The sequence below is a fragment of the Prunus mume genome, linkage group LG6 (genome assembly GCF_029339155.1).
Source record: "Prunus mume cultivar Tortuosa linkage group LG6, ASM2933915v1, whole genome shotgun sequence".
Classification (NCBI taxonomy): domain Eukaryota; kingdom Viridiplantae; phylum Streptophyta; class Magnoliopsida; order Rosales; family Rosaceae; genus Prunus; species Prunus mume.
This window is the reverse complement of record NC_142703.1, coordinates 6199739-6271443: the sequence shown is the minus strand read 5'-3', so window position 1 is coordinate 6271443 and position 71705 is coordinate 6199739. Positions and strand designations below refer to the sequence as shown.

Genomic DNA, 71705 nt, shown 5'->3' with positions numbered 1-71705 from the left:
CGTGAGAACGACCAGGATTGATTGATCCAGAGAGGATGTGAGTCCATCAAACAGTTCCCATTTTCTTCCACATAAACCTACATCACTTCTCTCCACATCCTCTTTCTCACGATTTCTCTAATGTAACCCTTGTATTCTATTTTATCAATATCATTAATCTTGCTTTAAATTCCCCAAATTTGATAACTAGATAGATTAATTTTCCAGCTAAAAATGGCAAATTATAATTAAGCTAAGATCCAGGCTCCAGCTAAACAAGCTCTGGGGTTTACACTGTGATTCAAACATTTAATATGTAATTGATTGGTTGGGTGACTTTGGACCCACTACCTTGCATAATGTCTGCCTGCTCATTTCATTTCTTTCCAATAATTGAGTTTTGTTTTACTTTCTTTCTTTTTTAATATGTACAAGACAAATAATTGAGTTACTTGGTTGATAGCAAAATTGTAGAAACAATCGTATCTCTCTCTCAAAGCATTGTCTTGATTGGTTTATTTTATTTTTATTTTATTTTTTTGTTATATACTTTTTTAACATGAGATAGGGAAATATTACAAGATATTAAAAAGGTATATATTACCGTACATTAAAAAGAAAATTGTTGCCCCCCACCCTTCAGTGCCGCTCATGGTGGGGGTTAGGTGGTATCTGTCTCTCCTCCCCTAACTCCTCATTTCGTTCCTATCTTCCTTCTCTCTTTTGTATCCCCCTCTTTTTTTTCTTCTCTTCTTTCCTTTCTTTTTCTTTCCCCTGAATCTTGGTTTTGTTTTTTGTTTTGTTGTTTATGGCTACAAGTTTTTTAAGTTTGGCTGTAATAAGAGTTACCAGTGGTGCTATCTATCCCAGCGAAGGCGGTGGAATCGACGTCAGTAGAGGTAGTAACGGTTGCTATGCTGGTTGGTATGTGATGTGGAAGCAGACACCGAAGAAACACTAATGTCACCATGATTTAGTTGCCGCTTTTGGCCCACATATATAGGGTTTTGCTACAGTTCAGTGTTTGGAGTTACAGTAGTGAAAGTTACCTATTTGTGTGGGTTGAGATTTAGCCAGTATGACATTATGGATGTCTTTGGTTGCAAGAGAGGATGTGGAGCGGTGTTCCTGTTCTTGTTTTAAGTATATTACTCATTAGGAGTTTGCTGTATTTTTTATTTTAATTCTCCATAACTCTTTAGGAGATTGCTATGTTTTGTATTATAATTTTCGACTGTAATATAGATTTACTGTTGGGTGATGAAGATATATTGTTAATTTGAGTACGAGTCCTTAGAGATGCTCAATTAGGGGATTGAGTATTTGTTGGTAATTCTCTCCAGATTAAATCAACGTGTGGTGTGTGTTTGGTCTCACTGGAAATGTTATATTCATTTTAACTCTTTTATGGCTTTGTACTATGATATGTTTCATCCATAATTATTACCACTTTTTCTCAACAAAAAAAAATTTGTATTTTTAGATTATAAGTCACTTATTATTGATGCCGTTTCAAACTGCATCTAATCATTTTAAGTACATACATACCTCCAAAAAGACTAGTGGTGAAACATAGTAAGTTTTTGCTGACTAGGATCACAGGAGGTTTTACCAATATCCTTCGCGGTGCCAATCAAGTAGCACATCGTCTTGCAAAACTAGCTTTGAGAATTGGGATTGTTAGTTCGTGGTTTAGGGAACCTCATTATTTAATTGTTGATTTCTTATTGAGGATTAATTATGTGTAGAAGTGCTCACCTAATCTTTTTGGTTTTATCCGTGTTTAGAATAAACCATAAAATCTAATGTTTTCTAATTTCTCTTTCAAATACCTCAAGTCAAGCAGAGCCTTTAAATAAATGGCATGCAAGCAGGGGCGGATCTTAAGCTAGCGCCTACCCAAAAATATTTCACAAAAAAAAAAACCTATATATAAGCTATGTAATTGATATCCATTCCATGTGTTGGTATACACTATTTCCTACCCAATCCATATAAAATCCACAGCACAAGCCCACTCAAACTTTAAAAAACTGAAAAAAAAAATTATAATCAGCCAGCCCATGTTATAAATGACCCAGTCAAACTATAATAAAAGAAAGAATATAACTTAAGCAGCCAAATAGTGGCTGTGCAGTGCAATTCCAGACAGTCGGGATAGCTTCTTCTCAACGCAAGTCTTGGCTGTGCTGTGCAATCTTGGACACTGGACAGCCTCTTCTCTTCTCTTCTCATATACAAGGAAACAAGTATTCTTCTTAATCTCTTCTCTTTAATTATATTATTCTATTGGGTTATTTCTAAAATAAATGTATGCATCTTAGTTTTAATTTTAATTTGAAATTGAGTTTTCTAGGGTTTAATTAGGAATGAAATATAATTTGGGGATTTTGTTGAAATTAATTAGGTCTTTGATTTTAAGAATTTTGTTGAGATGTTCGATTTGATGTTGGCATTGTTGATGGGCACACGTCGTTATATGATGGGCACACGTCTTTATATGATGGGCACACGTCATTATATGATGGGCACACGTCGTTCTTGTCAACAAAAAAAGATTTTATTACAGTTGAACATTACTATCGCATTGATGTATTTAATGAATGTGATAGATTGCATGTTGAGGGAGTTAAATGACAGATTTCCAGAGCAAACAGTTGAACTTCTTATTCTTAGCTCAGCATTGGATCCTCGTAATTCCTTCAAATCATTCAACATTGGGCATCTATGTAAACTTGCTGAGAAATTCTATCTTGCTGATTTCAGTCCAAGTGACTTAAAAGGTTTGGAAATTGAGTTGAGGTATTTTCAAAATGATATGCATCGTCTTCCCTGCTTTAAGGACCTCACCACTCTTCCTCAGTTATGTCAACAATTGGTGAAAACAACTTTGGCAGAAAACTACCATTTGCTTTACAGATTGATTCAGTTGGTGTTGACTCTTCTTGTTTCTACAGCAACAACGGAATGAGCTTTTTCATGTATGAGAATTATTAAGAATAGACTTCGAAGCACCATAGCTGATGAATTCCTTACTGATTGCATGATTCTCCACCTTGAAAGAGAGTTTGCTAATAGTATCGATAATGAAGAGATAATTGAAGAATTTAAGATTTCTAAGCCTCGTATGGTACAATTTTAGATTAAAATAGTTTAGTTTTTGTGTTGCATTGCATTTACTTCTTATTTTTTTTGTTAAGCTTTTATTTATGTATAGATATGCATATTTGAGGGTAAGGCTCATTACGTCCCCCCTGACTAGGTGTATCTTTTTATTTTTATTAATAAAATTTACTCGTACCGTCGAGTTTTTAAGATAAGTTTCGCCTATCTGACTTTTGAATCTTAGATCCACCACTACATGCAAGTCAGTGAATTAACATAGCAAGTGTACGTACGTTACATTTACTGAAGCCCCTTTACTGCAAACTTGATTAAAACTGTAATACTCAGCCATTTTCCTCACTGACTGTAAACATTTAACTAACCACTCAGAAAAACTGTCATCATGACCTAATAATATCAAATATGGTCCCCAAAATTCAAATACCAAAATTTCAATCCCAATAATTATGTATGATGTGTCGCAACCTAACCCAATAGGTCCGTGCCTCCTCTCATAAATGTCTTGGCCTAGCTAATTAAATTGGAATTGCCTTGAATTAAAAAAATAAAAAAAAATCTTTAAGATAAGTTTATGACCATTATTTTTGGATGACTTGGTACAAAAATAAAAATAATAATTTTTTTTTCAATGGCCGACTTATGCCTGGCCCGCCTGCCCACGTGGCCTCACGAGCGCCAAAGTTTCGTCCAAAGTTGGAAAAAAAAACTCGGGGTGGTTGATTAATTTTCACAATGAAGGGCAATTTGGGCATTATGAGAAGTACCCAATTTATAAAAAATCTGAATTACAGAGACAATCTCACAGAATTGATTAGGTCATTTCCCCAATAGAATAGTTCCTGTATATTAGCCTGCATGATTGAAGGTCAATGGGTTCCATGTTGATGGGTGAGGGTAGTTTAGTCATTTCACCTACGAGTGTACACAACGACCACTGAAGTCCAAAACACCAACCCAAGAGGCAATGGCAAAGCTGACCTACAATGGGCCAACTTATTATCCTCATCGCTATCTGCAGCTGTTGCCACTCCCCTGTGATAAATGATCAAATAGTAAATACAATTATTATTGTATAATTATATGAATATTCTTAACAATCTAACATGTTATGGTGCCGATATAAGAATTTAAATTATCTATAAGGTTGATTCTTAAGACCGCAATAAGAAAACTAATATACAATTAGCACAATTTCGTATTTTTTTATTATTAATTGTATAATAAGTAAGAGTACGAATATTTTTAACTGCCTGATATGTTACGGTGTCGATATAAGAATTTAAATTATTCATAAAGTTGATTCTTATGACCATAATAAGAAAACTAATATACAATAGTAAAACATTTTGGTATTTTTTTATTATTATTTAAAATGTATTTTAGCTTATATCTTGCTGGCACTCCTATTATTACTAAGAACATGTCTGCAAGGGAACCAAGTGAGTGTTTGATGTACATTTTTAACCAACAACAACCAAAAAAAATGACTGAAGATTCCATAGCCTATGTGTACAACTAAAGTTTCATAATTTTTAATTGAGACAAGAAATGGGTTATTGAGAATGACAGGCAAAAACCCACCAGAATAAGTTAATTAATTCCAAAATAAAACATAGATATATAATCCCACCTTCATAAAACCCAAGAGAGAATTCACTTTTTTCTTGTCATATATTTCTCAACTCTAATTGCGCCAAGGAGATGCCTGCAGTTGATGTGCCTGCGCCTGACAGCTCATCGACTATGCTGGCGGCAGGGAGCTCCAGCGGCGAAGGCTTGGCGGGGGTAGTTCGCGAAGGCAGTCATGAAACGACTGCCGTTTTGTCAAATTCAGTCCAAGAAGACAAGGACGGCAGAGTTGATGATCTGGGGGACCGGAATTTATATGGAGGAAACCGATGGCCTCGCCAAGAAACCTTGGCGCTGTTGAAGATACGGTCGCAAATGGATGCTGCTTTTCGTGACTCTAGTCTCAAAGCTCCATTATGGGAAGATGTTTCAAGGTCAATTTAATTTCTCTTGTCGTCTTGATCCAAAAAAGTGAAAGCTACGTAGTTAGTCTAGGTTTAACTTTATGCATCTCAGGTCGATCTTCATGCTCTTCTTCTTCTTCTTTTGTTTTGTTTACTTGTTTCCGTTTCATCTTTTTGGTAAATTTTTGTTTATGTTTTTCGGTTAGCTACTTACAAATTGAGTAAATGCGCTTAATCACCGGAGCTACAAGCTTTCACAAATTTTTGTATGTTTTGATCCGTAAGAAGTTCATGCTTTTGCAGGCGATCTAGCTACTTTGCTCTGCTTGTTAGTTTTAGGCTTAAACGGGGTGCCTTCTTTTAAGTCTGACAAATTTAGTTTCATATGTTGGAAGGGTAATTATTTTCTTACCCTAGAGTTAGTTGTTTACTAAGTGATAATGAAAAAGCATATGAATTATGATTCAAACGATGAAGATGGGTTGTCAAGGTTTTAATATTAACCGGAGCAGTAGCATGCAACATGGAGATGAATGATTTTGTATGTGTTTTTAATTCAAGGATGAAGGATGGAACCAAATTTTGTTGTTTCATTATCCTATCTTGGTTTTTTTTTCTTCAATTATTTAATGAGTCCATTCTTGTAAAACTTCCCTAGTTACTGAGTTTACAACAACAAGATTAATAAAAAATAAAATTACAGCAGCTCATTAGCTTTTTGGAATCTAATTTTTATTATTAATCTGTGCAGGAAGCTAGGAGAGCTTGGTTATTACCGAAGTGCCAAGAAATGCAAGGAGAAATTCGAAAACGTTTATAAGTACCACAGGAGAACCAAAGAAGGCCGATCTGGGAAACAAGAAGGAAAAACTTATCGATTTTTTGATGAACTTGAAGCCTTTGATCAACAAAACAATCACCCTTCGGTTCCACCAAAACCTCAAGTACTCTTGTGGCCCAACAACAACCACCACCATCCAAACAACCCAACTGTAGTGTCTCATGGGATCACTTCTGTTGTTCCTCTTTCCTCAACACCAAACATGATGGCCACAACAAATGGTTCTCTAAATGGCTCTCACATCTCACCCCCACCAATAAATTCTTTGCCACCACAAGTTACAAAACCTGTGAATCTCTCTCATCAAAACCTTAATGGTTTCAAGCCAAGCTTGGCAACAAGCAATCTGTTTTCGAGTTCTACTTCGTCTACCGCCTCAGATGAAGAGTTTCAAGTTCAACAGAGCGGTAAGAAAAAGAGGAAGTGGAAGTACTTCTTCAGAAGGCTGACCAAAGAGGTGCTAGAAAAGCAAGAGAAGCTGCAGGAGAAATTCTTAGAAGCTATAGCGAAATGTGAGCACCAACGAACGGTGAGAGAAGAAGCTTGGAGAATGCAAGATGGCAAGATTAGATAAAGAACATCAAATTTTAGCCCAAGAGAGATCTTCAGCAGCAGCAAAAGATGCTGCGGTTATTGAATTCTTGCAAAAAGTTTCGGGACAACAAAATGTGACGAATAATATTCAAGCGATTGAGGTCAACCGCCCAATACCATCTCGGCCTCAGCCATTGCCAGTACTAATGGCACCACCACCTCCAGCTCCGGTGGCGGTGATCACAACAAGTTTTGAGGTTCCAAGACTGGATAAAGGCGATAATTCAACTATTCCTCCAGGGTCTACAAGATGGCCAAGAGTTGAAGTTGAGGCTTTGATAAATCTAAGGACATGTCTTGATGTGAGGTACCAAGAAGCTGGGCCTAAAGGGTCTCTTTGGGAGGAGATATCGGCGGGGATGAGGCAGCTTGGATACAATAGGAGTGCAAAGAGGTGCAAAGAGAAGTGGGAGAACATCAATAAGTACTTCAAGAAGGTGAAGGAGAGCAGCAAAACAAGGCCTGAAGATTCAAAAACATGTCCGTATTTTAACCAGCTGGAGGACTTGTACAGAAAGAAGAACATGAATAATTCTAGTCATGTTGGTTATGTGGAGAAACCCCTTCCTCAAGCAATATTGCAGCCATTGATCAAGGTCCAGCCAGATCAGCCGGTAGTCGAAGCTATCGAAGGGGAAAACGGGGATAAAAATGAAGAAGACGAAGACGGAGAAAGTACGGAGGAAGAAGATCATCATCTTGATCAAAGCAATGATGATGATCAAGATGAACAGATGGGGATAGTGACCAATTACAAAGAGTCATCAATGGAGATGGTGGAGTCATGATGAGTGAGACAGGATAGCGCAAGTTTGTTAATTTTTCAGATCCAGTTGACGTAAAATGTCAATCCGAAAACTGTCCCAACACATGACTGTAAAGGCAAATACACTAAAAAGAAAAAAAAAAAAAAAAAAGGATAATGTTTTTCTTTTTTTATCTTTTATCAAGTCAAAAACTTATCTCACAGTCTCTCTCGATCAATAGTATGGCAGGAAGTGCAATCAAGCATCAAGTGGGTTTTGTTTGCAGCAAAAGAATGATCTTCAGTAAGGGCAGTGTTTTAAGGTGGAGAATTTTGAAATCACAGACCCAATTAATTAAGGTCTTAAACCAATGGGTTGTAATTTTAGTGGGGGAGAGAGAGAGAGAGAGAGAGAGAGAGAGAGAGAGAGAGCTCGCGTGCAAAGAATAAAAGAAGAAGTAGTTTTGTATTTATTGTTATGTATCTTTGTGTTAATAGGGAGATGGAGATTCCCCAATCCTCATGGTAAATAAAGTAAGGTAACCAAAGTTGTATTTTTCCTTGTGTGTTCATGTAAATGGGGGGGAATTGGTTACTTTTTTCCATTTGAATGTGTTTTGAATAAACAAACACCATGGTAAGACTAAAATACTTGTCCAAATATATATTTTTTGTTGGCCTTGTCACTAACATTATGAGAGTGAGAATATATACTAACATTTGCTATTTAAGGGTTTTTGATTGGGAATGCAGAAATTAACAATTCATGAGTTTCCTTGTTCTGGATATGTAGTGAGCTTAAATTGAGGGGGACAAAGCAGTGAGCCCTTTCCACTTTCCAGGAGGTGGCTTCTTACAGCATGCCAGCATCAGCTTCCTTTTTTAAAAGGCCCTACCACCATATGGAAGGAATCTTCTGTGCTCTCAAATAATAATTCTTTAAATTATATATCAATGTATCCACATCTGTTGACTTCCCCACATAGTGACATAACCGTTTTCCTCATCGATCCTGAATCTTGATCAACCAACACATCATGTTGTTAATTAACAGGTATGGAAGGGGCAGTAAAAAGGAAATGCACAACTTATTCTGGTTAAGAATTAGAACTTCGGGTTTCTTTAGAGATCTTTCAATTTCTAAATCCTAATGGCCTGTTTGGTTCCCAGATTAAACTTTTTGTGAATGAACTTCCCATGTCTAATTTCATAAGATTGGAATGGAGGATGTTCATTCCCATATTTAGAAACGTTGAGAAATAAGGATTGAAAAGGCTGTTTACTCCTATTCCCATGTTTGATTTGTGTAGCATTAGGAAAGAAAGATTATTCAGTTTTCCAATAATATAGTTAACTTTTTTTTTAAACTAAAAATTAATATATTTTATATGCTTGCCATACTTGCAAAAACAAAAACAAAAGCTCCCATCATGTGGCCAAATAAACAAAACTTTGAACAAATTAATAATAATGTTCTTATTAACCAAACCCATATTATATATATATATATATATCTCCTTCCATTAGGGGATTTCTCAAATAATTTTATTTGAGGGACACCCTTTAGAGTACTCTATAATTTTTTTTTTTTCAACAATCTAAACCGTCTATTTTTCAAGTTTCATTGATCATCCTTGCAAAAAATCAGAAAAATTGAAAATCATTAAGGCATCTAATTGAGACCAACAAAATCAATGAATATGGTGCTTCAAAAAAGTACTTAAATTTCAATAACTTAATTGAATAGTCAAATTATAACGGATTCAAGTGATTTTTTGTAGACATGATCTTTGAATGAATATCTACAAAATAAACCGTTTGGATTAGTGAAATACAGTGTGGAGTGGGCCCTATAAGGGTGTTCGTCAAATAAACTTATTTGAGGGATCCCTCAATAGAAACTATATATATACAAAGTGACCAGTCGAGCAAGTGCAACAAAAAGAAGATAGTCAAACAAAACCAATTATTCTAAACAAGAAAGCACACTACAAGAGCTGAAAAAATAAAGGAGTTTTCATATACTTTGAGACACCGGCAGGAGACCCCTAATCTACAGCATCTTTGGCATCCACCCAATCAGCCACGCCTTTAGCAACTCCACTTGTTTGCTCCACGACACCTGCCACCATCTCATTAGTTGCGCCCTCCTCTGCTTCATCCTCTTCGACTACCGCCTCTTCGGCCATATGCTCTTCAACTCTCTCCACATCTACAGTATTGGCTTGCTCACTTTGAACTGGGAGCAAGTCAAGGCAGAGCGCCTCGATGTCTTCACCTCCAATGCCATAGAAGGGAGTAGACCCATTTGTGTAGTCCACCCAGCTTGTATGTATCTGTGATAGCTTCAAGCTTGGATTTTTCAAAAGTCTTGTGATATGGGCCAAATAGAGCTAGAAGCTTGTCATAACTGAGGAAGATGTTAGTATTCTTGCGCTCAAGATGGAAGTAGGCATTTTTCGACTAATGAAGTCAGCAGCAAAAAGCTAAGTTCAGAATCTTTCTCAGCAAGGGAACTCTTCAGCTCATATATCATCGCCCTCAATTTAGACATCTTCTTTTTATAACGGATTTGCTCGGCTGAGAGCTTGCTAGTCAAATCAGCATTCTTCTTCTCCAACTCACTAAGCTGAGCGGAAGATGGGGCAACAACAAATGAGTTCCAGATAGTCAATAAAAAAAACTACCCTTTTTTTAAGCAAATAAACAGTCGCTTTCCTTTGTTTTTCTAAGGAAAGACTTGAAAAGGTATTAAGATCGACAACCTGATTGATATGATCAGCCAGTTTGACATAAGTAGACGAGCTTGACAAAGTTCATCTCCAGCAGATCAGACACGCCCGCATCCTCTGCAGGGCTAGACTTGTCCACCTTGGTATCAGCCACTAGCATTGTAGAGGAAACCTTCACTCGGGCAGATGACTTTCTTGCTTTCTTAGTCCCTGCCATCCTCACCTTCAAATGAGTCAATGATGCTAAATCAACTCAACGCTTTAATTGCTCGTCACTCAACAAATGGATTGTGATGGTTGGCGGATAAGCAGACCTCCCAGTTCGATCTCCATCCCCTGACTGGTGTAGACAACTCGAACCTCATAGAGGAATACCAGCATCTCTTCAACCCTTATCAGGTGAACTAGTTCTCGAGTGGACCACTTCACGAACAAATCACGGTTTCCAAACTTATCAGCATGAGGCTTGAGTAGAATGTCCTGAATGTTTCGCATATTGCCAACCTTCTTGTTGTTTACGTCGATGAGGTGCTTAACCCTAGAAAATGAAGGGAGAGTAGCTCTTACTTGTGTATTCTCAGTAGATGGGAGCTTTGGCTTCTTCCTCAACATAAACATATCCTTCGCCCGTGAAGAAGCAGCTTCATTTCTTGAATACTTGACATCAGCCCTCATTTTTTAGAGGGGTTTGGCAGAACAATCTTTCTATCCAAAGCACACAAACCATCAGAATCTAGATCATTCTGCTTATTTCTCTCAACATCCTGGGCAGGGGGCAAACCACCAACTTCCTCTCGATACTCACTCAATAATTAGCGCCACTCCCAAAACCTCGTGGGAATGTTCAGAGCCCGGGCAAACTTAGCCATTTATGGCTTGAGGTCTAGCCATTTGCAGATGTCATTCATTTCAAGTAGAAAACATAAGTTAGTCAATCACACTTCAAGGAATTCAAATAAAAAGGAATCAGATCAAAACAACAAAATGACGTACCATTACAGTAGGTGATGGGAACAAAAAGACTATCACCAACATTGCCTTCCCACCGTCTGCTAACTTCTAACACATCGTCATGCCACACGTGATCTCTTTGGATGAACTTGTCAAACAGTTTGGCATGGCATATGTGAATTTGAGCATACTTCTCGTAGCGCATTACTTCGAAGAAGTAGAAGAACTCTTGCACCCTTAGCTCTGGCTTGAAGAAACGGCTCAAATTCTCAAAACACATGATCGCCCGATAAACGTTTGTAGTATACTGACTCGAAGCACACTCCATAGAGCAAAACACCTTCTTAAAAAACTTGGACAGCGGTAACATGAAGCTTAAGGAAAAATAAAAAGGATGGAAGGTGATGATCCTAGCATCTAGATCATTTGCATCCACGCAAGGCTCATCATCACTCAAAAGCTCTATCAGCTTAACATGCACATAATTAGGAATGACAGAGGAATAAGTAGCCCGCCACTTTTGGAATTGAGCTTCAGACATCACACAGTGTAGATTAGCCATAAACCTTTTCTTGTGCGCTTGGAACCTGCCCATAGATACAAAGGCACTTGAGAGTTCAAACCTGCTACCATCTTGAAAATACATGATGACTAAGCAACAACAAGTCAGAACCAAAAAAAAAAACAAAACAAAAGCTAGCACTAACAAACAGACAAAAAAAAAAAAAAAAAGCCCAAGCCGTATAGAGCACCAAGTGCAAGCCAGGCCCATGTGGTGCACAAGTCCCAACTCCAATCCAACGCCCCTCATGTTGTGCTCATGACTAGCCCGCTTGCTTTAGCTCAGGCCCGTCTTGACCTTGCCTCAAAGACATCACACCGGCGCCTCCAAGATGCAGCCCAAGTCCCCATTGCAGCAGTGAGCAAGGTTGCAACGCAACCGGATGACCCTCTCCACCAACGACCACCATCACTCCTGCTATCTCCGGCTGCCATGTCCCACCCAGCTAGTCCTCACCACGAAAAAGAATAGACGAAGAATAAAAAATATATATATGTGTTCGACTTACCTTGGGATGCATAACAACTCCTCTCTTCGACAAGCAGTACAAATTCTCCAATATCTCTCTCAAGCTTAAAAGTAGAGAAGTAAAGTTTGCAATTTGTTGAAGAGTGAAGAGGAGCCCTGCATTTATACAGGTTGGGCATCCTAGGTCAAGAAGGAATTGCAAGTCCATTCATACTAGGAACCCAACTCTAAAAGCACCTCCAGTGCACAAGCCCTGCTAGGGCCCAAATCCAACTCCAGCGCAACCAAATGAGCTGGTAAGGCCTATGGTCCTACCGGCCCGGGCAAGCCCACGTTAGGTAGCATAAATCAAATTTTTTTTACCGTTAGTGCATGAATTTCACTCACCAACAATAAAAAAATTTTGATTTTCACTCACCGATGTCAACGTGACGTCACTGCTGATAGGCCCCAACGGGAATATGCCACGTGGCGCTTCCTGGACACTCCAATGCAATTTTTTCCATAAATCCGATGGCCTTGATTTTTTTTTATAAAAAAATACCAAAAAATTATGGACTTTTTTCCCTATAAATACCTAACAATTTTATTCACTTTTCACACTAAATCTTCATACAAACTCATCTCCTTCCAATATTTTTACTTTCCACACCAAATTTTCTACTACAAAATTTCATTTGTGCAAAATACAAATGGCTTCTTCCATCGAAGCTGGAGGGTCGTGGACAAATGTTCGAAGAGGTCAAAATCTTAACAACGAGGTAAAAAAAAAAAATAATTTCTATTTTATTCAATTTAATGTCTTTTATATGTATATATATTTCTTGCATTTCCAATTTCATTTTTTTAATAGATTAGTCAAGGCAAAAAAGAAAGAAAGAAGGAAAACCATTACACATGGCTCCTCAAGTGAAAAATGCCAGCAGTCGATTCTAATGGTGTGTTCCGTGTCTAAAATAATGGCACTATTACATCCTCTAAGAAAATACTCCCCCACGTCGTGATCCGATGGAACCGCCTCCGCCAATGATTGAGTCGTTCTTGTACTCCATTGTGTCGGACTATGAGGACCGAGAATATTTCAATTGTATGATGAGTGAGTAGGTATTTTAATTGTATGATGAGGACCGAGAATATTTCAATTGTATGATGAGTGAGTAGGTATTTTAATTGTATGATGAGTGAGATGTGAATTTTATAATAAATATGGACACATGGCAACCGAAAATTTTATTCCAAAATTTTATCCGAAAAATGTTATCTAAAATTTTAAGTGAGAATTTTATAATAAATAGTGACACGTGATAACTGAAAATATTATCTACAAAGCTTATCAAAGTTAATGGTTTAAGTATAAAAAAATAGAAAATAAGGTCAAATGAATAGTTACTTGCCCTTACTCTTGCCCTTTGGGGTGGAACCAAAAAGGCAAACTATTCATCAAATGAATAGTATTTGCAGCCCTTGTCTTGCCTTTACTTTGCCTTAGCCTTTTGGGGTGGACTTGCTCTAAGAAAATTCAAAAGCCCACTCCAATTGGAACCCAATCTATAAAAGGAGTCTAACTTATTGAAGAAAGCCCAGACACAGTTGGAGAGCCTGAAAAATAATTTCATATCCTATATGCTACACAAGCGTCATGCAGAAGTTGGGGGCATTTGTGGGAACAAATATTTTCGTCTCCAATCACAAGATGCCATGTGGATAAGAAGAATATCCCTCAGGTTAATTAATTAAGCCCATTTATTTGGTCAATTAATTATGCTAAAAATATGGATAATATCTTAAATATGGGATATTATATTTATTTAATAAGATAATACCCCAAATGTAGATATTATCCTAACTAAGAGGTATTGTCATCATCAAATTAGGAGATTTGATCCCAATCAAATCCCTAATGGACTCAATCTCTACAATTTAGGGAAAGAATAAACTCCTTCCTAATAAAGAGTTTTATTCTTTGCAAAACCCTATAGCCTCTTGAGAATAAATGGAGAGAGAGAAAGAGAGAGAGGAGAGAGTGTGTGTGTGTTCATTTATCATTCAAGGTAATCCAATTGGATCTACCTTGAATGAAAATCCACACACACACACACACACACACACACACACACACACACAAGCACATCTCTCTCTCTCTCTCTCTCTCTCTCTCTCTCTCTCTCTCTCTCCATTTACAGGAGACTTGGGCCACCACACACGGCTCCGGCCACCGAATCTCACCCTAGAAAAATCTCCGTACCCTTTATATTGTTTCACCTAGATTCAATCAAATTTACTTAGGCATCGGAGGGCCTTTGGCCAACACCCTTGTGTAGTTATTTACACCGGTCTTTTTTTACAAGAATCGAGGAAGAAATTGAAGTTAGTTCAAAGATTGAAGGATCTTCAAGCGAATATTCTCACGTGAGAAATATTGAATATTTGCACAAATAGACAATCACATCAATTAAAAATTTATAAATTAATCCTAGACATGTATTTATTTATTTAAACATAGAAACACACCCAAAATCAACCCCAAAATTATATTTTTTTGGTGTGTTTATAAATGGGTTTTGAGTGTGTGTAATGATGGGTTTTGGGTGTGTTTATAAAGTTTTTTGGGTGTTAGGTTTTTTTATAATTTCACTTTTGGGTGTTTTAGTGAAACCCCCTTAAAATTATTTAACATTTTCTTTTCTTTTATGATTTATTAACACTTAAAAAAATTGTTAATTAAACTTTCTTTATTAAAATACACTTCATTGATTTAGTTGACGTGACATATGATATGGACATACGCCACATCATGTGGTATAGAAATATGGGATACAAATGTGATAATTGTAGCATTACTCTTAATATTTAGCGATTGAAACTAGCAAGTGGATTGAAAGTTGAGTCAACCTTTAGATAGTGAAGCATAATGTTATGTTTTTTAGCAATCATATTGCATCAGGCTGACTGTGATTGTCCTAATTTAAAGTTGATGGTTTATAATAATGTCCTGGATATATAATGAGACAAGTCATTTTCACACATCACACATCTACATAGTACCACGAAAAGGTATCCTGTTTTGATCTTATACCGCGTAGAAGTGGCCGCTTGCTTCTAAATTATGCACATCAATTATATATAAAAAAATATTAGTTCGATGCCTCAAAGTCATCAGGTTTAATTGTTATATGCATATTATGTAAATAATTAGATGCCTCAAAGTCATCAAAGTTGAATTAAAAACTGGTCTAAGCATCTACCTGAATAAACTCTCTCTTATTGCTAAAGTGATTATGGTCTTGATTCTTGAGGTAAAACATTTTATGCTGAAGTGACTCTTGGATAGCATAATTGATCAATTTTCATTTGGTCAATCCTTGGTGGAGTGAAGCTATTTTATATGTATATATAAAGCTAGATGGGATAGAGTTGCCAAAAATTCTCCTTCAGAATGACCCTATTTGATTGGAAGTATGACCTGCAACTCAACCTGAGTTTGGGGTCCCAATTAAGCTATGTATAGTGTTGCCTCTTTATTTGACCTACATGCACTAAATTGTGGGAACAAGTAACAACCTAAATATGAAAATATTATTATAAAAGAAGGCAAGCTCAGAAACTGTAGGCAGAAAATGATATGAAGTGAAAGGTTTGTTAGTATTAAAGAACATGGAAGAATGCTAACCTTTTGTATTAAAAATATTGCATTATTGGGACAAAACGACCATTTTAATTATAAGGCCAACTTCTTATTTTCTAGAAATTATGGGATTGCATTTATAATTCGGTTTAAAAAGTCACTAACCACAAAGGGCCTACAAATTAGCCACAATGAACAATTACAATAATGGAGCAATCTAACATCAAAATTAACACTATGAGGCTCCTCTACTAACGATCATGCAGGGTCGAAGAAACTCTGACATAAACATCTAAACTAAGAGTGCAAACTTAGAACAAACAAAAATTGATAAAGCTTCAAAAAAAATCAAGCCATAACAATACGAATAAAGCTCTCATAAAGGAGAGGTGAAAAGTTCTCCCAAAGAAGATGTGAAAAACTCTCACAAAAGGAGAGGTGAAAACTAAATAGAAAACCCAAAGAGTCTATGCGATTTATTCTAAACATGAAGAAACCACAAAAAGGACGGTGAAGAGATACGACACTGAAACGCAAGTGGAGATCTGATGTTGAAACCCATCCGCCTACAATGAGTGGAGGAAATTTTTTACAGAACAAAGACAAATAAGGGAAACCTTATGTATTTGAAAATTGGGGAAAAAAGGAAAAGGGAGGAAGGGAGAAGGGGAGAGGGGAGGAAGAGAGGAGGGAAGATGAGAGGAAGAACAATGGCCAACCATTCTTTACTTTGAATACCTCTTTTCATGAAATAAATTTTCTTTTTCTTTTTTTCCTTGTGGGGTTGTGTGGGGGTGGGGGCTTTTGATTGCAATAATTAAATTATCCTTAAGAGTATAACACCTTTTTTTATATGTCCCACAACATATCAACTCAAATTAAACTCTTGGAATTAAACCCTTTAAGAACTCACGAACTTCACTACAATATATATATATCCACACACTCACACATCATAATGTTACTTGAAATTGCAAGTTGCAATGGAGCCTTGTTGTGGTCAGCTGGCAAGCCGCCTTATTATACTTGATCATGATATATGATCTTCCACATTAATTCCAAAAGGTGAAGAATCTTTACAGTACTGCAAACTACAAAATATAAATTACCCCCAAAATCCTTTATATATAATAATATGATTTATGGGTTTGCATATGTATAGGAAATTATATATGAACAAGAAACTGTGGCAAATCTAGAAAACTATGAACAACTGTTCACTGCCGTCGTCATTATTTTGAAGCCAAGTTTGGTGTTCAATTCAATTTAGTTTAAACTGCAGCCGTCAACTCCATATTTGGCTGTACATGTGGCTTCGATTATTCCTTGTCTTTGATATCTTAAGCTCAATCGTATCAAAACCCATTTCGAATTTCAAGCTTTGCAACTAGCAAAAACTACGTGTGAATATTAAAACAAATGCGCCAAATGGGCATCTTTTTTAGTTTTTGTCAAAGTTAGAAAGGGGTAGATGTGAAACTCACACACACGACATGGGTATCATGAGGTTTGAACTCGGACCACTTGTAAACACATCAAAAGTCTGAGCCAATCCAACGAAATGGGCATCTTTCAAGAGGAGCAACAAGATTGTTGTCACCACATCCACTTGTCTCGCATAAACAGCACATACATACAATAATGAGAAAATTTTAAAATTAAATTTATAATTAACTTCCACTAATTCAATCAATATAAGATTAATTAGTATGAATATTTGATTTCATCTATAAAATAATAATAATAATAATAATAATAATTTTGATTAAAATAAGAAAAGATCAAATGGACGGCCACCACAATGGGTTCCACGTGTGGTGCATAAAATATATTTTCCAGTTTCAACTGGAAAGTTCAGAAATATTTATCCATCCATGTCGGCGCATCGAAATTCTTTTTTGTTACCGCTTTGTTGACAGCTGATGAACATCTCACAAAACTATGACACAAAAATAATATGATAGTTTGATTTCATAGAGCTCGCAGCAACAAGTAATATTCTGCAGACGTGCAAGAGAACAGCTTGAAAAATTATTTTCTTACTCTTACTTTCTTGGTTAAAATGAGTTGGTCAATAGTCCAAGTATTTGCATATATAGGACTTTTAGATTAAGCTTCCCAACAAATCCCAGTCCCCCTAAATGGAATGTAGAATGTGACTGAATATCTTGCTATAAGGTTCATACAATCCTTCATGTTGTTTGACAAAACTTCTGTTGAATGACAAATCTCCAATCCACAATTTCTCCACTGAAGGGTAGCAATGTTAATAATGTCACACATAAGATTGATGTTTATGTCGTCAGATTATTAATTTGGACCACAAGCAAGAATCAAGATGATCAATGGTTCAAATTCACAATCTGATAACAAAAAGATTTTATGTTATTAAACAGTTTAACAAAATAACATTTTTGTACAGACGTCCGCCGGACAGATTCAGAAAATTAATTGATCATTGCTTAACATTTATAAACTCTCATTTGGAGTTGTCTTTGTTAAAACTGCACGAGTCCACAACTGAACGGTTTTGTGTGTATAATGAAAAGAAATATGTATGTGTTCTAGTCTCACCCCTACACACAAAAAGCCAAAACTAAAGCTATGTGAGATTTGAAGCTTCTTGTACATATGTGTCTATTTTCTTCAAGTTATTAAACTCCATGCAATTCCAAGCCCCCTTTTCCCACATGATCCATGGCACTTTCACGTTACCCTCCACTGGACAATGACAATAACCCATTTTGAGTGTGGGGAAAGCAAAATCCATTAAAATAAGTAGATCTTATATCTGGCCAATAAACTAATGATTAGAATATTGTTAAGTTTTTAGGTTTTCTTTCAAAACTTATCTAAGCATATCCACTTTTTGTATTAGTTTTATGTTATCTAATGAACTACTTTTTTGTGTGTGTACATATTATAGTGATCAAACAATTTCCGGTGGACATGAGTTTTTTGTATCGATAATTTTTTAAAGATTACGTAAAATATAGACAGTTTTAATCGTTGAAAGAAATTATAATAAGGAAATTCTTAACATTGTGCACATAAGATGACGATGGGATCTTGACAGCTTTATCACTCAAAAGGATATACTGGTTTTCGTGACAGATTGAACAACCATAAGATCAAACACATCAATAGATATCCACAGATTCTGTGGGTGAAAAATAATCTGATCAAATTTCACCTTTGCCAAATGAATTTTGCTTATTTTAAGGGTACTCTAAGCCTAGGACATGAGATGTGTTGATAGATACTTCGCTTGTTATGTGCATATGTGTTCTACTTCTTTATCATGACTCACACAGACAGATATATCATGTAACCTTGTGAAGAGGGTTTTCTACAGTCCTTTCCCCCAGATCTTAAACTTGCACTCAATCCACTAATTTAAATAGAAAACCCAATCTAATCTTCTTTGTTCTTCCATTTCCCTGCAAGTCATGTATGTAAAAACACATGGAAGCAATAATGAATTTGTTTGACACCCCTGCCATTAATGTGTTTTCTATGAAGACTGCTATCAGAATATTCTATCATTATGAAACAAAATTAATGCTTCAAATTATGGGTCTAAGGCACAAGAAAATCAATTTCCAAAACAAGGCACAATAAAAAATGAGTCTACGAGATATTTCTCTAATTTTTCATAAATAAGTTTTTTGTTTTGTTGCATAAATGACCTATTTACAAGATTTTACAACCGGCCAATACACCCACAAGAAAGCTGAGCCTAGTCACAACCATCTATCAACAAACTCATCATAAATATATTATACAGCATCCCTCGTCATTCATGTGAGTCGAACATAAGACCTCCTCCAATCAAATGGAGACAGATACCACTAGATAAAGTTGTGTTATCATCACTTCTATTTCTATGTTAGATTTGGACAATAAATTCAAACAAGAATTTGGCAATCCATAAGTTGTAAGATTGTTTGAAGACACAATATTTGTGATGGTTTTTTATGTATCAAAATTTGCCTAATTAACGTACGTTTGCAAGACTACAGCTATCACTTCTTGGTAAGGTTAACTGGTTCGCAAATGGAACCAACACCAATGAAAGCCATAAGAGTTTCTTTTGCATCAAAAGAACCACAATCTCTGCAATAAAGTGAATAATCATTCCAAAAGAGACTGATGCTGTCACTTAAATTTGAGGAGGGAGAAAGACTTTTCTGCATGTATGGTGATAACATTAGCTTTAATGTCTTAGACTGTAGCATTGTGCAATAGAATATTTATTCGTATATATCCATATGGCCAGGCCAATCAATTTGTGGGGCACATCTTCGAATACCAGAAACTTACGGTATTTTCTTAATGAAGGCAGTAAGATCCCCAAAGTACTATTCTACTATTACCATGAATGTAGGGTAAGTACTATTCTGCTATTGAGAGCTATGAATCCCCAAAGTACTTTTTTGGTTAAAAATGATATTTTACCTACGACAAGAGTAAGAATTGAACTACTACCATGAGTGTAGGGTAATACTATTCCACTAGAGAGAGCTATGAATCCCCAAATTACTTTTTTTCTGGTTTAAAAAGATTTTTTACCTACAACAACAAAAAAAGTCAGCATGACGGTCCTCTAACAAATGATTAGTTTTCTTTTTTAATTGTTGAGAAAGGAGTATACGAACTTAGAATCTCTTTCAAAACTGTGAAAGAAAAATACTATTAGACCGATATATAGTTTATACCTAGTACATGATTTGCAAATACTTAGACTACACTAGAAATATTTTGTTAACTCCTCCCAAATTCCCAACTCCTCTTTGTTGTGGCCTAGACTGAAATTTTGGATCTCAAACTCCTTGAAGTGGACAATTCAAATGTTACTTAATCAGACCGACTCATCATGTGACCATATAAAAAACTAATATGTAGCTGAATTTCTTTAGAAAATGTATGCATATTGAGATGAGGCATCTAGCAAAGTGAATAAATGATTGAATAAACAAAAGGACAAGGTACAGGAGCGCATTAAACTATGAACCTTCGTCCTTTTCTGGTACTGACATCCATGAATTGAATTGAAATTAAACGACATCGACAGACAGCAGTGTAAATAAGTAAGGCCTACGAACCAAGGAAAGGATCGAGATTCCTTTTGGTGGACCCCTTCATATATGAAAGGCTCCATGGCTCCATGTGCTGTTGGCGTAGTGTGGATAGGTTCTGTTGCCATAGGGTTACCTAATTGTCCCCTCGTTTTAAGCTCCTGCACTATATATATAAATCACAGCCCTAAATAGAGGGTTTCCCTGTAATCTTCTGACTTGTCTGCAACACCATTAACTCAAACCCTTAACCTAATATGAGAGAGAGAGAGAGAGAGAGAGAGAGAGATTATTGAATCATCTCAGTCATCCCCCGTCTCAACAAGAAGAACTATCTAATCATGTTCTACTATTTGAAAAAGTTAGAACGCGTAACGGAATGTGATTGATTTGGATAATTAAACAGTGTTATTGTCATGATATATACGTTTTTTTTTAACAGAGACTAGTAAGTAGTAACAAATTAAAAAAAGTTAAAATTTATGCGAAAGAAAATGAAAATGGATTTGTTGCTAAGGAAAATTAATCAAATTAAGAAAGACAAAAAGACCACGACAAAGACTAAATTATAACTATTTCTCACATTTACACACCACCAATCCCCTGAACAAAAAAAGCAAAAGCAAAATTACAACACTAGTTAACAGTGTCTATTATTTGTTTTCTGGAACTTGAAGTTGATGACCCTTTTATCTCCTCTTCATGACCTTATTTATTTAGAGAAAAAAATAAAATAAATTATAAAATAAACAAACTATGATTTCACTGCCTATATCAACCCCTAGCTTCCCTCCTCTCTCCCTCCCTCACCATGTCTCTTTGTTTTTTACCTTTCTTTCCCAGTTTGTGTATACTTTCTTATCAATACTTCCACCCAAAATTCAGGACCCGCCAAATGCATTTGACCCACTTACCCGTCCGGAAGCCCTGCAAAACCTGACCCACATTGAGACCCACTTTCTTTCTTTCAATCCATCTTGGCCTTTTTCTCAACTCACTCAGCTGCGGCTGCACCCACTGGAGCTGGCTTGTTTGCCACTATCTCATAGTTCCCATCCCCCTCATCCTCCTCCTCATCCTCTTCATCATCATCATCTTCTTCTTCTTCATCTTCATCACCACCAATAATATTCTCCTTATCTTGATGATCATGATGATCGTCTTCTTGGTTCTGATGATCATGATGATGATGATCAATATCCATGTTCTGATGATCTTGCTGCTGCTGCTGCTGCGGAGTAGGAGGTGGCCATTGCTGCTCTGGCCTCACCATCAAAGGCACCGAATTTTCGGGCTTAGGATTCACATTGTTGTGATCAAACTTGTTCCTCTCTCTATACAAACTATCCAGCTGGTGAAAGTAGGGACACGTCTTGGAATCCTCGGGCCTTCTCTTGTTGCTCTCCTTTACTTTCTTGAAGTACTTGTTTATGTTCTCCCACTTCTCCTTGCACCTCTTCGAACTCCGATTGTATCCAAGCTTCCTCATGGCCCCCGAGATCTCCTCCCATAGCGGCCCTTTCGGCCCGTTCTCTTGGTACTTTGAATCGAGGCTCGTTCTTAGCTTGATCAATGCTTGTACCTCCACTTTTGGCCATCTTGATGAGCTTGCCGGCGAGCTCAAATTGTTATTCTCCCCATTGTTGTTTGGTTTTGGAACAACGTCAAAATTAGTCACGGGCTGTTGTGGTTGTGGTTGTGGTTGTGGTGGGGGTGCAGGCTGCCGCGGAGGAGGAGGCACTAGTGGTGGTGGCTGTAGTTGCAGCAAATTGTTATTGATTTGTGATTGGCCCGGTGGCGGGGTTTGGTTTGGATTTTGCTGCTGCTCGGATATCTTTTGCAAGAATGACATGACTGCCGCGTCTTTGGCGGCTGCGATGGATCTCTCTTGGGCTAGAATCTCGCGTTCTCGATTGACTCGTGCCATCTCTTGCATTCTCCAAGCTTCTTCTCTCACCATTTTTTCGTGTTCGCGTTTCTCGATGGTTTCCAAGAATCTCTTCTGAAGATCCTCTTGTTTTTGGATCACCTCCTTCATTAGTCTCTGGAAGAAGTCCTTCCATTTCCTCTTCTTCTTCGCCCGCCCTTCCAAATCCTCGTCAGAGGAGGTGGACGAAGAGGTCAAAAGATCAGCGGATATATTTGGGAAAGAGGATGAGAAAGTGTTGTGATGATGATGATGATGAGGATTATTCGTAGGGTTTGTTGTTGTTGGCGGCGGTGGTTGTGGCGGTGGTGGAAGAACTATAGGGTTTGTTGGTGGGAATGAATTGGGAGCTGCGAGGTTGAGTGTTGGTGCGGCAATAGCTTGAGAGGACACATTACTAATTATAGGGTGTGGTGCAGCTGATGATGGAATAGTACTTGCCATTGTTGCCATTGTTGCCGCGACCGCAGCCATTGTAGATTGATGATGAGGCTTTGCTTGATGATGGTGAGTAGTTCCCGGTGTCTGAGGTTGATTTTCGAGGGCTTCTAATTGATCGAAAAACCGATAAGTCTTGCCTTCGGACTTGCCAGTCCGGCCTTCTTTGGTTCTCCTGTGGTACTTGTAGACGTTCTCAAATTTCTCCTTACATTTCTTGGCGCTTCGATGATAGCCAAGCGCAGCTAGCTTCCTGATGAAAACAACAGTCCGCACAAAATAAATTAGCTCCATATCTGTTTGTACACTTGCCATCTTGAATTCAGCATCAAAACAAAGCATTGGAACACATAAAATACAAGCCAGCAACTCAGATATATATGCATATATATATACATATGGAAATTGTATAGCCTCTCTCCTGGAAATTGTATGACCAAAGTTGGAAGAATTAATTTATTCTGTATTAATTTACTTGGTAAGATTGAAATTAAACCATGTTTGTGGAATTTATTCATTTAAGCTCAATAATATTCTCTGTAATATATGAAAAAGTAAAAATAAATTAATCTCAACTCCATGGCAATGAATTCCCATTGTTCATGCTGTAATTTCCCTCAGAGGAAAGACACTCAAAATTTTATAAATAAATAAAAAGATAGATAAATTACCCGAAAGAGTAAACTAGGTGAAGAGCTCGAAATAGATCATAAGCAAACAAAAGACAGCGGAGAAATGAAAATTCATCAGTCCCCAGATCTCAAACCCCCATGAACACAAATTTAATAAGAGCTCAAAATTCTCACTCCAATTAATCACCACAAAAACAAAAACAAAAACAAAAAAACAAAATTAATCTTAATTAGCTGAGTTAGTATAGTAATTAACCTGGAAACCTCATCCCATAATGGACCTTTCACACTTGCATCACGAAACGCCACGTCCATATCAGACCGTATCTGCAAGAGAGCTAGAGTTTCTTGCCGAGGCCAACGGTTGCCACCAAAGCTCCTCTCACCACTCCCTAACAAATCATCCCCACCACCCCCACCTCTAAAAGTGTCCTCACCCGAATTCGAGCCACCACCGCCGCCACCACCATCGCCTCCACCGCCTTCGGGAGCCCCCACAGCCGCTGTGGTGGTAGCATCGCGGCTGATGGCGCTCCCTAACACACTAGAGTCCCCCAGCATAGGACGACGAGTAGTCTTACTCTCACCCTCCTCTTCAACTATCCCTTTTTCTCTCTCTCTCCCTCTCTCTCTCTCTCTAAAACAAAAACAAAACAATTACAACTTACAGCTGAGGGAGATACGAAAGAAAAAGAATAAAAATATATCACACAAGAGAGCGATGGTGAATAATTCTCTACAAGGGTTTTATGAAGATGGGTTGTAGGGTGAAGTTATTAATTTATTTCGGTGGGGATCTGCTTGTCGATCTCAAGGAAGTTGTTTTTTCTTTTTTCTTTTTATATATGCATATATATATATAACTCCTTTTTTTTTTCATCCTCTCTTTCTTTTTCCTGTGGAATCTTTTAGTCTTTTTTGTTGTATTTTTTCAAATTTGAAATAAATAAATACATTGCAGAAAAAGAAAAATACGTATTTTAAGTGTTACAGACATTTTTAACAGCTGCGCAAAGAGACGATGATGATAATAAGTTGGTTTTTGTCTGTCCAGCTAAATTTAGTTAAAAGCCGGCCCATGTACGTCAGCTTTTTTTATTTTTTTATTTTTCCTTTTTATTTTTGGTGGAGATGAACAAGTGAGGCTCAGGCTCGTCTTTGCTTTTTGGGGGCTGTTTTGGATTTCAGTGGCCGTTGCCCACAATCGGCATGAAATTACTATTTTACTCCTAACGTGAGTCCCATTGACCTTTAATCATTGAAAGCTAATTTCACGTATATTTTATTGCATCGGTATATGAGAGATCTGGGTTTGTTTATGTAATTCAGATATTTTTATATTTAATTGACTAATCTTGTATTTACCAAAATACCCTTGGTTTTTTTAAAAAAAACCTAAACAATTCACATATGTACATAATTATGTAAGTGAGCCATCTTGTTTAAACTATACCATTTGTAACCAATATTTTATTTTATGTAAATTTACTTTGAATGTTAAACTTTAGACCCTAAAATTCTACAAAAATAGTTTTTTTTTTTTTTTTTTAAGTATAAGCAATTGGGAGGAGGGGGGTTTACACAAATTCATTGGGTGTATGGAGGTTTCGAACCTCTAATTACATGAATGGAGGTACAAGTGTACAACGAACTGAGTTATGTCCACAAATAAAAATGTAGAATTTTCAAAATTGTAACAAGAAAAGAATCCTCCAATTTTCAACTTTGTTGGGTGGAAATGGGACTGTAGTTTTTGTGGCGTAAGGGGCCTCTTGTGATGGTGACAAACGAAGTTTGACAAAATCTTGTTCTCACAATTGAGCAAAGAAAATTTGCAAGAAAAACTTTTGATGTTAAAAGAGACATTTTGAGTAGTGGGATCCACTGTTGAATTGAATTAATCTTGGTTAGATGTAGGTCATGTTATTAGGCCAAGCCATTTATGAAAAGAAGTAAATGGTGGCCAATTTCAGTTGGGTTATCAACCTACCCTAATAAATTGTATGGAATTTTCGATGGCTGTGATCTAATCATCACCCATGATGTGAAAATAATTGGGCATTATTGGGACCATTAGCTTCTTCTAGCTTTGTAATATAATGTATGTTCCTCTCTAATTCTGTCAAGATCAAGTTGTAGCCATACATATACTTCGTGACACGATTGTATACAAATGTTACGTTTCTTTTTCGTATTTTAAATTGCATTTAAACTTGAAAGTGACTTGCTTTTTGGGATAAGGTTGTTGTGACTTTCAAGCTTCTTTTTTCTTCTTGCATTTGGTGTTAATATGTAATAATGGATTAACATTTTAGACCATCCATGCTTTCATAAGATGTAATTAGGGATGAATGATTATATGTCATGTTAAGAACTCACACGTTAAACCATATATGTATGTTTAAGTATACGCATAATAAATGATTATGGTTTATAAATCTGACAACATAGCATGTCAAACTATATAACATTCTAAAGTTACTAGAGGAATAATGTATTGTTAAAAATCAAAGTCAAGCAATGAAAAGTTCATCATTGACTCGAGCAAATAATTCCTCATATGCTCACTCGATGAGCCAAAAGGTTGAGAAATGTATTTTTTTAATTGGGTTGTAGTTGAGAAGTTAGACTAGTATTTTCAATGGGTTTCTTGAGTTCGAAGTTGAAATTTTGAGAGAATTAACTCTTATTAGTTATTATAAATGAAGGATCATGATTGAATTTGAAGTCGAATATAAAATCTGGAATACAGAAACTAATACTTTTAATCACTTGAACTGAACTTTCGCAACTTTATAATCTTTTTGAAAATTCCAAATACTCTTTAATGCTCATGGTGGACTTTTGGATCAAATAAATGATCTGAAGACAAAATGGAGAAGAACCCATGCATGTAAAATGCAATGGAGAAAATAGATCCACATAAAAATAAAAAAATAAAAAAATTGAAAGTTTTTTACAATTTGCAGTCAATTCAGTAACTCAATTATTGAGTTGAAGAAACAAGTGGTTTTGCCCAGCACACATAATGCAAGTGAGTGGGGCCCTATTCAATCAATAACCAATTTAATGCACAAATCATCGAAGATCAACTTTTGTGTGCAAAGTATTTATACACTATGATTAGCTTTCACTACAAAATTAAATATGGAAATTACCCACCACATCCCACAAGGGTAAATTTTGGGCCAGCCGAGTAGCGTGCGCCATCAGTAAAAGCAATAAAGGAGATAAAGGAAAGGGTATTTTGGTAAAATGAGGACGAAGAGGTGGGAGTGGCAAGTAAGGAAGACGTCAAGGGAATGAGCACCGTCTATATTTTGGTCTTTATTTGGGACAAGGGTGAATCTTACGTAACTGATGATAATGATAAAATTAGTTACGGCCTCCATAATAGTTAATAAAAAATTGTCTGTCTTGATCCAAAAACTCTGCTTTCGATTTTATATTCACCATTTAAGCTATATATTTAATAGACAAGCAGAATATAAATTAAAAATTCAGAATTTTTTTTATGTTTTATTTTTGTTTCGCCATGATTCATGACGTTGAGACTTTACTCACAATCAACCAAAAAGTTATTATTTATACAGTAATGTTCGAGCACTAACCAGTTAGCAAGTTAATACGACAATAGTCATTTATTTTGATCCACTCCATAATATTTCTCATGATCATAATCATTCATTTCTAAATACGGACACAATGTTGTCGGTAAACAATGAAATGTTCATCTCAATAACCAAATCGCTAAACGGTTTTCCAATTCGTGTGTATTTTTGCAAGGATGATTTTTGAATAAGGACTTGAAAATAAACCGTTTGGATTATAAAATTAAGTGCAGTAAGCTAAAACAATCAATTAGCGCTTGATCGCTACTATTTTTTATATTAGTTACTTTCTTCACAATGTTAAACTTTATAAGAAAATTGATTAAACTAAGTAATGTATGAATATGTGTTTAGACCTTGAACAAAATATAGGATCACATATATAAAAATAAATATTTTTAACCACTTGAGCTATAAAACACTAACGAACTTTTAAAATTTTACGCGTCTTTGAGTCGAATTCTTTTATCCTAATTGTACATCATAATCCAATACATTTACGCATTTACTATATTAGTAATATTGATGGTAGCACACCAGACGGTGGTTGATACTGGAACGCCATAGTCGACTAACTAGTGACTGTCAAATCCAGTTATGTGATAGTATTTTATTAGAAAGCAACGATGTGACAGAATCACAACCGATTGCCCGCAAACTCTCTCTTCTGGCAACGTGTTTTTGCCTACTTTAAATCAAATTTTGCTTCTGTTACAAATCATCAATTCGATTTACTGGGTTGTATAACATAAGAGATATATATATATATATATATATATATGTGGGTGTGCTTAGCTGGCAGAACATATCTCTAATGCGTAGACTAGTTGGATTGGAAGATATATATAGATGCCTTGTACAACTTCTCTAAGCTATAGCTAGCTGGCCTCTGGACTGAGATGCCTTCCTCCACTATGCCTTGCCTGCCCACTCTTTTGTATTTACACTTCTCTCTCTCTCTCTCTCTCTCTACCTACAGCAGTAAAATCCTCTCTCTCTCTCTCTCTCTCGGACATTTTTTATTTTTGCTTTTTAAATGAGGGCATGCATGCATATGTGAATCATTTGCAGCAGCCTGCAGCCATTATATAATTAACAAAGCAGTCACAAAATTATGAGGATCGTTGGTAATTAAGAACAAGTTGAGGACAATCACATATACCATCCTGGGATGCTACCTTGTATGAATAACATAGAGTAATAGATATCGAAATAATAATTAAGTTAACATTTCCTATAATGTTTTCGGTTATATCGGAAGAAATCGAACCCGAATATATCATAATCTTATATCAATATATTTCATCCTCCCTTATTAGGGTTAACATTTTCTCTAATTTCGAATATGAATCGAGAAAGATACATATATATTATAAGTCTGAGAAGAAAATATTAATTTGTATATACAAATGTGTATATGTGTATATGTATATGTATGTATACCGGGTTTAGAGTTGTCATTTGTTTGATATAAAATGAATTACCATTTTCAAAGTTGTCTTTTACTGCAACAACTTGTAGGAAAAACCAATCTAGGTGACTTGTGAGAGCAGCAACCAGATCCCGCTGCACAACTTCGGGCTTAAAATCTAACAAACTGATATAACTAATAATATACAAGAACAGCAACAGGGTTGTTTCGATAAAATCCAACTTTTGCAGTTTGCTGCTTCGGTTAAATTACCAAAATATATTGTGATGGTAATATATTTATTCTAGTATTGTACCGACTACGTCACATACAAGACAAACAGATGCCTGAAAATAGAAAAAAAAAAAGTTCTGGTGCAATGTCATCATTAATTTTTTTATTTATTATTTATAGCAAAGTTAAGAAAGGAAGGGGGGAAAATTCACTCACACACACGGGTACCATAAAGACTTGAACTCTTCGGAGCACACCAAAGGCCTCGAAGAATCCAACGAACACCCATTGTTCTTTTATCTGGAATTCAGAAAATTGAAAATATACATATGCAAAATAATGGCTGACTTTTATAATTTACATCCCATTTGGAAAAATAAAGTTTACATGTAGACAAAAGGGTTTACAATTCACATGGGTCGGCATGTGGTGTGAATGTACACACATCTCCTGTCGTCCATGTGGTTTAACCCATAGATTTTATCTGTCAACAGCTAAGCAACCCAACCCAATTGATTCTTCTCTCTCTCTTTTTTTCTTCAAGCTTCTCTCTGTCTCTCTCTTTTTACCTTTTCTTGAATTAATAACAAAAAAATTATGCATCACATATTAATTTTCAAGGAGCCCACCAAGGAGAATTTAAGACTCATGTCACTCAACCTCATGGAATTAATGATATTTTTCTTTTCTTTTTCAACATATTAATTTTCCATGTGGGAGCTAGGTAATTACTTGAATGTGACCCATCAACAAGGCTAGCAAGCTAGAATAATTCCCACTTTTATCACACTTGATGATCTTTTTCCTGCAAGTTGTACCATTTCATTTCATCTTACAAAAGAGAAAGCACTCAAATTTAATGGTGAAAGAAACAAAGCAATAGGCGTTACAATGATTAATTGTATTAAGAGACCGCGCCGTTGTTCTTTACCAACAATGCTTATAATTAATTTACTATAAATAAGCCTTTCCATTAGAACCTTCCTTGTACAACCCAAATTCATAATATTCCTTGAGAATCCTTTATTAGCGTATAATAATTAGACCTTTTGAGTTTAGCGCCCCTTTGTAAATTATTACTTGAAAGATGATAGTTTGAGTAAATTGAAAGCCATTGCAACCATGTGCCAAAAACTACCATCCTTAATGATGTTTTTATGCATGCTCACTTGCACCTTTTAGAGATAAAAATATAGCCAAAGAAAACCAGATGTTGCAAAAGCATTTATATTATTGGAACATGAGAACATGTGCATAGAAATAACTATGCAAATTGCAATGGAAGATCCTAATTAAAGGATCCCAATCTTTTATTTTATTTTATTTTATTTTATTTATAGTTAATGTATCAACCGTTTACACATGAGATTTGAACTGAAGACTTCTTTCTCCAACGACGTAACACTGAATCTCACTAGACCAAATGGCCTTTTTCTTTCTTTCTATTTTTTTTTTTTTGCCAAAATCAAGAAGCGGAATGAGGATTTTCTCACGCACTAGTAAGGTGCTATGGAGTTTCGAGCCTGAGAGCATTGTTCAACAAATCAAGACTATTTTCTATTGGACTAAACTGCGTTGATGGAACAAATGGTTATAGAGGAATCGATTTTATTACCATGATAACATTAAGAGGTTGATTGAGGATGGGCCCCACGTGGGCAAAGCAAAGCACTCACAGAGCCCATATTGAGCAAGAAAGAGTGGAGGCCCCATGTGCCCACAAGCAACAACTTAACAGTGGGCAAGAAAGGGAGAGTACTTGGGAAAACACCACGTTCTCACGTCCACTTCTTTGCTTTTTTCCCTTTGTTACTCATGTCCACTTCTTTGATGTTATGTTAAGACCCAAATGGATAACAGGATAAGCCTTTGCCAATAACGCCTTTTTAGAGTAATGTTGGTTATATAAGCAATTTTGTACATTATCTATCTTCCAAACAGAGCCCATGAAACAACAAACCCATAATAATCCCACAACATAATATACACAGCTAATCTGAAGCAGAACAATTTCTGTGATGAACTGCAAATTGTTGAATTAAGAACATTTCCAAATAGTATCAAGCTTACAATTTCCATGAGTTTTATTTTCACTTCCAATGTCTCAATGCAATAAAATAGCACCGAACTTTTAGCCACAGCTTTTAGGGAAAGATCTTTTTTCCCATCCCCATCTTACTCTTTAACACCCCAACAGCAACAACATAAAAAGAGGTCTTAAATTCAACACATATATTGAGGAGTGGAATGAGAATTCAAAATAATAAATCATTTGGGAATCAAACAGATTTTCTCCTATACGGACGTCCGAAGGTTATTATCGTGCGTACACCATGTATTTTCTACTACCCATCCCTGTTTTCCTCTCTTTACAATGACATCCACATCCACACCATCAAAGAATAAGAATTTCAGGCCACCAAATAAAAATACAAGGATCTGCATGATATTAAACCATTGACAATATTCATTAGAAATGTGTTGGCCGTATTACCTGGTTATTTTCCATATCCGTACAAAGCTATGAACCAGATAGAGAATTGTATGTATTTCTCATGAAAATGCATCATCCATAAATTGAAATCCACCCCTTTTGAAGTAAAAGATGATACAAATATGGGAGGCATACTCCAATTGACTGTGGACCCCTCTCCTGCCATCCTCTTCTGCTCTACCTTTAAGAACCATGAAAATCAATGAATACAATAGAGTCACTTAAGAAACGACCAACTTAATGAAGCAGGAAAAAATGGAAGGGGTGAAAATTGAATTCTCCTCTACCACAAATTTACCAATATAAGGGGGCCTTTTCCATCAATTTGCCAACATAAGGGGCCTGTACACAAGCTTTGTTTCAGCTTTGTCTAGTACATTTCACCACAGAGAGAGAGTTTCAGTTGCCAAAGGCTATAGCTTTAATGCATGTCCACTGGGTAATTTACAGTATTTAAATTGCATACCTTTAAGAAAATGACCTTCAACTTCTGAGAAACAAAATGATAAACAGTCCCAGATGTACATCTGGAAAAGAATGACAATTAAGGGAATGTCAACATATGGAGATGGTTTTGCAAGTGCAATATTTCCATTTACCCTTCACCTAATTTTCTCATTCTTAACAACAATGTCTGTCAATAAATAATGGGGAAGAAACAAGAACTAATTTTACAAGCTGATATCTCACAACATAATTTTCAATTGATTGGCACCGACTGCACCATGTATACCTGTTATTATAGCAACAGCTGATTGATAAGGTTGAAGAGTTGCTGCACCAACACTGTCAACACAAGTAGTTGTGAAGATTAACACACATCAATGTTCAGTTCAGACCTTTTTTAATCTAAGAACAGAACATTCACACAAATTAAAGTAAATTCCAGACCTTGATCATAACCAGAGCACAACATATTCAGAGCAATCCATCTTGCATCTATATATCACAACAATGATCTGATAAAGGTAAGTATTATTCATGATGAAGAAAAATAACGAAGATTTATGTCAGTGGAAGTCTATGGACTTGGCTTTAACATCTCTTGACAATAATAACAGAGTGAAAAATTCATTTCATGCTAAATTGATAATTTGTTACCCAAATAACTCGGACTCAGAGCATGAAAATCATCGGACAAACATCATGGAAGACGGGATTGATGTGACCTGACTGACTAATGCAGAAGAAACCTGACTAGACGAAATGCAAGATGCATTTACGTTCATCTTCTCTTCTGAAACAGGCAACAAGATCAAGTTTCCCTTAGATCACAAGACTTGATTCTTTTATGAAACATGCCACTTTCATGATCCAGTCTAGTTGTATGCGTATCAGTAGTGTCCTCGGATGCCCAAACTTTTATGGCTTCTGATCTCCCTTCCAATGCTTCAACTAGCATATTTAGTTCATTGATAGTGTGACGTTGAAGGACATATCTATGATTGATGTCACATGAACAAAAAAGCTTTGCATGTTTGAGACATGAAAATCGGTCAGGCGAGCACTTGCAGCGAGCTGCCAACAAGTGTAAGTCATAGAAGCAAGAAAAGCATTCCCTCCCATCGTTCAAATCAAAGTCTCTTTCCATTTTTTGCGGCTTCAAACAAATTGGAAGACGATCTAGTCTTTCCTCCTCCATTCGCACTCGTGTCTTAACTGCTCTCGTGAGCATACCATCTTTGCCACAAACACTTTGCCAGCTCATATTTCTTGTAGTCTTCTTTCCAAGAACTGATAGTTCCCAAAGGGCCTGTACAGCTTCCTGAGCTGATCCCAGTAACAATTTGTCATGTGAAGTTGATGTCTTACGACACTGCTTACTGTAGAGCTCAACTGCATTTTGCCCATGTTCTAACCAATCAACAGGGGCCACATTGACTGCCTCAGCACAGTTAAAGCCACAATTAAATCCAGAATGGTATGCCCTCGGAAAAGTAAGAACAAACTCCCCAGAATGTTGGACAGCTCTATGCACAGGAACACCTTCAGACTTTAAAACTGAAGGAGATAGCTGAGGGACCAGTTCATTTAGTAAACGAGGTTGTTCCTCAAACAAATTGGGCAAATGCTTTCTTATTGCACATTCCAAAGCAGGAGCATGGCTTCCAGACACTCCATAACATACTTTTGGATCACCCAAGTTAGGGAATAGACAATAGAGGTGGTGGTCCTCAACATGCCAACAAAATGAAGAAAAAGCACATCTCCACATAGACCATGGGACTAGAACTACTGAGATATCACTTGATTTTAAAACTTAGTACAGAACCGGGCAGACGTGGGAAGTGATTTAGATTCCAACCTGACATTGCATACTGATCCAAATCATTTCCGGTTACCACAGACAATGCCTTAGGAAACCCACTTCCAAATACTCCTGTTTCCAAGTCAGCTCCATAATAAACCTCAACCTCATCTGTTGTTTGCTCAACTATTCGCCAGTATTCACCTTCAATATCCTCCACAGAGGGTTTCCATGTTTTCTTTTTAGTTTCACCAGAATTTTAGCATCCTTTATTCCAAAGTAACTTTCCTTGAAAGTGTAGGCATATCTCTGAAACTCATCAAATATAAAGTCTGATCCTGAACAAATCCGAACATCTCATCTGTCTCAGAAGCAATGTTTGAACATCTTTTGGTTCTCATTCTTGAGTGCCTCCTTCGTTTTCGCTTCCGACCTCTACTTTTCTTTCTCATGGACTCTCTGTTTTGAAGTAAGTCAACTTGCTGAATATGCGTAGAAAATTTTGCACGTTCCCACATCTGTTTCTCCTTAAGAGGGCAGGGAGGAGTCCAGGAAGGTGGAGGGACAATCTTACATACACCATAGGATTCGGCTGCTGGGCGAATCTTTGCTATGTAACCAAGTGTATATTCAAATTCCTCAATAGTTGGATAAAATACAGGTGCTTCATCAATGGCAACCCTGCATGCTTCGTCTGGATCCCATCTGGCTGATATCTTTCGACTTCAAGGACTGCCAGAGCACTCTGGTGTTTTATCACTTCTTCGGCTGTTCTTATAAAAATGGTCCTCTTTTTTCTGAGATTCTGCTGCCAATTTGAACTTTTCCATTGACTAAAAAAATCTTGAAAACCCGACCACCCAACAATATCTCAAAAACACGCCTAAGATTCCAGGTAGGTTGATGACTTGATGGGTAGGCAATAGGTATACTTGTAAACAAAGGGAGCTTCGGGTTTAGAAGATAGAGAGGCATTTTATAATAAAAGAAGAACTAGGGTTCAAGATAATAAAAATAGAGGGTAAGTACGAGAAATAACCATACAGAATAAGAAGAATAGAAGAAGAAGACAGAGGATTAGAAACAGAAATACGTAAGAGAATGAGAGATTAGGGTTTAGAAGAACATTGAAGCAAGAGATAATTTTCATTTATCAACCAATTCTGCCTCTACTGAATTACATAGCATGTATTTAATATTTATAATGACCTAACCTTGCTAAAAAGTACTACAAATAGGAAAGTAATCCTACTCCTACTAGAAACAGGCAAGTAATAAGAACAGAAAAATAATAAATCAAATAGGAAACTAAATTAAAATATCCCTAATTTATTATTCTGCATCATTCTCCCCCAGTGACAGGAACTCGACTCCGGTGAGTAAAGTAGGGGCTTGAACATCATTGACTAACCAACATCAAAGGGATTCTTGACATCAATGTTATGGAGGCAGTCTAGGAATCCATTAACTTCCTTGCTTTCAATGTCTTGCGGCAGTGCAAAGGTGGGATGAAAATTTGGCAATGTTGACAACAAGCTTTTTTTTTTTTTTTTTTTTTTGGGTCTAATAGAAGACAACAAGCTACAATCTGGCCTTAGCATGACAAAAGAAACTTTCCATCGAAGGAGGAAAGTGAAGGGCAAGTGATGGATGATCTTGGAAGTTTTACCTGATTACTGCAAAATGTCCACAACAGATCACACTGCAGTTACCATATTGGCCTATTAGCTATTATAGTTTCATTCATATTCTATAGCTGACTTCCACCTTGGAAGCAACCTATACAGTATACAGCAGCCCTCCTAGAAACCTTATGCAAAATGTTTTCACAATTCACATTTGTCCTCTAAGTCAGACAAACCATAAATCCCAAAACCAAGACTATCTACATCAACTCGACCTGAATAGACACTGAACACCAATACTCGATTTGACCAACATCTATAAATCTACTAAGGTTTACTTACACAGAAAGTTCTAATAGACGCTAGATGTTCTTTCTTGCACAACTATTCCCCATAGCTTCATGAAATAAGTATAAATATTAATCTTCAATAATTAATTTCTGCCATTAACAAATATTTGTACATGTACATCCATTACATAAATTTTCTATTTTGGTTTTCTTTTAAATGAAGTCAACAATGCAAAATTATGGCCCTATGAACCCAATGACTGCCTGTCTTGAGATTTTGAATTGTTAAAATATGATAGGGTCATTGATTCTAGCACTCTCAAAACAAGAAGTCAGACCTATTAAGTGAGAGAGCTAAGGAGCAGGATAAACGTATAGGTTAGGTGGATCAATGTGAATATCAAACTAGATGAGCCTACGCTGGTGTGAAAAATATTTAGCGCTAATCTGAGTCTCTAAATGAAGGCCAAACAAGTTGACAAAATATTTGAAGGCATATAACTGAAACAGAAGTATTGTAAGCAACAGTTATAATTCATAGTTTTCTTAGAGTACTAATCCTCCAACTTCCAAGATACATCCTGCAAACACAAACGCTTGTCAAAAGGACACTTTGCAGTAATCAGGTAAAACTTAAGAGCTACAAATTAAAGAAACGTGACACTAACTGGCCATTAACTGTAACTTATCTCAGTATCAGCATAGTTTGAGTCTAGCACACGGTGCTTCTTTCCCCAACTGAGCACATTTTCCATTCTAAACTTTAGCTGTGGTCAACTGAAAATTATTTTTACATTATATACTAATATCAACATGGACCATCTGAAAAAAGAAATACATACACACACACACACACAACACACACACATATATATATACAACCCTTCTCACATCCATTCATCCAGATTTTTGTTAAATTCCGGACCAATCATTTCAGCCTTTAGACACCTCCAATGGCTTTCTGATACATGTTTGAAGAAAACTTAGCACATCAACGGACTGTCAGAGGAGAAAAACTTGTCTGTCACTTGAGGTTTACTGAGCTGGCATCCCAACCCAATTAAAAGACAACACCTGTACTTTTTGTCCACGTCATACTAAAACAAATAAACTCTCTCCCAATTTTCTTCCCTCTGCTTCCATCGTTGTCTCTCTCGCTGGCCCATCTAATCATTGATGCAAAAAAAAAAAAAAAAACCCCACGGTTGAATCTGGGATCTGGGGTGTGTGAATTTAGTTTGAAATACTTGATGAGATTTCAGGCCCAACAAGCCCCAACCAGTGTACTAACTCACCAAAGTTAAAATAAAATTGTGAACCAAACTTGTTTGGCTCTGAGCAATAATGAATTCAACGCTAAGCAAAGATGCAAACTTGGGTGTTCGAAATTCAAACAAGGAAAAAAAAAACACCACACACAAATTATTGACTTGTGTTTTCCACCAACAGTCACCAAATAGATTCAAAGCAAAACCACATGCCCTAACTCAATCTGGGTTAAAAACTTCAAGGTACCAGAACACGTGCAAAGAGTTAAAAATGATCTCTCAGTTTTAAGTTTATGTTGCTGTCACAACACTCACTCTAAGAGAATGGTTTCTCAGAGATGATTACTTAAACAACAATAGAAAGTAAGACAATCAGCTCTGAAGAACTTTTGTCAAACTTTCATTCATAACATTTCCCATTATCCACATCTACTGTATAAGAAACTCTTATTAAAAAGAAATCTATTGCACAAGAAACTAAAGTCTGTTGCTTCTGCATGCTAAGCATGATCAGAACAAGAATATGAAAAGATAACTCTAATCAGAAATGATTTTATAAGTATACACAAAGCTTATGAAGGTGATATATCCTTCGATATCAACCTGTTAAGATCCAAATCTAAGATACAGAATTCAAAGGAAATTATGAATAAAGCATAAAAGAAATTCCAATCATATGAAAAATTCAGGCAAGGGAACTTATTGCCTGAGTCATTCAAAGTGTGTTACAGATAAAAATGCATTAACTCCACATGGAAATCATTATAAGAAAATGATAGATGTCATAGAAGATCTATGGACAATAAATCTCTATGCTTTGATACATTCTTAACATCTTCCCAATTAAAAGTTTCCTAGTAACGGGGCACAGATCTTTATACCATTTGTTACTATCTTGCATCAACAAGACCAGTTTGCATGGATATCAAAGTGATACAGAACCCAACTTTGCGTGTTGTAGAAACACTAACCAGACACATGTAGCAGGGATAGATAGCATCCAATCATCTTTGACAGTCTTCTTTTTGCATCATCTCATACAATTTCCTTTAAATGCAAAGAAGGATTTGGTAAAGTTCATGCACTGCATGGAAGGCAATTGATCACCTAATGTTATAGATCCAGAACATTAAAGACCATATGTTCAAATTAGAAATTAGAATTTGTGAGCTCTGTCACTACTAAGTTTAGAGTGGCCGCAGCTATCATGGCCCCAGCAATATAATTAGTATGTGACTGTTAAATCTCCTCAATATAGTGATGAATGCCATAGTTATCTGCTTATGCAAGAATTCCCAACTAACATTCTGATATATATAAAAATAAGTTGCAATTTATACGAATGCAAAAAATCCCTCACTGAAAAAGAATGCAAAAAACATTAGCACTTAGCTCTAAGAAGAGGTTATGGAAGGTCCCTAGTTATGGCGTGAACTTTCTGCCCTTGTACACAGATGTGCACATGTGAGAGAGAGAGAGAGAGAGAGAGAGCATGCAGGGACATAAAAAAGACTATGCGTATTGTAAAATGAGAATACCAGCCCCTAGTAAAGCTGGCAATCCATCAGTTCTGGGGGAGAATTTGTCAAGTAGATTTCATGCCAACCCCAATACTACCAATTTGAAAAAAGAGACACCACAACCCCGCTTGGAAATCCATCGTGTTTAGGCAGGACATAGCCAGGTAGAAAATTATTCCAGACCCAAAACTGCCAAATCCAATCGCAGCCGATGCAGTAAGGACCAACATGAAACCGACACAGGCCTTTAATTTCAAGAATGTAGTAATCCAATATTGTCAAGATTACCTAAAGCCACCAATAAAGTAACACATGAAATCCAATCAGTTAATAACAGTATAATCCCTCTTGAAAAAATTAGTTTCTCTTTCTTCTATTAAAAATAAATTTACAGTATTATAGCCATCATAAATTTATTGTAACCTGACCTCTCTAATCCCCAAGCATAATAGTCTTCGACCCTAGCCTACCCATATCATCCAGGTATCAAAATTATCATCCTACAGTCAGACCACAGTTCTTTAATTGAAGGTGGCATGATACCTTATTACTGTTTGTTACATATTAGGTATTGCACAACCTCTCACTTGGTAATAGGGTAAAATTATTGTGAGAGATAATATAAAAAACAAGGGATTTGACTTTTCTAATAATGGTTACAAAGGCACTTGCAATGGCAGATTACAGAAAGCAACTTCAACCAAATATACCTGTAGCCTGACATCACAAAGGAAAGATACACAGAGACGAATCTTCACACAGAGCATCTGATAACTCCAATATTTTTAGTGACATGGGCTTGTCACCAAAACAAGCCATACAGAAATACATCCTTAGATGATGAAAGCTATATGCTGACTCAGGCCCTTCAGAAATTACAAAACAAGACCTGAAACTTCTATGGCTGCAAGAAATAATAATCTATCATCAATTCAACTCCATTAGAGGTCCCTTAGTTATTTCGTGAACTAACGGCACGTTCAAATTCACATTCAACAAGGGATCATAGGTTCTCTTTTTCTTCCTTTGTAGTTTAAAGCATTTTGAGCTAAAAAGAACATTGCAGTTTGCAGTCTATCAATTGATAATTTAACTAAGTCTCTTATGGCCCCAACAACCATCCCTTCATTGCTGCAAGGAATCTCTTTATCAACCAATCCAATCATTCACTGACCACTGCCCAGGCAAAAGAGCCACAAAGTCAGAGGGAGGAGCGCACCTGAAATGAGCAGTGGTCATTTGACAGGACAACAACCAAAGATCTTCATGGGAAGAATAATGGGATAACCACAGCTACAGCCTGCTTTGAAATTTGCACAAATTTAGTTCTTAGCTCAGCAGAAAATTTTACTTGAGTATCTCCGTGTTTTAACAAAATGATCAATACAGAAAGATCAAGTAAGATTGGAAGTAACAGCATGTTATTGAGAAGAACTACTTTAACCTCTAGTAGTAATTTGCCGAAGGAGCTTAATGAGAACATAACTGACTAGCAAAACCTTTATATACCGTCTGATTCTAGTATTGCAATATAGTAGTTTATAGATGCAAATTACTTGTGGCTATTATTGAATCAGTAATAAGTCATATCTGTCTTAAAGATAAACTCATAAAACTTGAGGATGAAATATTGAATGCTGTTTAGACAATGTTACAACAAGATCATTAGAGAACATAAAGTATTTTAGAAAGAAAAAAAAGGAAACATATAGACCGACTAACAGACAGAGACGTCTAAAGCCAGAGAGGAATCAGCATCTAAAGTGGATTGAGCCCAGAGGTTGCAGAAACTCGCACCACATATCTGAAATATTCTAGTACATTTAATTCCTACAAAGAGAAACCATATATAGCTCTTGGCTTTCAAGATCTGCATTGTATTCTCTATGATGGTAAAGACAACTGGCTGGTACATACCTTAAATCAAAATGCTTGTCAAAGTTACAAAAAATTTAAATTAAATGGCGGAAAAAAAATGAGATGCTGAAGCAAAGAATTGCTGACTAAATCAACTAGAAGAAAACAAATATAAGAATCCAGTCCTGCAAGATGATAAAATAGTATGGACAAGGAGTGGGCAAACCAAATAAACATATAGCATAGACTCCAGCTAGAAAATATAATGGACCTATCCAACTTATAATGTCAAACACCTTGAAGGTTTCCCATCAGAGATTCAGAATAACCAACATGGTTCTGCACTAGCATAACAAACTAGAACTTAAGGTGACATGAAAAATACAACAGATTTAAGCCAGGAAATCATAATCTTTGACCTTAAATCAGACAAAGGACCAGAGTTTCTCTAGGTATACAGTAACATGAACATGAGTGAGGAAACAAAGCTCATGATAGCAGTTGTTTCAAGCACTGAACATGACATGTGTACATTTTTGTAGGGTTTACAGGATGGGCTGCAGAACCTGCTCCTGCGGCCTCCTAATTACCAACCCACTCTTGTTACTTATTGAAAAAAATATTATATTACTTGGGATACAGACATGTAACTCACTAGTACAAATTGCTCTTTCAAAAGAAAAACATCAGCAATGACATTGAATCAAAATATTATAAAGCTGCCAGTAAAATATGGATTATTGAAAGTAAAAGACAACAAAATGAATGCCAATGTTCAATTTGAGGAAACCAAACAATGATACTAGAAATAAAAAGCTGATTAAATTACGCAAAGCACCAGCTTACATTACGCTATTTAGACCTTGTTCATACAATTTTCCACAAAAAGTTTCAACAATAGGAAAATGTCAATTTACCAGACGTAAAATAAAGAAAACTAGTCATTCATACTGCCAAAATCATAAGCTTTACAGAGTACATCCAGATAGGTCACGGTTTCCAGAAAGGTCCCACAACCAATATGTGATACTTGAACCGACTGCAGCTTACCAATTTAAAACAGAAGCAATGTTGCCTGCAAGTCCCACTATTGCAATAAATACTGATCAGAACAGCCACTTAACTAAATCCAGCCCCCATTTCCTTCCGTTTCAATTCCAATGCCATGCGCTCATTCTCAAGCTTCATCCTCTCATTTTCCATCCTCAGCTTTTCCAATTCACGGTCCCTTTTCTTACTAAATCTTTGCCACTTGAAATGCTGTTTCTCCAATTCTAACATCTCAACTTGAATTTGCAGCTTCTGTTCTTCTAACTGAAGAGATCGAGATTCAATCCATTGCTTCTGTAGCCAGGCAGCTTTTGTGCCATCAGGTAAGACTTGATTCATATCAGCTTGGGGAATAGGTGGATGACAATAAGAACTCTTGTTACAGTCCTGGGGATTCAATGAACTACCATAGTTAAATTCTTCACGGCCCTGGCCTTGTCTCAACCTCTTTACAGAGTCTTCTAAAACATATATTCCCCGGTTATCTCCATGTGAAGCATTATTTTCCTCAAAGTCTTCATGCTCATCAGTTTCCATATCCTGATCATCTTCGTCAAGATCATCATGGTGGTGCCTTCTCGGATCATCATTGTCATGCTCATCTCTTCTAAGAGCCCGCTGTAAGGATTTCTGCAATGCTGGATCATGAGGCAGATGCAAACGATTTCCATTATGGTAAGAACACATCTCCTCATAAAATAGGTGCTTTGAGCTTAATATTTTCCTAACATCATCTTTTTCTTTCTCTGTTAGGTAATCTATCACATCCAAAAGTGCCTGGTTCTCAACAACCTGGCAAGACGTGCCCCTCCCAAGCATGTCGTTAAGTTTCTTATACCTTTTGTTCAGGTCATTGAATTTATCCTCACACTGCTGCGGAGAAACATGAAAACCTCTTTCTGCCATGACCTTGGAAACAGATTTCCACTTTCCCTTTTTCTGTAGAGTAGAATATTTCCTCCTTCCCCCACTACCACAATCAGAACTTGCATCCTCACCTATATAAGATACAGCAGTGATTAGAAGCTTCACCATCTGATCTGTCCACTTTACACGCTGCCATGGTGATCCCTTCTTCCCTCTATTTCCTTCAGCATGGCCATCAGTACCATCCTCCGTATAACTCGGCTCATCCTCATCGCTTGCTGAGTTCTTGGACCTCTCTCCCTTATTGTAATCCATCATGGAGATGGTTTGGTCACAAGTATGCATGGTTCCCATTTTGAGAGGAAAACCCTCGTGAATCGATGGATGGGCCAAGGACCCTTGACGAGGATGAGGATGGTGTTGGTGTATGGTGTGTGGGTGTTGGGTTTGATGTTGAACCCTCATCGATCCTTCTAAATCAAGGCCACCATAGGAAGCCCCACCAGGAACCATACCTCCCTGTGATAAATGCCCTTCCATTACTTACTATAAACAACAATCAGATCAAGAACTCTTCTTTAGCCTAAACCCATACTTTTCATGCATATCCATTGTCTGTAGAAGCCATTTGCAAATACCTCATGCACTCATAGATCAAAATCAATCCTGCCCATTATCTAATTTCCCCTCCTAGAACATTTTTCACCTTTTCTTAGACCAAGTATATGCATGTCCAATTCCCCCAAACACCAAAACCAAACAGAAACCCATTTGCTAAATTTCAATACCAAGCACAAATTTTTACAAGCTCAATCGAGACATTCACAACCAACTAAGAAACCTACCCAGTTCAGCAGAAATTTTAAGACAATAAGTTCCCAGAAAATAAAATCATTCCTCAAAGATCAACAGCATAGAAGCAAAGCAACTTATCTGCAGGAAATGCCCACAAATCTGAGAACCTTCCAGTAATCAAGCCGAGATTCCAGGGCGAAAGATCACGAAAATACACCTCCTGTCTGGCCCAAAAAAAAAAATCTGGCTCCGGCTCATACGCTACATAAAATAAAAAGGGCTTGGTCTTGTGTAACGCTACAGCCTATATAATACAGACACCAAAAAATTTCCTTTTCACCTTTTCCCATTTATGTCAAAAGAGACTGAAAAGTTGTTTATTTATTTGGTAAGTTTTAAAAATAAAAAAATAATTAGTAAGTTTTAACCTCACTTATTTTAATAGTTTTCTAATCTGTTTGGTTCTCGCTGTATTGGAAAAGAGCCAAGGATCTAGCAGGTTCAATGTATGGGAAGATTCGGTGGGTTCATATGAATCAATTTGATAACCCCAAGTCCTTTTCACCGGTAAATTTAAAAATTTTGCTTTTGAAATGGCCAACAATTTAGAGTTGGTACCATTTGATACGAAATATACCCAACCGATGACCGACCGAGGGTAGTCAGTGTATGCAAAAGTGGAACCGCCGCCGCCGTTGTCAGTAATACCGCATTGTGGTGGTCGGGCTAGTTTGAAAGTGGGTCTACCGAAACAAACAGATTGGGTTTTTTTTTTGGGCCAATTTTTTTAACCCAGTTCAAATTCATGGCTGGAATTTGGGATTTCGCGACGGTTTTAGGCCTAGTTTTCTTAGGCAGTGTTTTAGACACTGTTTCTGTCTATTTTGGATAGTTCGTGCTTCCAATTTTGCACATCCTGGACAATTTGTATATAATGCTAAACTGAGACAGTTTTGTAAACATGGTGAAATCCTTGACAATTTGTAAACATGCTAAAATACCACATCCTGGACGATTTTTAAACATGCTAAAATCCACAATTGAAACATGCTACAAACATTAAAAAAAAATTGAAGCCTGAAACTAAACATCTAAATCCAAAAAAAGAAGTTTGAATTAGTTAGTTAAAATCCAAAAGAACGTAGTGCTAAAATATGAAATCTAGTATGAGAATATTTGTTTGTGGGAATTTTCTGTGTATTCTTTTTCTTGTAGAATGTCATATTTATAATACAACGGAACTAAGAAAAAGAAGTTTTTAATGAGAATTCTATTATGGTTGAAAAAGAAATCGTGAAATATGACGATCGACAAATGAACACTCTTGAAATTCAAGCTAGATATAAATATGAAATTGATATATAAGAATAGGCCTTCCTGTCTAACTCTTAAGGGAGTGTATTCAGTTCTAACTTTTAAAGACTTTTAATGAGTTTAAAAGTCTGGAGGTATTCAACTATGACTTTTAAATAGTCTTTAAAAGTTTAGTGGTACTCAATTGTGATTTTAAAAAATCTCTTTGGTCAGTGTACTATCAAGAGATGGCCTACTACACTGCCAATTTGATTTTGTTTTTTTCTTCCATTATCCGTCATGTGAATTGTTATGATGATGAGTTGTTTCTTGCTTGTTTTTTTCTTTTCAATGCTTGAAACAATTGCTACGTACTAAGAGCTATGGTGGGATTGCATTGGTTTCTTCCATAAATTTTTTTTTGCCTCCATTTGCAATTTTTAAGGCCTATCTGTAGGAACAGATGATTTTGTTACAAAACTCACATTCTCCAACAGCAATTTAGCTCTTAGCATCCTGGGGGTTACAGCTAACCCTACATTCTGGTTCTGTTATTTGGCTAGGTTCTATCACCATGCCACTTTACTGGTATCTCCCACCCAAACAGAGTATACTTCTAGAAGGTCTTACGGATCTCAACTTCGTTCCAGCAACCGGATAATCTGTCCTTTCTTCCCCAAGACCCAGCTCTACAAACTAAACTAATTAAATCCATAATATTGATGGCACACCTTATATTTGAGTTGCCTCCAACAGCAGCAACCTTATTTTCTGCATACTTGACTGTTCTCAAGTGAAAAGTTCTTAGACATGGAAAAATATTTCTTTGCTTTTACACAATTGTATCCAATTGGGGGGTTTTTTTTTTTTTTTTTTTTTATGGGCTACTTGTTCCATATGTGGACTAGTTAATTCACCTTACAAAACATAAATATTAGAAGCAATTTCTTTTTTCATTATATCCTCTATGATAAATATTAAAATTTTTAAAAAAATACTATTCATAAATCTATATATAAAGCAAAATGCAGAGAATGGTAAAACATTCAAAATATTAGAAAATGCTCTTGGTTAATATAAATTCACACTTTTTCATTTTAAAAAAATTAAAATTAAAAGAAAAATCAGATAATTGATCATTTTTTATGGAACACAACTACCTATTATCTTTTTTAATTCTAAAATAAATTTAAATTTTTTTAAAAAAAGCTTATCGCAAGTGCGGAAGCGTGTGCGGAGAGGCTAGTAAATATATATATATATATATATATATATTTAAAAGAGTATATAAAAGTATGTAATGATAAAAGTATATGAAAGTATATCACTTAACTTTATAAAGTATGTAAAAGTCATTAAGAATCAGTCAACTTTATAAAAGTCACTTACTTACAAAAAAGTTTTTAAAAGTTAGAATTGGACTCCACTTAAAAGTCATGCACTCATTTATATGTTTAATTAATATATACAATTATGTGTGAATAACTAGCCCTTATCATATATTAGTGGGAATAATTATGTTTAATACCCGGAATATCCCTAAACAATACATCTCATGATTGTCTTTAGGGCTTATTTTCATAAGATTTTTTTATACAAATTTATAAATAAACTCAATCCTAGACATGTATTTATAGAAAAACCCAAGCACTATTTAAACATAGAAATACACCCAAATCAACCTCAAAGTCAACTTTTTGGGTGTGTTTATAAATGGATTTTGAGTGTGTGTAATGATAGGTTTTGGGTGTGTTTATATGTTTAAATAGTGCTTGGGTTTTTTATAATTTAAGCCCCCATTTTGGGTGTTTTAGTGAAACTCCCATTTTTTTATTTGTCAGGGGTAAAATAAGAACTTCTCATTCCTTTGACTTAACTATTGTTTTGCAACTTAGAGTTGAATCTCACTTAACTCCTTAATTCACTCTTATCTGTCAAGATTGTCAAACAATTTGTTAAGTATGATGACATGACACAAGTGTAATCCTTTTTTTTATTTAGGAAATTTAGTTATATACCCAATCTTAGACCTAGTTTTATAAAGAAATCCTATACTATTTAAAAACTATAAACACCCCCAAAACAAACCCAAAAATTAACAGCTATCAATTTTTTCAATTTAATAGATGTTTTTTGGTTTATTTGTGTGTGTTAAATACCTATATTGCCCCTTGTATCATGGATTTGAGAGAGAAAAATAAAATCTGCCCAGATCTGCCAAAAAAATATATATGCACAGATCTAACCCAGATCCGCTAAAAAACCAAATCTGCCAAAAAAAAAAAACCAAATCTGCTAAAAAACCAAATCATATTTATTTTCTCCTTTCTTGTTGGAGCTTTCTTTGGTGTTAGAGCAAGATGAGCTTCCATTGAAGCTCAGTTTCAAGTCCAACTATATTCTTTATCTTTAATCTACAATTTTCAATATTTCACATTTGATTTCTTATTCTAAAATCGTGCTTCTATTGATTTTTTTTTTCGAATTGTTTAAGACCTCGAGCGAACCTTGATCAAATGTTCTTAGCTCTACTCCTCTTCGCCACGTCGTCGTCGTCGTTGTCATCATTGTCATCATCGTTGTTTGGTTTGGACATGAGATTTTTGATCTTTTGCTTTAATTATGTGTTTCTCTTCGAATTTTAGTTGATTTTCGAAATGTATTTTAAGATTTGCTGATCGATTTATCTTTTATTACTATTTCAGTTATAGCCTTATTTTTGTTTAACAATGTACTTCTATTACAGAGTATTAACAACGTACTTCTTTGACATAATAGTATTAACAATTTGGGCTCAACTTGTTTTGAGTTGGTCTAATTTGTTATGTCTTCATCTTTTCTTTGTTAGACATGTATTAGAAATAGCAACATGACAAGCATTAATCAACATGATAGTAAACTAGCAATGTTATTACTCTAGACTGGAATATTACAAGGGTAGACGTGCATTAGAAATAGGATGTCATATGAAACTAGCAGTGTTATTACCATCTGGAACATCACAGGGGGTAAACATGCATTAGAAATAGGATTTCATAGGAAACTAACAGTGTTATTACCATAGACAGAACATTACAAGGGGTAGAATGCATTAAAAATAGGATTTCATAGGAAACTAGCAGTGTTATTACTCTAGACTGGAACATTACATCAATTAATCAACATGACAGTAAACTAGCAATGTTATTACCTTAGACTGGAACATTACAGTCATTAATCAACATAAATCAGAAATGTTATTACTCTAGATTGGAACATTAAAAAAGTATACATGCATTAGAAATAGGATGTCATAGAAAACTAGAAGTGTTATTACCCTACACTGGAACATTACATGGGTAGACATACATTAGAAATAGGATGTCATAGGAAAATAACAGTGTTATTACCCTAGACAGGAACATTATAGCCATTAATCAACATGACAGCAAACTAGCAGTACTATTACCCTAGACTGGAACATTACAGCCATTAATCAACATGACAGTAAAGGTGTGGAATATTACAGTCATTAATCAACATGACACATTAATGAAGCTATGGTTTTCAAGACGTTTTGTTTTGTAATGAATTGTTTGGGTTTTTTTATAAATAAAATTGGGCTGGGTTTGTTTTGGGTGCTATTTAAATTTTTTGTGTTTGACTTCTTTTTTAAGTTGATCAATGACAATCACATAATTTATAGAAACTTAAACACCAATTTCTTATATAGTAAATGAGTTTTGGGTGTGTTTCTAAAGTGTATTCTATGTGAGTTTTTTTTTTATAATAATTTCAGCCCCTATTTTGGGTATATTAGTAAAGCTCCCTTCTTCTTTTTTGGTTACATATAAGCTAAGTGAAGTAAAAATTATTTTATATAAATATTTTAGAAATGTTATTTGACTACAAACAAGGTACAAAACAAACAAGGCTATTCTATCACAAAACATCCCTGAGGTTTGCGAAACTATCATATTGCATTATTTATATTTTTTTTTTTGTGTCATATATGGTCCTTAAGGTTAATACATGTGCTCACAAATAGTCTTTGCAATTAGGTTCCGTTCAAAAATATGTTAAATTGATGATGTGGCATACATGTGGGTCTCACATATCCAATGACATGATGCCACGTAGATTAAATAAAAAAATTACATTAAAAAAAATAATTTCAAATTATAAACCATTAAAAAATTAAAAAACAAAAAAAAAATTTCTCCTCCATTGCACCAAACCTCCACATCCAGCCTCCTTCCAACTTACTGTCCCAAATCAACACCCACAACAGCCAACCCAAACCTTGATATGCCATGAACTCCCCCTCACCCACTGCCTGTCTAATCTCCACCACCAAAAACCAAGATTGTATGTTGTAATTATTTATATAATACAAAACTGGGGTGAAATTACATGAATTCTTGCTTGTTTGCGAATTTTCAGGGATAAAATTTTGGTACTCGATTCTATTTTGTTGCTGCCATCTTCAGAGTTGTTGGTAGAGTCGAGGCCTTCACCGAAGTAAGGCAAAATCTGGAGTGAGTTGGGTGGGCTTAGTGGTTGTCTGGGTTTGGTTGTGGGGGAGTGGAGTTGAGGGTTGGTTGCTGTCAAATAAAGAGAGGAGGGAAGAGAGACAAAGAGGGAGAGAAAGGGAGGAGGGGGCAGTGGTGCGAAGGGTGGGTGAGGATAAGGTGCAGCTGTTGGAGGTCTGAGAGGGAGAGGGAGGAGGGAGGGGAGGAGGAGGAGGGGGAGACTAGTTGGGGTTGGGGTTGGGGTTTAGTAAAAAAATTTATAAGTTTCAAATGTATTTTTATTTATTTAATTCATGTGGCATCATATCATTGGATATGTGAGACCCAAATTGTGTCACGTCATCAATTTAACAGATTTTTGGATAAAACATGACGGCAATGACTATTTGTGAGACGCGTATTAATCTTAAGGACCACAAACGACACAAAAAACATAAGGATGCAACCCGATAATTTCAAACTTTAGGGATATTTTGTGATAAAAAGCCAACAAACAATAATGGAGCTTCTTTTTGTTTTTTTCTTTCGGCCCAAATACAATTTCATTGCCAGCCGAGACAAAAAGGCAAACAAAGGTCAAAGGCCCAAGCTAGCAACAACCGAGTGGCACGCAGGCCCGGCAACTACAATCAAACAATACAGAGAAACAGAGAGAGGATCTAGCGAGTCCCTCTGCTCAGCTACCCGCATAATTTACCAAACCCATTCAGAGTAAGAGCAAACTGAAAAGATGGCGAGTGAGGAAGAGAGCGCCGTGAAGGAGCCGTTGGATCTGATAAGGCTCAGCCTCGACGAGCGCATCTACGTCAAGCTCCGCTCTGACCGTGAGCTCCGCGGTAAACTACATGTACGTCTCCACAGCCTTCCATGTCTCTCACTCTGTTCTAAATTAGGGTTTAAGATTCGGGAGGAACAAAAAAAAAGAAAAAGAAAAGAAAGTTAGGGTTTATAGTATGCTACTTTAGTGTTTATGTCTTCAATGGAAATTAAATTAGGGTTGCTTTCTTACGGTATGCGTTAAGGTGTTTTTGTTGTTGTTGAATTTTTGTATTTTCCTTTGAAGGTTTGAGCTATTTTTTATGTACTGCATTTTGAGTATGGAAAGAAATTTACAATGGGTACTTTGACACTATGTTGATTAGGGCAATGATTCAGTTGGTGGTTACCATATAGTTTAATTGTTGAGTATTCTCTTTAAAAAATAAATAATTTGAACGATGGTTTAGATTGATATTTGCTTTATCATAGCTTGAAATTATACTCTACTGTATTCTCCGCAATTGTGTGGTTGTATAAGAAATCAGTAGCCATCTTTATGATTTTTCCAGAGGTAAATCCTCACTTTTCCTATTACTGATTTCAAAATTTAAATTATGCATTTGAAATCAATGTTAATTCTGGCACTTCTACTTGTGAACTCATCTTTATTGAACCTAGGATTAGGTCGAGCGTTATATGCTCTACCTAGATCGAGCGCTAAGCTTCCAAATGCATTGTCTAGTCAACTCATCCCAGTATTATTTAGTTGTCTTTTTGCCAAACAATACTTCTTAGCCAGCACTGAAATTGTCGTAAGAGTTATGCTAAGCCAATCACTGATGCTTTCCAAACCATCTCTCTTTTCCATTTCACCTTTGTTTCCATGTTCCTCAAAAGTATTTCCAATCAAAATCACTAATCTTCTAACGGCCTCTCTTGTAAGTAAAAATGTATAAATGAATGGAATTCTTCTATCAGAAAATTAATATGTAGTAAAGAAACGGAAAAAAAGACTAAGATGTTTGGTTATGAAGATTGTTGTGAGGACCGATTGTCTGAACTTGATGCAATGACATTAGGGATGGAGGGTGATGAGAAATTTTCTTGTATGTGTACAATTATGTCAGTTGATTTTGTTAATTGGTACTTACAAGCATAGTATTTGTGCTTTTAAAGCTTAGTGTCTGATTCTTATTTTGTTTTTTGAAATCTGGCTTTGCAGGCTTATGATCAACACTTAAATATGATTCTTGGTGATGTTGAAGAAGTTGTTACTTCTATAGAAATTGATGATGAAACTTATGAAGAGATTGTCCGGGTATGTTACTCAATTCTATTGTCTTTGATCACTTTTTTTATTTTAAAAAATGGTAAATTTATATTCCAGTCATTTTTTAACGTGTAATATTGTTTTCTTGGAGGACTAAATTGCATAAATAACAAAAATGATGCATAAATTTAAACCATGGCATAGAACTGCATTAAGGACTGTACCATCAGATAGTTCCAGAGGCAATCAAAACCCCCAAAACATAATTAACGAAGAAAAAGACAAAAGGATGATAAATATATGGTTGGATTTTCATGCCCTATATTGAGCTGCATTTGGCTTTAATATAGATCCTTACTTGTTTGGTCTTGTATGTTTTGGCTGTTGTTACTAGCTTGCTCTTGTATTAGATTTTTAGGTGATGACTTCTTTTTCATTCTTCTATCGCAGACTACAAAGCGGAATGTTCCTTTTCTCTTTGTTAGAGGAGACGGTGTCATCCTTGTTTCACCTCCTCTGAGGACAGCTTGATGTAGATACGTTTGCTGGGAAATCAATTGTTGTGACGTTTAACTAATCTCTCTCAATGTTATTCTACTATTAGATTTTTGAATGCATGGAGATTTCTTGAATCCCAGCTATCTAGGATCAGATTTTCAGCTGTACTTTGAGGTAGCCATAAAAGAATTTGGAGTTTGATGAATCTCAGTTTGATGGTTTCTTACTGTTATTGTTTTCTTCTTGTTATCTTTACTTACAGAGTCCCAGGATAGTCATTAGGAATTAGTTATGGGGGCCCACCCGTATTCTCTAAAAAATTTCTGCATCCAGTTCTTTGACTACAGGCAACAATGTTCACAAGCATGGATAGAAATCTTGACGTTATATCCTCCTAGGGAATTGACCAGTTAGGGTCTAAAATTTCCCCATGAAATAATGTAGTCTCCAATAGTTTGCAATACTGCTGCGTTTTTTTCTCTTCACATACCTTTAAGCTTTTTTGTTTTTTTTGTTTTTCATTATCCTTTAACCCTTTTTTTTTTTTTTTGTGAGTTTTGTTTTTTCGAGTTCATTTTTTTAATGTGAGAAAATAAAGAAAGATACTAGAATATAAAAATTTCATGAGGCAGGACAGGATTCTAATTACAGCAACAGAGATTTGAGAGGATTAGAGTTAGAATTTTCTCTTATCAAGTTCTATTTTTCCATTTAATCTATAAATAAAATTAAATCTAATGATGCTATTTTATGATTTATGTTGTAATATATCATATTTTAAGAAAACTTGAGCCAAAAAACGTTATGAGGGTGTAATTCAAAACATAAGAATACCTTGTTAGAGTTGTACACGTCAATAAATTATTGTACTGACGTTCTCTTTACAGCTTGATTTAAAAGATGGAAGTTCAGATAGCCGAACAATTACGTAATTACTGTAACAGAATCAGAATTATAAGTTCATTACTTCTTCCCTTCTGCGGCGTAGAGTGTCTTGATTTCCTCAACATCATCATAGCTGCCAAGGAAGATTGGAGAGCGCTCATGGATCTTGTTTGGAACTAGATCAAGGGCCTGCCAAGATAAATGTTAATATACCCCCAATTGAGTCTCAAAAGTTCAACTAGCAAGAACTTAATCTTATAAAATAAAATTTGTCATTTCAAGCAACGTTAAATGTTCTCTTGTCATACCCGTTTGCATGTTAAGTTGCTAGATTATCAATTTCAACAATTAACCAATTGTTCAAATGGCAAAACAACATAGCATCCTAGATTGCCGGACGAGAACATTACCCTTTTTAGTAATTTCCAATTTCATTTGACTACTTCCCTAGTAAATGAAATTTCTTCGAAATTTTGCAGTTACGAGAATGCCTGTGCGTATTGTATAGAGTATGCTCTGTTCCTACAAAGCTTCATGGCAGGGTAGAGAATAGCTCTGGAATATCTTGCATGATAAGCTTTGCGTACAGAAAACTAGCTAGTTATTTCACCAATTTCGATAAGCACAATAACGAATAAGAAATGTTACCCGTTCCTTGCCAGTGAATGACTGACCGCCTGCTTGTTCCATCAAGAAAGACATGGGGAAGACTTCGTAGAGAACACTAGTTGAGATAGGTTAAAACAAACTGAGTCACTAAATTCCTTAACTTCAATCTGAAAATAGACTGTTAAGCAGATAATTATAGCTATAATCGCGCTTAACGTACCGCAGTTTCCCATTTGGGCTCTTCTTGTCAGCAGGATACAAAAAGATACCTCCATAAAGCAGTGTCCGATGAACATCAGCAACCATGCTGTTAAACATGATAAAATCATAACTTATATAACTTCTTATTGAAAGAAACAGAACGGCATCAGATGTTGAACAGAGACACGAAAAGAGAAACTAAAATGATGATGAAAGAAAGCTAAAAATCATTGACCTACAAATAAACTTTTAGTTCACCACCAATTTCGGATTGGGATTGAAAGAACAAATCAAACAATTTAAACACCTGAAATCATTGACTGCTAAGTTGAGAATATAGGATACCTTCCAATGTATCTTAGAGACTTTGGTGATGAACCATCCTTCGGGTATTTGCACTTTTCCACATACCTGGAAATCAAATGGGTCAGACATCTCCAATGATGGTTTTAGAAATAAGAAATTATAAATTGAGCTTAGCATACTTGGCCGTCGGACCATCCCAATTTTTGGCATTCCCTTCATTCACTGAATAGATTTTTCCTTTCTTTGGAATCTGGGCAAAAAGTAGACATAAACTGAATGTTAGAGGCTCCAAAACAAAGGGAAAAGAATGCCAATCTCAAAGATAACATATGTCCCTTGGTACATTCTCAACAGAATACAGTAAGGATTATGCTGGTTGAGGAATATAAAAAGAGATATACCTGGATGTCTGGGTGAGTTAGTATGAACTCCCCAAGAGATGGATCCAGAGTGAACCCATGAACTCCAGTTCCAGTGCTCAACACAAACTGTAAAATCATTACATTCCCAAATAATTAAAGCACTGTCTTGCAAATCTAGACTGCAGGCAAAGAAAATCCTAGATCCTACCATCAAAAGAAAGATTCAAATAAAGACTGCCATTTAGTCAGGCACACTACTCAGAGGAATCCGATAAGTAACGAAATAAGAAATTTTACTTTAATGAAACGGAAAAGCCAGTAATTGGGAAACCAGGAAAGGGGCTGGGTTTACTAAACAAAATGTATGCATCTGAATTAGAAGAAAGGTGATGTTTCATATACCGTGCAAGAGCTTCCATACATGCAGTAGCCTGCTGCAACCATATTCTTTCCAGGTTGCAAGACATCGTGCAGAGTAGGTTCAATGCCATCTTTTACCACATAAATCCCAAAAATCTAGATGAAAGAGAAGACAAATGGTTCCCACCACAATATTGAGTTATTCTGGAACAAATAATTGCTTTGCGAACATAAGTCAGCACAGACTTTCAATGCTAACAACATAAAAGATATCATACTTCAGACTGAAGGATCATACCGTTCCAATGGAAACACCACAATCAATGTTAGACGAACCATCCAGTGGATCAAATACAACACAGTACCTGCCTCCAGTATAAGTTTAGAGAATTATTTACACATAGAACCTGTAGCTAAAAGTCTCATAAAAAAGAAATTGGAAAAAAAAAAAACAAAAAACAAAATTTCCATTGCAACAAGCTCAAATAACCAGCATAAAGCATAGTCAATTACTTTCCACGCTTGGATGGCTCCACAAATATGGCCTCTTCATCTTCCTCCGAAACAAGGATAGACTGCCATAAAACCAAATCGTTAGCAGAAATTAAGTCTTTCAAAATTCAGTTTAACTGTAAAAGGAAATGTGATGGCTTACAGTTCTGCCACTGCTAACCAGGGCCTTAACAAAAACTTCATTTGAAAGCACATCCAGTTTCTTTTGCTCTTCACCCTTTAACCAAAACAGCAAATCAAACTCACATAAAGAATGACCCAACAGAAAATATTTAATGTAAACAGATATCACTTTACACCCATTAAGCATCAAACACTTGCCTGAACGTTGGTCTCTCCAGCAAGCCCAATAAGTTTGGCCAGACCCGCCTGCACAAGTAAAAAATTTCATGTAAAAAACCCATTTCACATCACAGCACTAAAAACAGAGAAAGCCTTGCATTCAAACCTATAATTGCCAAATTAACATTAAAAAAACCTTCATTTCCATGACAAAATCAAATAAAAAACAAATCCCAGGTTGCCATTCGATATAATTTTACAGAAAAAACAACCAATACGTATCTGTGTAAGAAGAAAATGATACCCAGAGAGAGAGAGAGAGAGAGACCTTGTTGACAGCAGAGCAGACAAACTTGCAGCCAAGAACAATATGATTGAGCAAGATGGTGAAGTCTCCGCGAGACTCAGGGTGCTTGGACTGCTCATTCAGCACGAACCTCGTTATGGTCATCAAATCCGTACGGTGAGCATCGGCTGCGTGATCCATTTTCGCCTATTTCTTTCTCTCTCTCTCTCGACAACCCACCACCACTGTCACTAAAAACTTGAGAAACCAAAAACACAAAACCCACCAATGGCCAAATAAATATATATATATATATATATTTATCCCCCAAAAAACATTTACAGAAAAATAAATAAATAGTCGTTTTTTTTTTGTTTTTGTTTTTTGGGTCAAAATAGTAGTTTAGATTTGGATTAGATGGTGGTGGTGGTACTCGATTCGAGGTGTTAGTGGATTGGGAAGGGAGGGGACTAATCTGGTACTAATGGAAGTTTCGGAGGACACGTGGAGGGCCTGGGATGGGGCAGTGAGCTTCTGAGGCCGTCACTAAAGATAACGCCTCTCGTCGTTTTCTCCCTGATTCGGCGGTTATCAGGTTTTTGTCTTGTCTCTGGAGATGGAGGATGAAGTGGACGAGGTTCCGTTGTGTGGATTTCAAGCAAACTTTTTGAAGTTTTATAGCAAGTGCCTTGTTGCATGTAGGTTCTTTTCTTTCATGGTATTTGGTTTTTTGACCCTGAAATTTGATTGAATTCTCAAAATAACCTTGCTATTTTGATTTCTCACGTCATATTTTTCTTACAAAAACTGGCTCTGCATGTCATCAAAAATGAGTTTAGTGTAAAGCACGTAACTTTTCAAAATCTTAGATGAAACTGCTAAAAATTCTGGGAGTAGATTTACCAATTTTGTATGTCAATTTATCGCGAAATTTCTTTCTTTTTTTTTCAAGGAAAACTCCACATCAATTTGATATTACATAAATTAAGTACAAAATAATTGGGATTTTCATTTTTGTCAAATAAAATAATTGGGATTTTCTTTTTGGTCAGATAAAATAATTGGGATTCAATAACACCTTGAAGCCATGCCAAAGAAAGAAGGAAGTTGAGCTAAAAAAAAGTAGAGAGAACGGGCTATGCACAAGATGAGGGGGGTTCTTTGATAGATGTCCAAACAATTGTAGCACATTGCAAGTTAAAAGGTTTCTCTCTCCCAACAAGTGTCATTTTCTTACACTTTCATCCTAACAATGTATCAAAACTTGGAAAATGAGATATCTGTTAGCAAATGGAAAAATCAAGAAATTCCTCAAGGATTTTTTGGTCAACACAAGATTAAGGCTTGTATGTAGCACAATAAATCGCAGATTGATTCAAGTAGTAGTTATATATGGGTGCCAAGTGGACTGTTTCCATCCTCTCCCCATGAAATATGGGCATTGTTTGAAAATTGTATGTTGAATTTGAAGCCTCCAAATCTTGTTCAATGATTTCTAGTAACCTTAATTTCTGCTGCATTCATGCATTTAACTATGAAAATGTCTGTAGATTCTGGTCGGCTTGGTTAAAATGTTCTCCTTAGTTTCAACTAATAACTAATTGGTGTGCTAATGGGGTTTAGCTGCGGTGGTTTGGCAGCATCTTTCCCCCTCCCCCTTCCAACTGGCACCCGGGTTCGAAACCCCGCTATGTAACCAAAAAAATAACTAATTGGTGAAAGTTCAAAATTCTTATAATTGGGGTTCAAATAAGTAGATACCTCCACAAAATCCACTGGAAAAAATTATAATACCTAATACCTCATCAAAAAAGCATATAGCTTTTAACACTGGAATAAGGTTCAAGAGAAGGAATACATATGTAACATATCAAGACATGGAAAACTTCCTACTGTAACAACAGTAATTCAGGAAGAATCATTACAACAATTTCGCCAAGACAAACTTGATGTTTGTTTATTGAAGACCTTCCCAATAACTGATAACTCTACCCAAGAAGGATAATTATGAATTAATTTTACAATTCGGATTGACAATAAACTTCACAAGAGTTTTTCCCCCTCCAAAAGATGTTGACAAATCAAAATCGAATTGATTGTTGAAGCTGCGGCATGCACATAGAGAATGCCATTGGCACTGTCCGCGTATTTGAGATTTGAGACTGAAGAAAACATTAGATGAACCCTCTCCATATCTTGATGGTGGCACTCCAAACCACACAAGCTCATCACTCTAGCTTTCTTAAATAATGAGCTCTGCGTGCTTCCAACAATAAAAGTACAACAAACTGTCCCCAAATAAGATTGGCAAACATTTCAGACTATACTAGGCGGGTACCCTATCCAATTGCAGACAGCACGGGGCCAGCGTGTTCTTATGCAGTCCACCAGAGGTGCATGCTGAGAAGGCTCTGGCTTGGCACTTTCTGTGACTTTCCCTCCAGATTCATTACCACCAGAACCAGAGGACACCGCCACATCTGTCATATATTCTTCAGGAGTCCATCTTGGAGGAACCGACACCTTCAATTTTGTGAGCCTAGGTCTTTGAACTGGAGTCTCACCTCCAGAGCTTACCTGGCTTCCATTCAGATCTGATTTTGCAATTCCATTAAAATGGTAAAGATCAAACACCTTCTTACCCATCAATCCAGTTGAATCCTTCAGCCCTCCTAAGCTCTTGTCCAAATCCAAAATGACCTGCCAGAACTCGCTCCATACGATAAATCCTGTGCTGCATAGGAGGTCAACCTTCTCAGTTGGAAGTTCTACATTAGTTTCTTTAAGGACTTGATGAAAGCCTTCCACACTAATAAAACCACCACCTCCACTCTGATCTTGTGCATCAAAAGCTTTTCGAATCTGTGATTCCCTTCCTTCCAGTTCATTCTCATCTTGAACAGTGGTATCAAGGGAAAAAAGGACTGTATAATGAGACTCACTTCCAACTACCCATATTGGCCATTTTGGGCATTTCAGATACTGGCCAACCTTACAGAAATTTAGGGATTCTAACAGAGTGAGGAATCCAACTTCCACAGGTCTGGATACACCCTTTAAAGACATGCCACCCCTAAATCCATCTTTCCATCGAAAACGTTGGGCACTGCCTGCCCGCAGAGCAGCAAGTTCACAATTTCCTGTCCCATAAAATACAAAGGTAAAACAATGCACAAAATTCAAAAAAAGAGCTGCAAAAGGATCAACAACTGAAGCACTGGGTCCAAAGTGGAAATTCATTAATATAGAATTGTACCTGTGAAGCATGCCCAAAAGGAGCAGTGACAAGAGGTAGGCTCGGATCATCCCTGTCAGCTTGAACTAAGTCCTGCAAAAGAGAAAGTTTAACAAAGAAATAATGTGACTGTTTCTGAAGTGTACAGTTTTCAAGAGAGATTTTAAGCTAACAAGCATACCAGTCCTCGAGAAAGTAAAGCAGAAATAAGGAACAGCAATGCCCCCATACGACTTTGGAAAACAGGAATCACAGCTTGAAGCCTTTTAAATGCACTTTCTCGTGTTGTGTATGTGTTAACTCTTAGCACCTTATGCAAATCAGCAGCTGATTCAATTGAAAGACCCTCAAGTGATTTTGTTATTACCTGTGGAATGAAATTTATATTCGTCAGCAGGAAACATAAAGGTTCAAAATTCAATTCAACCCAGAAATCCAAATAAATGCTGTGCAAGTGCAACATACATTATTCCTATCAGAAAACAGAGCATTATCCACTAGCTTCAGTTCACTTACTTCATCATCCAGATTGTCTTTAGACCTCTCAGTGTCATCTCCAATAACACTCAAAGTTGCAATCACAGCCCTTTTATTACTTCCGCATAAGAACAATATTTCACCCATACTTCTAATCAGTGCTCTGTCAAAAAGATCATATGTTGATTTCAACAAGTATCCCAATGAGTGAAAAAACTTTAATCAATTGTCAAAAACAATAATCAAATTACCAAAATAAATCAACATCGTTGGTTCCAGACTATAATCAGAGTCAGATATGTAAATAGCACAGAAGATATCATTACCATGTTTACACACTGGTTTCTTTTTCCTCTTTATAAAATACCATCTTAGACTGATTTGGGACCAATACAATTAATTAGAATGAGTATATTGTTAAAACAAGAAAAAACAAAAAACAAAAAAACAAAAAAGGAGTACAAAGCAGGATGGAGAAGTGGTCCATCAGGAACACCAAAAGCCTCACAGAACTAAACTAGGTTCAAAATTATCAGAACCATTAACCCACAAAATCAGCCCAATACAGAATGATTAAACTGAAAGGAGCATCCTTAAAATGCCTAGATACTAGATGGTGAAGCCCAAACAGAAGTAAAAAATCTATCCCAGAATAAAGACACCGCTTGTTCTATATGTAAGGTTTTTGTGACTGAGTGGAAAGTGGAAACTGAATGAAAACCATGACTATAGGCATATGATAAAGCACAAAACGTCAATTTTAGCTGAAGCGGGGTCATCACAGATGTGAAGGTATTGATATAAATGAATGTTCTACAAAGACTTTTTGCCAGATTTAAGAGAAAATAATAATCATATAAGCAGGAAGCCTTGCACATAAAAGAGTATATTGTGTCTAAGCGTAAAACATAGTTCAAAAAGTTATAGATGATTTCTGGAGACAACATACAAGGAGAAAGTAAATACTACAAAACTTTGACATATAAGGGTAAAACAGTTATGAAAAGTTAAGACTTTATAATTGTGCAGGTTAAAATGATGATAGTGGGACAAAAACAACTAAAAAAGCATTCTGCACATCCTCCAAAAAAAAAATTCCATACTCAAAATTACGGTAATAACCAGAAGTTAAACAGCATTAGGACAGTAAAATTAGTGTAAAGTTACAAAGGACGACACCAGTTTGCAGTGTGTAAACACGCAACTAAACAATTGGCTACAGAAATGAGTAAACCAGAAAGGATGTACAGGATCATATGCTTTAACCAGATTTCTATGATTCTCCCTAGATTGGACTATGAAACAGTAAAAGTCCAAAATGAATAACATAATGCATAGGCATCATCAAGTAAAACCACAGATGTATAATTTACCATGCAATGATTAATCACCTTGCTTTTGCATCTTCAGTAAGAGAGGCAAAATTATTCGATGCAACACACGGACTATTAGACAGTGTCCCTGAACCCATATTGTGATGCATGTTTGGTACAACTTTACCTAATTCAGCTGGGCAGAAAAGGAGGTATTTGAGAACAAATGCCTGCACAACCAAACAGAAAATACTGTAACCAATGTAAATATATTGTCATGACATGCATGTACAAGTCAATAGCAGTTTTTAACACAACACCAAGAAATATAAAACAGTAACATCAACAACAACAACAACAACAATAATAATAAAACAGAGTGAAGAAAAGATCAAAAAAACCTAGGGGTGGAAGCAAACAAATGTATCTCATTACAGCAACAAAAACTAACATATGATGATAGCAATCCCACGATAAATAGTACTACATCTAAGACATCACGAAAAAAAAAACTCAGTCTAATGTGAAACATATATACTAGAAAGAAAGGACGATGAAAGGCACAATACAATCTTTTTCTTTCCTCCCATCGTAATTTCATCCACATCATTAAAATTGAAGAGACAAAAATCTTACTTACAATATAGCGAGAATTTTTTTTAAAATTCAACAAGTGAAATACCACCTTATTTTTTTAGAAACCTTCTGAGAAACAATAAAGGGAATCATTACCCAATTTTGCTTGAGGTATTTGGACCACTTCAAAGACTACACTAGCCCATCCACATCAATTTGGGGTTTAAAAATGTATTTTTGTATTAGAAACTCTTTAGTGTTCTTTTCATCATTAAGGCTACACCTAGGCGGTCTACAGGTAGGTCTGGTAATGCTAGGACCATCTGATTTTCACAGGGAGCTAAGCCAGTGAAACCCATCTGAGTTCAGACATAGAATGCTTCACTTTTTGTAATTATGATATAAATTTTGAACTATTTATAATTTAGAAAACAGTAATTACGTTGATTACAAAGAAATTCTATTTTTACATTCTAAGTCAATTGACATGCCACTTACAAACTTATCAGATATCCAAGATAAGACAAAGCACTTTAAGCTTGATTCGGCGTTTGGGCAACACCGCCCTAAAATAGGGTTGTGCTATTGGTGGTATCACCTTTCTATTAGGCCTTGCACACACAATTGGAGACCTGTTAATCAACCACAATTCACCAATACCATAAATTAAAGAGATGCTAAATGGTCAAAAGTGAAATGGACATCCTTATACATTGGATGTATTGTTTCTCTTTTCATATAAATGATGCATCAGACGTGTCAATCTACAATTTGCTATAGGACGCAGAGTAACAGATAATTATTTGTAAATTTAAAGAAAAGGGAAACCATATCGAATGCTATGACTTGTTTCGCCAGGCTTTATAATCTATAAACCCAACCAATTTAAATAATTAAATGAGTCACAACCAATGAACAATGCTTATTCAATGGTTGAACCAGATCATATTATCACTCCATGTCTTTACCAATGTACTACATGTTTAAAACCAATATTTTTGACTCAGCCCCTCACAGCCAACGTATAATTCTGTACCAATAGACGAAAAAAAATACCAATTTATTGTGTGAGTTAGTCATGTCAGAGTAAGGCCTTCAATTATTCCATAAAATGAAGAAAATAAATTATTAAGTGTTCTATAAAACAAATCGGGTTAAATTGGAAAATAAAAAATAATTAACAAACAACAATTCTTATTTTTTATCCCACTACTCCACCTTTATATAACTCCCATCATTTCCCCAATCTTACTCTCATCTTCCCTCTCCCTTATCCCACAACTCCTACTTTATCTCCCCCATCACTAACTAAGAGGCCAAAAAAAACAACCTATTTTTAAACTATAATCATAAAAAGCTTCTGTTAATAGAAACAAACTGACTTCCAAAATTATCAGAATAAAATGAACCAATATATCAGAAAAGGGAACATTAACTAAAATCAGATCCTCGTGCACCGGTAACTGTGTGCAAAGAATGTAAAGAATTTTATACAATACATGAGTCCAGACTCCACAGAGTTCAACTTTTGTAACCAGAATTTCATTCTCAAATCAGCATCATTAAACTTCAAAATCTAACCATGGCAAATAGTATGGGACACTCAAAACACATATGTTGAGAAATCAGGAAGTTACTTGAATTGCTGCTAAAACGCCACAGGGCCCACCTTCATGCTGCACTAGACCCATAGATGTTTCTGGATCAGGGCTAAACCTATAGAGAAAAGAAATTATATTGGCTAACTAAAGGCAAGTACATGAAGCAACCACAATTCATATTTCAAATATTACACACAGAGTAAAGAATAGAAACCATATAAAGGATGTGATGAAATTCAAAGTGAGAAGCGAGTTCAAGAAACTTGTTAACGATGGAGGCAATATTTTTAATGAAGCAGCAGTTTCAAGAAGTGATTTCAATATTTCCATAACTGATGTCTTACAGCTGCAGTTCCAATACCATAAAAATTATGGCGCTATAACAGGATGATGCATAAAGAAACAGAAATTTTGAGGAGAGAAGCATAAAACTATGACGAACAGAACTTGCGCGTCGATTCAAAGTAAACTTAAATTGAATTGTCTTTAGATCAATATATTATGTCCTAAACCAGTGGCAACACCATATGCAGCAAAATAAGAGCATGACCAGATACGAAGGCAACATATAGGCCATAAGTACAAATTGAGTGCTATACACACCTTATACCCTGATTACTCCACTGTGCAAGAATGCCCTTTGTAACCTCAGCACCAAACACCATCGAAAACAACTGCTTTGCATCCTCTTCGCTCAAACCTTTTCCCAAATTCACTTCCTCCAAGCTCAATTCCTTACCTTTCCTCACGACCTTTGCCGCCAAAGCCGAACCCGAGGAGCCCGCAGACCCCGAGACCGAGCTAGGTGAAGGCGAGGCCTTTTTGGCATCCAGCATTCTCTTCTCGGCTGCAGTAGCCATGAGCTCGCGCTGAAGTCTCCGGGTCTTCACTTCCGACGACTCCTCAGGCAACCCGGTGGGAGCTCCTGCGGGGCCGTCCCTGGGTTTGCTGCGCTTGGGCTCCGGAGGCGAATTCTGCATACTCATCCGTAGTGCCGTTCGCAGGTCCTCCTCCTCGTGATCCGCCATTGGGACCTTTTAGATCCAAACCTCGAGAATTAGGGTTCCGATTACGATTCGTAAACTAATTTTGAGATTGTGAAGAAGAATGAAATCGGAAATGGAATTCAAAACCCTCGATTGGAGGGTTAAACGTTAAAAAAAGTTAAAAACAGAAGTGAAAATAATGAGACAAACAAATTCCAGGCTGCCCCAATACGATGCCAAACGGGTCGTTTAAGGGAACCCACCGTGGGTCTATTTTGTAGGCATTTTAGTCCCTAAAATGACTATCATGCTCTTGCAGTTTCTTTTACCAAGGAGAATGAGAGGAGTAATTGGGAGATAAGATAAGGGTATTTTGGCCAATTCGGGACTGCCGACTAAATAAAAGGTTAGATCAAATAAAAGTGGCCGGTGATACTTTCCTTTCATGGGAGCAAAGCCGTTTCCGGTTGGAAGAGAATAAAGCAAGGATGACTCTATCGCAACTCGATACTATTCCAGCAACAACAACAAAACTCAATATTAGTATTAAGATTAGTATTAAGAGAGAGAGATATATATATATATATATTCACATTTGATGTCCTAACATTATAATCGTGCAAATGCTATTGTAAACAAAAATGAATAATAGAAAATACATTATATATGGCGTTTGCTCTAACCAATTTGGCGAAACCCATCTACATTGTAACTCAATTTTACTATAAGTTTTTTTTTTAATACACACAATTTTATTATAAGAGCATCTTCAACCGATATGTCAAAAGTGTCACATAAACATTTAACGGCTAGAAATAACATCTCACATCACTTCAATCGAATTGTCAAAGCTGATGTGGAATGAATGTGGTTCAGCCGTTACTTTTGACATCCCAAAAGCAAGATGTCAAATGAATATTTCATTATTTTTTAAAGACAATCGGCTGTTATTTTCATTTTTTTCTTCTTTATCTTAAATGATTTGACTGTTACAATAATTATTTATTTGATATATCGGGTGGAGTGTAAAACTGTGTAAATATCAAATTGTCATATTAGCCATCAAATTTAAATTTAATGTTTGGTACTTGACATCTCCCTTGGAGATGCTCTAAGTTAATTCAACATTCTATTGAATTTTATATTTTCGTTTTCACCTTGGCATAAAATTGATAATAAAGAACGTTAATAGGGTCTAGCCAGTGGACATAATTCAAAGTCATTTTCTTCTCACACTTCATGATAAGTTGGTGAAAATAAAATGATGATTTAATGACAAATGGAGGCTCAGATCATGGTTCAAGTCTTCACCTAATGTACTCACCAAAATTCAATCAACTAGGATAGAACTCACGATTCTCTTGTTCTATGTTATATCAAAATTCAGAGAAACAATGAGATCGAAACTTAAGCAGTTTCTCGAGTTTATGTTGTATCATATGGGTGGGTCACACTTTTAAGATTGGTCTCACTAATTCAAACAACAACAAAAAGAAACAATAAATTAAGCATATGCTTGATAGGAAAATAATAAATTAATCACGTGTGTGATACACGAGTGATTAAAGAAAAGTTATATAAATATTCTCTAAATCTAAAAATGGTTATAAAATAGACAGAGTAATGAGAGTACTACTGAATATTGGAGTGGAATTGTGTTTCTTCTTGCAGTATTACAATGAAATTTGTTTCTCTCCAATTTCTCTTCTCACTGAAACTTTCTAACTCTTTCTAACTTTCTCTTAGTTTCTGATTGGTGTATTTTTCCTTTTTACTGAGACCCATTTTTATAGGTGGAAGCCTACACCTATCTCGTAGGCTATACACAAGTCTTCACCTTCCATTTACTTCTTTCCTTTCACCACTTACTTGTGTGATCCACACCATTTACAATAAAAACTTATGCATTGCATTATTATTGTGTACCTAAACACTCTCTGAGAAAACCCTAAGGAAAAATCCTAGTCACCCCTGTGGAGGCCGACAACCTTTTCCCTCCTACCTGCCTCCTCTATCTTCTCCTCATCCCCTCTCCTCTCTTTCCTCCCCACCCCAAAAAATAAAAAATAAAAAAATTCTTTCCCTTAATAATTCTTCTTTGTTCTTTTGTTTTTTGATGTGGAAGCAAGCGCTGTGAAACTTTGCCATCGCCATGAAAAAGTCTTCATCCTTTGGTCCATGTACACAAAGAAGATGTCGAGTTGAGTTAAATTTGGGTTTAGATGGTGCAACACTATGGGTTTAGCAAGTATGGCGCGCTGGCTTTCTTCCAAGAAGATGAAGGTATGGCGCGATGGCTTTCTTTCGGGAAGATGTGGAGCGGTGGTCCTACTTCTTAATTTGTGTAAGATTAATAATTCTCAAGAACTCTTTAAGAGTTGTTGTGGTTTGTTTTATATTTAGGTTGTTTTATTTGTATTTAGCTTGGGCTTTCGATATAGATTTTTGATTTTTGTGGTTGCGATGTGGGTGTTGTGAAGGTTTTGTAGCTTCAACAAGTTTTTCCATAAATGGTCTTCATGGGGCACCGCTTTTCTTACATCTTCAATGACGTTCTCTTCCACTTTTGATGCAATCGTGTACTTCAATGGACCTGCATTAAATACAATGTCTTGTTAGCTTCAACATTTTTCAAGAAATGGTAATCGGCAACACAAGTATGCATGCAATAAGGTAAGAGTATCATGCTAAAGGATTTAATTAACCATCTAGAGACTGAAAACTAGTGGGGACTCGTTGTTCCACTTCTCTCCCTATAACCCCCTCCTAATTATCATACTTAAAACACCATCGTTTCCTCCATGACTTTTGAGAGGAAGACATCCAGTCAATGAAGTAACCTCGATCCTTTTGTACAATTTGATTGAACTCAACCCACGTCAACCTTCTGCCTTGTAATAGAATAGAGATATACAAATTGCTCAAACGATAGTTCTCCATTTCTTGCAAGTTTGAAGGCTATATAAACTCCATATAGCATAATCCAGAAATTCAGATTATATTGTCCTGGTGCATACCCCAAAAATCATATAAACCCAAGGATGGAACAATAGCCTCAAACCCTGCTGTAAAGTATCAAGAAAAATTAGTTTATGCCCATCAAGATGGTATCTCAGTGTTTCCTCTGCTGTGGTAGCCTTAGACTTATCAAAGGTGAGATGCTGTATTTCACCTTGAATGCTTCCAAAGTGGACTTCGTCATTTTGTTCTTCTAGAACAGATCTACTCCTCAGGCTTTCACATTTGGTGCCAAAAGGGTATCTCATTGCTTGCTGAAGGCAACGTTATTACTACCTTTACTTGATCGGATGTGAAGGCCCCTGCTTGATTGCTTGACCCATGTTCAAAAGTTTAAAGGTTTGCCACTCTCCATTCAGCCGACGCTGCAGCCTTGGCAAATTCTGCAATCATGGCTTCATGATTTGAGATACCCGGCTTGTAAACCATGTATCATTCTCGTATAGGTGATCTTGAGCGTATCCTTACCCTATAGCCAGGCAATCCCTGAACACTTAGAACAGATGTCAGGCAACCGGGTGAACTGGGGTTGATCCCAGTTGAGCCCTCTCCGATAGTTAAGTCAGAAGCTGATTTAGGCTTGGGGAGAACTTATTACCTTTGTCTAGAGATAGGTGAAGGGTATTTATAGAGGGAAGAAGGAGAGACCAAGATCTTTATGGGAGAGATCTTTTCCCCCTATCCTCCTAGCCTAAATCACATTTAATGCTTTGTCCTTAATGACCATATTGCTGCACAAGGGTCAAGTGGTGAAGCAACAGGCAACCAAGGATGGGAGGTGCATTAAATGATCCATCTCCATCACCAGCCAGTTCATTCGGAGGTCAATGGTCAGGGCAACATGTGGTTGGGGATGAGATGTGCATTTAATCAACCCTTCTTGCTCGCCAGACTGTCTATCTCAGGGGCGAAGTGATGGACCTAACAGGAATCTGATTGGGTCTACTAGTCCGTAACACACCTCTAGTTGGAATGCCCGGCCCAGTGCTCGGGTAAGTATATGATTACCGGAGCACTGGCCCACTCTTTGAGTTCGCTGTATTCGGACTAGGAAGATTGGCGATGACACCTCCTGAATTGTATATAATCGGGTCGGTATACAGGTGACCTAGTCCGCTCCGGCCATGTGGCGTTTTGAAATAGGCTCGGCTGGTAGTGATGGTATGAGCTATCAACACGGCTCATCGGCATCTTGACACACCTCCCCCTCTTTAACTTTACAATATCCTCATTGATTCATTTCTAGATGGGGGGTAATCATGTTTGGGATCATATTGGAAGCTTTTTAATATTCTTGCCACAGATGTAAACCTTACTATTCGCTATTAATAAAATTTTCCAACAATTTGACAAAAAAAGAAGAAGAAGGATTTCATAAATATTTTTGAATATGTGGGGTTAATTAGATAAATTAAATGTCGAAATGGTCCCTGTGTTTTACCTTATCGGCCAATTTAGTCCATGTGTTATTAATTTAGCTAGTTTAGTCCTTGTGTTTGTATCTGTTAACAAATTTGATCCTTTTTGTCAAAATTATGTTAAAACCTAAAAAAAGAACATTTAAAATTAATTTGAAAATATATAATTAACTATAAAGATTTAAACTCAAATAATAATAATAATGCTAAAATGATTAAAACCCACATAACCTCAACCTCTAATGGTCTTGATTCCTATAAGGGGGAAAAAAGGGTTCTTAGTCGAATTAGTGCCTACTGTTTTCTTGCTGCAATTTTTCTTCTCTTATGTTTAAGATTTTCTCATACTCTCCCCTTCATTTCTCTCTATCCTCTTTGATCCATTGGCTTGATTATCGTCGACTTTTGCTGCAGCGAGGATGATCAATTGGTGGTATAGCCATCAAGGTTACAGTGACTAGCTATGATGATCTTCATGATTTGTCAAAAAGGAGGCCGCGAGAGAGAGAGAGAGAAAGAGAGAGTTGTGGTTCAGGTGGTGAAGGTGGCTATGAGTTTGGGTTTAGGAGGTGGTTGAGGTGTGTGGGGGAAGGTGAAATTTAAAAAATCAATAATTCTACTCTTACCACATTTTGTATACCACATCCTATACCACCTTATGTGGCATCCAAGGATTAAAATATCGACCGTGCAGATAATATCGGGCCTCCAATTTACGGATATTTCGGGGGATATATCGTTATCGTTTTAGATATTGGGAAAAAATCAACAAAAATGACAGATATAGGCGTTGAAATACATAATTTTGGTGTAAAACTTTAATAGATATTATGTACATTGTCAATGAATGTATTGAACAAATAAAACTCAAAATTTACTAATAATAAGATATATATATATATATACATATGATGAAATATAAGTGGTATGTAATGCGCGTTAATGAAAAGTTTGAAAATAAAAAGTTGATTAGAATGAATAAACCATGCATAAATCCATAGTTTATTTAAACATTGATTACAATTTAGATGAGTGTCTAACTACATAAATGAAGAGCTTCTATGAGGTTCAAACAATGTGGAATAACCATCTAGATTCATACAATAATCATACCAAGTCATTTAACCTGAGTAGTTTGTAAGTCATGTTTGAACATGGTGCACATATGTCTCTCTTGAGTTCCCTACTGTCCTCCCATATATGGGATAGTTAGGATTAACCCAACTAGTAGGTCCATAATCTGCTTCATCATCTTGAGCTCCATATCTAGTTCTACTATAATTAGACATGACATAACCATAGCCATCATAAGATTTATTTGAGTTAGTACTAGGTCTAGTTCCTATGCTCATAGATCCAAAACTGATCGCCATGTCCTCTTCAGATGGATTGACTTAGTTGGCTTCTTTTCTTTGAGTATTGCTTCCCAATTGCGCCAATGCTTGGTTCAGCTTCTCTGCATCCATGATTCTCATCTTGGGTGGCATGAGTAAAATCAGCATCAACAGTAAATGGGATGTACTGTCTTCATTCTTCATTACCTCCTGATCCAGCATTACTTCCTCAATCAATATCTGACGAATTGGATGAACTTTCCATTCTACTAGCACTGGCATCGTCTCTGAAGGGACGTCTTTGACCTTGCCTAGGTCCAAGCATATCCCTTTCAAATGATGAAGTATCTCCACTCCTAACATCTTCGGATATGACTCTATCAACATCAACTCCTTCTTGGGCAGCATGTTGTGCTATAATGACATCAAGGTTGCCTTGTTCATCATGCAAGTGAGCTGTCATAATCCATTGTTGAATTGGATTATTATCATCATCAGATGGTTGCCCTGCAATGTCAAGAAGGTCTATGTAGTCATTTTCTACAACCTTGTTCATTTCAGCCTCTTCATCACGTAGCTTAAGTTTCATATTATAATAGCAAAAGACAATCTTTTCCAGCCTAGTATATGCGAGACGGTTCCTTTGTTTCGTGTGAATTAGAGCAAATGTACTCCAATTTCACTCACATGCCGATGATGATGCTGTCTGTGACAATATATGCATAGCAATATTTTGCAAGTTCGGAAGACATATGTTTTGTGTTCAGGGTGCATAAAACTAAATTTAATGAGGAAGACATTGTTTTGTGTTCACTTACCACGGCCCCAAATGCTTGCAAACCTCTATCCCCAGTTGGGTTCAACCTTTCAAATACGCGTTGGAGTCCTGAAAGTAACTCTTTATTGTGGCCAACCCCTGTTTCATATTGATATCTAGGGTTCAAGTAGTGGGCTACAAATATGAAGATTAGTTAATACCCGTTTATAAATTTAAAAATTTATATACATTTTTACTAAAAGATTAAAATATACCAGCTTAATGTAATGGACGAGATAATGTGACATCTCATTTGTGATTGATGATTTTGAGAAGCCATTTTTTTCCCTTCAACTTAGAAATCTTCTCTATCTTCTCTTTCATTATGTGAAAATATCATATAAGATAGGCATGGTATGAACTACCTCTGTGTCAACAATTCGCAAGATGCTATACAAAGGCTCATAGATGAATTGCACTCCTTCCATGGCATCCCAGAATCTATGATCAAGGACTCGACTTTCAGTTCTCTTCCCCTCTTCTGATTCACTAAAGCGACTATAATAAAAGCTTTCTTATTTAAGATGCTATTGATGGTGATGTAGTTTGTCGCAAATTGAGTTGCACCGGGTTGGACCAAATCTCCTTGACAGAAGATCCTCATCTGAGCCAATAGCCAACCATGATTGTAAATGTAGTTGGTTAATTTCCTAGCCTTATTTATAACATTAGTCACCGATTCTTGCTTCCCAATATCTTCAAATATTAGATCAATGCAATGTGCAACACAAGGAGTCCAATAAATAGGATACCGCTCCATCATCATCTCTCCAGCCTTAACAAAGGCTGAACCATTGTCGGTGACAATATGAACATTCGACGGCCCAACCTCTTTTATGACATCCTTCAACAATTTGGCAATGTACTTTGCATCCTTGGTTTTATTTGAAGCATCCACTGATTTCAAAAAAATTGTTTTCCCATTTGAGTAGACCATGAAATTTATTATGGACAACCTCGTGGGGCCAATCCATCCATCACTCATGATGGTGCATCCATACATGCCCCAATCTTCCTTTACCTTTTCCACATAGGCTTGCATGTCTGTGTGTTCCATATCTAAGTACTTATGCTTTATTTCATACGGTGATGGTATGGCTACGCCTTGACCTAATATAAACTCATATTAGTAATTGGTGTGTTTAGAATATTTAAATTCAAGAAAGGAAAGTTATAAGGAATAAAGCAAAACCTGCTTGTTAGGCTGCAGCAATCATGTTCTTGAAATGAGGGGAACTTGCTTTTTGAGGAGCCACATTCTCAAGTACGAAGAATTTGCTGCAGTATCTTCCAAGTACCTCTGCTGAGTTTCTAATCATGCCTTTGATTGTTCTCTATTTTGCTCTAGTGTTCTTGTATGGCATTGATACCGGAAGGAGATGGAAGTGGGTCTCGAAGGCTTTGAGTGCGAACGGTATTGTGGTTGACTACTACCACTTGCTCCCCTTGCAAATCGTTTGCTTCCCATTCCATAAACTCCTCCTTGTCTAAATCGTTCTTCTTGCTTCGATGCTCTAATGGCAGCAAGGTAATCTTCTTTCTCCGCAGGGTACATGTCTGGAGGATATTCATATCCATCCTTATCATCGTCATCATCATCATCAACAGGATTGCTACTTTTATTGCCCATGTATCCCCCTCTTGCTATAGATCTTATGTTTTCTTCAACAGATTTCTTATGTTGTTTGCTAGACTCTTTCTCCTTTATCCATGCAATTATCTCCTTCTTAATATCTAGTGGTACTTCTTTGCACTTCTTTACACTCTTGTGTGGATCAAATCCGCCCAAATGATACTTTAACTGTGTAATTCCACCACTTTTAAATGTGGATTCACAAAATGTACATATGGTGC

At 36.3% G+C, this 71705-nt stretch overlaps 7 protein-coding genes and 2 pseudogenes across 9 annotated transcripts; 2 read left to right on the top strand and 7 right to left on the bottom strand.

The window, feature by feature from the left end:
• Positions 1-4740: 4740 nt before the first annotated feature.
• Positions 4741-7480, top strand: LOC103336318 (trihelix transcription factor DF1-like). Its single transcript, XM_008239360.2, is given in 3 exon segments — positions 4741-5108; positions 5830-6474; positions 6476-7480. Coding segments are annotated over 3 exon segments (1773 nt in total). The 5' UTR covers positions 4741-4806; the 3' UTR covers positions 7302-7480.
• A 13699-nt stretch (positions 7481-21179) lies between these two features.
• Positions 21180-24485, bottom strand: LOC103336320 (trihelix transcription factor DF1-like). The gene is made up of 2 exons (XM_008239361.3): positions 23928-24485; positions 21180-23292 (listed from the first exon to the last, which is right to left on the bottom strand). Exons 1-2 carry the CDS (start codon positions 24230-24232, stop codon positions 21669-21671), a joined length of 1929 nt encoding a protein of 642 aa, XP_008237583.2. The 5' UTR covers positions 24233-24485; the 3' UTR covers positions 21180-21668.
• Positions 24486-30356: 5871 nt separating this feature from the next.
• LOC103336321 (uncharacterized) lies at positions 30357-32681 on the bottom strand. Of its 3 annotated transcripts, XM_089054428.1 has the most exons (6): positions 32313-32454; positions 32155-32207; positions 31888-31948; positions 31720-31791; positions 31422-31602; positions 30357-31294 (listed from the first exon to the last, which is right to left on the bottom strand). In XM_089054428.1, the coding sequence occupies exons 1-5, from the start codon at positions 32319-32321 to the stop codon at positions 31426-31428; spliced, it is 372 nt and encodes a 123-aa protein (XP_088910554.1). In that variant the 5' UTR covers positions 32322-32454; the 3' UTR covers positions 30357-31294; positions 31422-31425. The 3 variants fall into 3 exon arrangements, with proteins under 3 accessions (XP_088910554.1, XP_008237584.2, XP_016650690.2); XM_008239362.3 differs by having other exon boundaries at positions 30357-31602; positions 32313-32681; XM_016795204.2 differs by lacking the exon at positions 31720-31791 and having other exon boundaries at positions 30357-31602; positions 32313-32681.
• Positions 30920-40893, bottom strand: LOC148915958 (lysine-specific demethylase JMJ18 pseudogene; annotated as a pseudogene).
• A 136-nt stretch (positions 40894-41029) lies between these two features.
• Positions 41030-43290, bottom strand: LOC103336322 (sequence-specific DNA binding transcription factor). The gene has a single exon (XM_008239363.3). The coding sequence runs from the start codon at positions 42684-42686 to the stop codon at positions 41349-41351; it is 1338 nt and encodes a 445-aa protein (XP_008237585.1). The 5' UTR covers positions 42687-43290; the 3' UTR covers positions 41030-41348.
• A 6082-nt stretch (positions 43291-49372) lies between these two features.
• Positions 49373-51504, top strand: LOC103336323 (sm-like protein LSM3B). The gene is made up of 3 exons (XM_008239365.3): positions 49373-49592; positions 50727-50822; positions 51225-51504. Exons 1-3 carry the CDS (start codon positions 49476-49478, stop codon positions 51303-51305), a joined length of 294 nt encoding a protein of 97 aa, XP_008237587.1. The 5' UTR covers positions 49373-49475; the 3' UTR covers positions 51306-51504.
• Positions 51505-52059: 555 nt separating this feature from the next.
• Positions 52060-55460, bottom strand: FBP (Inositol monophosphatase family protein). The gene is made up of 12 exons (XM_008239366.3): positions 55119-55460; positions 54830-54877; positions 54651-54725; positions 54509-54570; positions 54294-54360; positions 54038-54151; positions 53675-53761; positions 53453-53523; positions 53313-53378; positions 52987-53073; positions 52806-52881; positions 52060-52346 (listed from the first exon to the last, which is right to left on the bottom strand). The coding sequence occupies exons 1-12, from the start codon at positions 55275-55277 to the stop codon at positions 52236-52238; spliced, it is 1023 nt and encodes a 340-aa protein (XP_008237588.1). The 5' UTR covers positions 55278-55460; the 3' UTR covers positions 52060-52235.
• Positions 55461-56878: 1418 nt separating this feature from the next.
• Positions 56879-63553, bottom strand: LOC103336325 (ubiquitin interaction motif-containing protein). The gene is given in 8 exon segments (XM_008239368.3): positions 56879-58150; positions 58153-58216; positions 58333-58404; positions 58493-58678; positions 58777-58951; positions 60180-60331; positions 62315-62393; positions 62882-63553. Coding segments are annotated over 8 exon segments (1911 nt in total). The 5' UTR covers positions 63307-63553; the 3' UTR covers positions 56879-57392.
• A 5710-nt stretch (positions 63554-69263) lies between these two features.
• On the bottom strand, positions 69264-71170 carry LOC148915957 (uncharacterized; annotated as a pseudogene).
• Positions 71171-71705: the final 535 nt, after the last annotated feature.

What these genes read in the sequence shown, in the direction of transcription:
- LOC103336320 (XM_008239361.3), bottom strand. Translation starts at nt 24,232, where the DNA reads ATGCTGGGGGACTCTAGTGTGTTAGGGAGCGCCATCAGCCGCGATGCT. An exon ending in TTATGGGATGAGGTTTCCAG is followed by an intron (nt 23,293 to 23,927) that starts GTTAATTACTAT and finishes TGTTTTCATCAG; the next exon opens with GAAGCTAGCTGCGCTTGGCT.
- LOC103336321 (XM_008239362.3), bottom strand. An exon ending in TGAAGGTCATTTTCTTAAAG is followed by an intron (nt 31,792 to 31,887) that starts GTATGCAATTTA and finishes GAAATGTACTAG; the next exon opens with ACAAAGCTGAAACAAAGCTT. An exon ending in GAAAAGGCCCCCTTATATTG is followed by an intron (nt 31,603 to 31,719) that starts GTAAATTTGTGG and finishes TGGTTCTTAAAG; the next exon opens with GTAGAGCAGAAGAGGATGGC.
- LOC103336322 (XM_008239363.3), bottom strand. Translation starts at nt 42,686, where the DNA reads ATGGAAGGGCATTTATCACAGGGAGGTATGGTTCCTGGTGGGGCTTCC.
- LOC103336323 (XM_008239365.3), top strand. Translation starts at nt 49,476, where the DNA reads ATGGCGAGTGAGGAAGAGAGCGCCGTGAAGGAGCCGTTGGATCTGATA. An exon ending in AGCTCCGCGGTAAACTACAT is followed by an intron (nt 49,593 to 50,726) that starts GTACGTCTCCAC and finishes CTGGCTTTGCAG; the next exon opens with GCTTATGATCAACACTTAAA. An exon ending in CTTATGAAGAGATTGTCCGG is followed by an intron (nt 50,823 to 51,224) that starts GTATGTTACTCA and finishes CTTCTATCGCAG; the next exon opens with ACTACAAAGCGGAATGTTCC.
- FBP (XM_008239366.3), bottom strand. Translation starts at nt 55,277, where the DNA reads ATGGATCACGCAGCCGATGCTCACCGTACGGATTTGATGACCATAACG. An exon ending in GTGGTGTTTCCATTGGAACG is followed by an intron (nt 54,152 to 54,293) that starts GTATGATCCTTC and finishes TCTTTCATCTAG; the next exon opens with ATTTTTGGGATTTATGTGGT. An exon ending in TGTATGGAAGCTCTTGCACG is followed by an intron (nt 53,762 to 54,037) that starts GTATATGAAACA and finishes ATGATTTTACAG; the next exon opens with TTTGTGTTGAGCACTGGAAC.